The sequence below is a fragment of the Bidens hawaiensis genome, unplaced genomic scaffold (assembly GCF_021521415.1).
Source record: "Bidens hawaiensis isolate Kalapana, Puna unplaced genomic scaffold, B.hawaiensis_p1.1 tig00044222_1, whole genome shotgun sequence".
Taxonomy (NCBI): domain Eukaryota; kingdom Viridiplantae; phylum Streptophyta; class Magnoliopsida; order Asterales; family Asteraceae; genus Bidens; species Bidens hawaiensis.
The window spans coordinates 1-63,372 of NW_027497855.1; the positions used below are offsets into that span (position 1 = coordinate 1).

The 63,372-nt window shown below is 41.9% G+C and overlaps 1 protein-coding gene, 1 non-coding gene and 1 pseudogene across 3 annotated transcripts; 2 read left to right on the forward strand and 1 right to left on the reverse strand.

The window, feature by feature from the left end:
* Positions 1–22: 22 nt before the first annotated feature.
* LOC143594824 (heat stress transcription factor C-1 pseudogene) lies at positions 23–3,200 on the reverse strand (annotated as a pseudogene). Its single transcript, XR_013146411.1, has 2 exons — positions 2,912–3,200; positions 23–658 (listed from the first exon to the last, which is right to left on the reverse strand). The product of XR_013146411.1 is annotated as a heat stress transcription factor C-1 pseudogene (transcript).
* Positions 3,201–15,918: 12,718 nt separating this feature from the next.
* Positions 15,919–19,802, forward strand: LOC143594820 (uncharacterized). Its single transcript, XM_077074038.1, has 7 exons — positions 15,919–15,932; positions 16,020–16,364; positions 16,425–17,018; positions 17,124–17,578; positions 17,879–18,276; positions 18,568–19,511; positions 19,790–19,802. Exons 1-7 carry the CDS (start codon positions 15,919–15,921, stop codon positions 19,800–19,802), a joined length of 2,763 nt encoding a protein of 920 aa, XP_076930153.1.
* A 24,918-nt stretch (positions 19,803–44,720) lies between these two features.
* Positions 44,721–44,800, forward strand: TRNAL-AAG (transfer RNA leucine (anticodon AAG)). The gene has a single exon. It is a non-coding gene; the product is annotated as a tRNA-Leu (tRNA).
* The last annotated feature ends 18,572 nt before the right edge of the window (positions 44,801–63,372 follow it).

The window sequence follows — 63,372 nt, forward strand, 5'->3', positions numbered from 1 at the left end:
TAAATAACAAATTTAACTTAATTTAAAACCCACCACCAAGGAGGGAAAATTGATACGGCGGAGCCGGCTCCAGCGACCCTGGTCTGAAGTAATTTACACCATCACCACCGTCGCCATTATTATTACTTCCATACATATTAACCTCGTTCATTGGCTCCAATTCCATCGAAAACCCATCATTATTCCACATACCATAATACCTATCCGACGATGAATTTTGTTCGCGCTTAACAGCGGGCACTCCATTACTCGACGAAGACGGCGTGATCAGCCGCCGTTGCTTCTTTTTAAATTTCTCGAGCATCATCCGTTGCAAAATATCCGGATCTTCGGCCACTTTACACAACAATGACATCATTTGCTCCGGACGCCGCTCAGTGGCCTCCAACCGCCGGTTCATCACCACGAGCTCTTGTTCGAGAACCTTCTGCTCCTTCTTCAACCGCGCAATCTCCATTGCCATCACCATCTCATCCTCATCTTCATCATTCATATTATTATTATCATTGTTGTTCATTGAGTATTTTCCTTTGTTATTCATATTATTATTGTTATGAATTTGCCTCTTTCTGCCAATGTTCTTCAATAGATGAATCTGACCTCGCAAAAACCACTCGTTCGCGAACTCCCAGCGATCCGGATCTACTTTTCGGAAACCCTGAGTTATATAACAAACACATAAATCAATCAGAAACATGTTCATGAACAGTGGCGAAACTTGAACAAAAACGTTAGTGACCAGACTCAACACGTATAAAAACTTTCGTAAACCAGGTCACCAGACTCATAATTTTCGGCCGAAAACGGATAAACACTACGTGTAAAGTATTCATAACCCCACCAGACTTAGAATTTTCGGCTGAAAGCAAGTAAATTTACACTACGTATAAAAATTTTCAAGCAAAAACAGCCACCCCGGACAACAATACAAGCTTCTCCAAACACAATAGTTGAGTTACGCGTTGACGGATTTTGCTGACGTAAGCATTCAGGTGATGAATAGTAAATTAATTTATAACACAAATGCAGAAATCAATCTATAACATCAACGGAATTTGCTTACGTAAGCATTCAGTTGATGAATAACAACTTAACTTACACCACAAATGCAGAAATCAATCCGAAAGTTCGAATTATAGGTGCACAAACTAGTTTAAAACTCAAAACCAATTTGGATTGAAACCAGTTCGGTTTGGTCAACAATATTCCAAACCGGTTTGGTTTAAAACCGATTTGTTGACCAGGTTACGATCGGTTTCGGTTCGCTTAACCGGTTTGGAACCGCTTTTAGTGAAGAAAATTACTAACCGGTTCCGAATCTATTGTTTCAATTGGTTTCAAACCAATTACCACATAATTGGTTTCAAGCCGGTTTGATTTCGGTTCAATCTTCGGGATTACGGATCAATAATCAACGGATTTTGCTTATGTCAGCATTCAGTTGATGCATAAAAACTTAGTTAATAACACAAAATGCAGAAATCAATCGGAAAACTCGAGCTATGGATCCATAATCAACGGTTTTAGCTTTCGTAAGCATTCGATTGACGAATTAAACTCTAAATTACACCGCGAACGCATAAGCTTATGATAATCAACCGATTTTGATTACGTAAGCATTCAGTTGATTAACACATTAACACAAATGCAGAAATCAATCAGAAAATTTGAATTCTGATCTGTTATCAACGGATACTGCTTACGTCAGCATTCAGTTGAAGTCAATCGGAAAACTCGATACTAACGGAGTTTGCTTACGTCAGCATTCAGTTGAATATTAACTTAATTTACACCACAAAACTCAAATCACACAATCGATAAATCAACGGATTTTGCTTACGTAAGCATTGAATTCACAAATTAAGCTCCAAATTACCGCATGAACGCAGAAATTAATCAGAATATTCGAATTACGAGTCTAATACGATCGGATTTGCTTACGTAAGCATTATTTAACTAACGAATAAAGCTTAACTTACACCACAAGTGCAGAAATCATTGGATCTATTATCAACTGATTTTGCTTACGTCAGCATTCTGATGAATATTAACTTTATTTAAAGTTTTACACCACAAAACGCAGAAATCAATCGGAAAAACACGTCGATAATCAACGAGTTTTGCTTACGTAAGCATTCGATAAACAAGATAAACTCAAAAATTAAAAAATAATTCGAATTACGGAGCAATTATGAACTATGAACGGAGTTTGCTTACGTCAGCATTCAGATGACTAATAAAAACCTAATTTACACCACAAATGCAGAAATCAATCGATGTATCGTCAACTAGTTTCGCTTACGTAATCATCGGATTAATGAGTTAATTAATGAGTTAAACTCAAAATTAATAAATAATTCGAATTACGGAGCAATTATGAACGGGGTTTGCTTACGGAGCGAAGCTTGGACGAAAACGCCAAGCGGCCAGACTCGTTACGGATAATAACTTTCAGAAAACCGTGCCAATTATCGGCAGAAAACAGGTAATTTACACTATGTATAAAAATTTTCAGACGAAAACGGCAGGCGGCCAGACTCAATACGGATAAAAACTTTCATAAACTGGGCCGCCAGCTCAGAATTTTCGGCTGAAAACAGATAAATTTACACTATGTATAAAAGTTTTAGGCTAAAAATAGGTAAATTTACACTATGTATAAAAATTTTCGGCCGAAAACAGCCTTCTCGGGCTTTAATACAAGCTTCGCCCTTATTCATGAACAAGATTATCGAGTCGGACTCAATACATATAAACATTTTAATAAACTAGGGGTAGCCAGGTTCAAAATTTTCGGACGAAAATAGATAAATTTACTTTAGGCGAAAATACAAGCTTTGCCCTAGTCAAAATTTAATGAAATAAATAATTCGAAATTACGGAGCAACTATGAACGGAGAAATTTGCTTACGTAAGTATTAAGCTGGCGAATAAAGCTTGAGAAATTATTGTGTTTGAAGTACGCTGGCAACAGGCGTTGCGAGAACCCTAACGAATCGACAACAATGAAGCTGTTGTTGCTGGTTCCCCAACGGATTAAGTTATCCTGTGAAGAATCATTAACCATTTGGTACGTTTTCATAACGAACGGTGCAATAACTAGTTCGTTCGATTCCATGGGTTTATGAACAGGTCATGGATGGATGGATTCAGTTTAGTTTTGTATAAGTTTGGTTTTGTATAAGTGATTTGATGAAGAAGAAGAATTAGTGGTGGTGTGTGTGATAATAATATAAGGTTGTATGTTATTTGACCAAACATGCATTTGGAAAACCTAGATAATTTATAATATTTGTAATAAAAAGTTTGGATGCTATAAGCTTGGAAAATATCATGTATATCACTATATCTATAGGTGAAAGAAAAAAAAAAGGGACCGGAACCGGTCCCACGGTTTTTTTTTATAGCCGAGCTTTTAATACGCTAACATGTACTTGATAATATCCGTGTGGTATGAATATGGTATGCATTTCAGTATCAAAACTTGTATCTGAACTAGGAACCGGGTTATTTCAGATACTTGATCTATACCCGAAATTACACAAAAATACCTGAAAAAATATCCAAAAAATGTGCAGCAACTTAAAAAACCCAATTTATACCGGAAAAATATCCGAAAATAGGTTTTTCAACACCCGAAAATAAGGTATTCAAATATGAAATTAATTTAAAATTTTATCAAACATTTTTTTTTTTGGTATGTTATTTTCTATAGTTCTGTGAGAAGTTCTAAAATAACGCATATATAACCTTTTGATTTGAGACTTTAATATTGGTATTCCTGGATTTTATAGAGATGTACAAAATTCAAGTCTTATAAGCAATAAGGATTAAAAAAAATCGACATTTAAAGAAAAACTAGATTGATAAAAGTTTTAAATATATGTGACAAGTTTGGCACTTTTATTTGTTAAGATTTGATTGGGTGACTTTATAATAAAGAGTGGTAACAGCATTTTGGAATTTTATGAAGTTTATTCTTATAGGTGTATAAAACATGATAGGTATTAATTAAGTTGTTTATCACAGTAATATAAATAATAATAGTTATTATGTAATTTTTTATTTTTTATTATAAGAATATTATTATATACTTATGCCAAGTATTTTACTCATTTAATCTTGTGAGCCTAAACAATCGTTGCATAAAGTTTATGTCCGAGCCTGTCTATTAGAAATTTTCCATTTTAAGTTTGAGCTCAAGCTAAAATTTGGTTAAGGTTATTGTTTGATCCTTTGGTAAGATGATTCAATATAACTTACGATTGACTCGACTCATTTACACTTATAGTAGTCTTCTATTTTCTTCTCTCTCATTCATAGTAAAGTTAATCGTATGTTCATAATAATACACGTTACATCATATTATCATAATAAAGTTAATTTTATATATAAATGTAATTTTCGAAAGACTTGGTATTACAGTGAAAAATGGCTCGCAGCAGAGCTTGTTGCTTATTTATATTCTATTTTGATGTAAAGTTGTTTTTAATAACAAATGTATGTTAAACATACAATAAAGTAAAAGGCGAGTGAGACAAAAACCTCGTGACAATAGTCGAGATACAAGTGAACCAAATATTGATATAACACACACACACACAAAAAGTACCATAAAAATTTCAATTTTCTGAATTTATTTTACTAAACATGTACATTTATTGTTTAATAGAAATAATACAACTAAAACATTTCAAAGCATATAAAAATGATTATTAGTTAGCTTTTTCATGTTTTAACAGTAAAGGCTCATCAAACCCAAGATCGTTATAACTAATAGATCACCTTTCCGTCCAAAATATATAACATGATGACGTTCTACTTAACCGAAAATAAATTGCTTCAGGGGATACTCGAATCCATGATCTATTATAAAGAAAGTCATTGAAGTACACCCATGGCCTTTGGTGTTACTAGTTAGTTACCAATATGATTTGAGTCTTATCGTATTATCTATTTCTATATATGTTATACATAGTGATAAAACAAAAAATATTTTGTGACAAATAGCAATCAATGACTCACGACAAAAAATAATAATATATACCCTAAAAGTTGGAGACATATTTTACAACTTGACCAAAGGCAATGAGAGGACCACTAGAGGTAAGTGTGTGATTGCGTGGCCGCCAAGATATTTCTATATGGGTTGTTGCTAGTGGGACCCAATGGATTGTTATTAAAAATTTTTTATAGTAAAATCATTTATACGTGTTGAAGTGTAAAAACCAATCATGTTTTTATTTTGTAAGATTATAGAAAACCATTTTATAAGTATCAAAACAAACTAATCTATGCTGACAAATATAAAACTGTGATTATTAACTATTATTATTCTCTAGTACAATTTGATGTATGTTACAATTGTGAAGAAATAAAATCACTATATATTCATCAAGTATTACATTAGTTATTTATATTATAAGCTACATTTTATGTTGAAAATGTAAGAAGCCAAACATCAATGTAACATCATTGTATGTTATGTTTATAGCATTTAGCAGCTTTTATAACCTTAAACATAACAATACGACCTTTGTAACACGACAGTGTATGTATCGCATATTATACCCCCTCTCTTGGTAAAAGTGTATTACAAACGAGCGGTTTAAGCTACTGGTGATGTATTATATTGTTAATATCAGTCACTAAATTAACCAGTTAAAAAAAATACTTAATAGACATTTTCGACATAACAGAAGGTGAGAATGTATCAACATCAATAATAAGGTAAAAGGTTGAAAATATACAAATCATAATGACTAAATGCAAACAAATGTTCGGTAATGTATTTGTTAACACATTAAAAGGTTTGTAAACCCCGGATATACATATCTATCTTCATTTACAAGAGTTAGAAATAAAGTGGTACCAGTTGTGTTCTTGCCTTGATAATGTTGCACGACATTGCTCACATTATCAGTCTTATGAATCGGGCATAAATAGTGATTGATCATGTGACATTGAAGACCTATGATATGGTTAGATCACCATCATCGACAAAAACATCGATGCATGTGTATGGATGAGTTATGAACAGTGTTTGTATGTGCCAAAACTTGGTGCATCAATTAGGACTATTAATATCTAGGTATGCGAGCAAAACAATCACTACACGAGTGCCTTGTTCGCGTATGTATTGAATTAATTTAGCTAAATTCATATTTTGTTGAATGTATGGAACAAAATGACAACGAGAGGCATTGGTGTATTCACTATTTACTCTATGACGATATAACTTTTGGCTGATGTTAATGCAATAAAATAGGATATGTGATCATGATTTCACACAACTAGCATGACTATTCATGTACTTATTCTATGACAAGGGTATACAATTTATTTATTTTTGTATAACAATTCCTAGATTTGAACCACTTGATCACTTTATAAAATAGGATAATATGACATCTACAAGCATTTGGGCATATTATATATATACTAAATTATAAAAATAACTAGTGTCTTGACCCCCTCGCGTTGCGGGGGGTGTGAAACCATAGCCTAAACTTAGATAAAGAAATTAGCTTGAGGCACAGATCTCCGCTAGCGGACCTACTTCATTGCTTAAACCGAGTATTTACCAAAATCAGTTACTAAAATCACCTTGTAACACAACAATTTTGACCAACAAACCACCAACACAATTTGCCAGTCTCCACACACTCGCATCAGCAATTCGGCAAACCTTGATTGGAGATACATATTTGGGTTTTGAATCCAGGTGATACTTGTATCCAGTCACCATGAGAACCCGACACGGATTGAGGACCCGAGTCACCACCTCATTTGTCTAATACAATTTGTCCACCTTTATTGAAATTAGTATTGATGATGCGTAACTGAGCTACTTTAATTTACCTACAGTGACGAAAAAAGAAAACTGAACTAAAATAAAAATGATTTTATTTAAGTAATATGTTTTGTAGTAATACAGTTTATTAACAATTTATGAAGTTGATAGACAAAGATTTTAATGGGTCAATCTAATCCAACCTTGTTCATTTTGACCTTATACCCAACCTGTTGACCCGCCCATTTTGACAACTCTAATTAAGGACATAATAAAAGTACATACCACGCCAACTGTTGATTTGGCTGCTTTAAAATGCCTAGACCATTGCTGATTCATTTTGTTACACAGTTGAAACATTAACTAATACAAATATATTTATGAAATTGTATATTGTGTATTATTTTTGTGTAATCAAGGATCCACATTTTATCCAAGCAATACACTAAAAACTGAATTCCCGAATACTGGCATTTCATCGAACGACTTATAAGCACAACCAAAATAGAGAAAATCAATGCATTTAAGTGAATGTAATTCCAAACAGACTATTATTGACTAAAAGACATGATAACATCATAGACTAACCACAAAAGACATGAATATATGGTAATCAAGGAACACGTGGATCTGTGAATGTTTTGGCTTACAAACACCCAAGCATAATGTACATGTCAAGTAAGCCAATTTTGAAAGAAACACTAACTTTATCTCTGAGCTTCATTAATCTCGTCTTAAATATATGAAAATGACCACCTCTTTATCTCTTTTATATTAAAAAAAAAACATATAATTTCTTTTTTAATTTTCTGGTTAGTTGTGAGAACTATGGGAATATTACACAAAACAAGCCGAAGATAATACTAGAGGGTGAATGTATACCGCTTCAAACTTTTTTAAAATTTGTTATTTTCTAAGCTTTGGAGAGTGAAGACTGAAGAGTACGATTGAGGCACAAAGAGACCTCTTATGGACAACTTTACAATGTTATAGTTTTTTTTTTATAAAATCATACTCATTGAAACACCATCAATGAAGAAATGATTGTTCAAATTTCCCTATATACTCTATAGTGCTTCAACAAACAGTTCAAATAACCAAGAGTAAAAAATGAATAACGACGCATGCAATATGGGATTAAAAGTTACAAAACCTTCACATGTAGTTAAATGCACTAACGTGTCATGTAAGCCTAATGACTAATGAGCACATCTTTGAACCTAAAATATATATAAAAAAAGTTCCTATAATATCTACAATATACTTCATTCATTTTCTTAGTAATTCATGTCTCAGAACAAAAAAAAATAAATAAATTAAAACAAAAAGCAATTGCACAATTACTCCATTTGGTAGCAACAATTAAATACGTGAGACACATGTTGTCCAATAAAGAAATCTTATGACATGTGTATAACTACTAAATTAATTATCTGAATTGATGATTCATGAAAAAAAAACACATAAACTAAATTTAAAAAAAAAATAAAGAACAGTTTATTTTTAATTCACTAATGATTGTAAGGTTATTTTATAGAAAGAGTAAATAAAGCCAGTTGCTAGGTGTCCAATTCATTAATTAAAAATCAATTAATAGTTTTATTAAACCCAATAACTTATACTTTGATAGCCAAGCAACAACTTTCTCTCCTCCTGATTTCTTTTTTCATCTCTTTCGGTGCATCCTAAAACCATTTTTAATTAATTATTTAAAGCAAATAAACACTAATTTTAAAAATATTTATTTTTTATTAAAATCAATTACAATAGTAAATAAAACAGTTATAAACAATAACATTTCATTACATCCTTAACATTGTGCTATTTCATGTTTTCAAGCTTCCATTGTTTTACAACATCGCTCCCAAAAAATGAACATGTGAATTTAGGAAAAAGTCCATATCTTTCTTTCTTTGTTGCTTTTCTATCATGATGATCCAAATTTGATGTTCCTCCTGTTTGAGGTGCAACTTCTACGAATAAAACTGTTTTTCATCATCAACGTCTTCTTTACTGAAATTGTTATAAGTAAGAAATGAGTTTATCAATTCTTGTTGGTATGTTGTTGATGATGATGATGGTTTAGATTCTTCTTCTATATTTTTTGTTGAGGTGTTGCCGGCTCTTCATAGTTAGGGATGCATACATCGTCGACTTTGAGGATGACAGGGGAACTAGGCTTCTGAAGAAGTTGAGTGATTTCTAAGAACTTCTCAGGAAATAATGTAACATCCCCAAAATTTCTCCAAACTTGACAATTTAATAAAGATAAATGACCAAAAATATTTTCAAGATAAATAATACGAGTAATAAAATAAGATAAGGAAATAAAATCATTCCATGTTAAGAAAACAAGGAAATTAAAAGATTTCCTAAGGCAAGTCATCCCATATGAAGAAAATAAAGAAAATATAATTCATCCCACATGGAAGAATGGAAGAAGGTGGAAGCCTTCCACATATGTTTAAATAAGGAAGATAAAACTCATCTCACATGGAAAGTAAGACAAATTTGAAAGCTCTTTATAAATAGTAGAATTTCCACAGTAATATTCTTTTATGCCAAGCATGCACCTAGTGGTCCTAGCATAGGGTGCGGAGCACCCGATTCGCACGCGCATGGACGAGGACGAGGCGAAGGTGACGACGCAATGTGGCGCACTTTGCACTTCGCATTCTCGCATCGCCACGAATGGCATCATTTTATAACAATACGTTCCGCTGTTTGTTCTGAACGCCGTCTTATCTTGGTCTTTTTCCGCCATGTGGATCTGGTGGTACCCTTTGTATGCGTCTAAAAAACATTTGAGTTGAAAGAGTACCAGCGCGTCTACTTTAAGATCGATCTCTGGCAGCGGGTAACAGTCTTTTGGACATGCTTTGTTGAGATCTTTAAAGTCGATGCACATGCGCCATTGACCATTTGCTTTGGGTACCATCACCGGGTTGGCTACCCATGTTTGGTATTGAATTTCACGGATTATGCCTGCCTCTACCAGCTGCTGGACTTGTTAATCACATGCTTTCGCTTGGTCCGGCCCCATTCTCCTACTTTTTTGTACTACTGGGACAAAGGTTGAATTACCTTTCAATTCATGTTCTGCCTTGTTTCGCGGGACCGCTGTCATGTCTGCTGGAGTTCAGGCGAAGACATCCATGCTTTTGATTAACAATCTCTTGAGTGCCGCTCGTACTTCTTCGGAGATGGCCGGTCCAATGGTTATGCTTTGTTCGGGGAATCATTTATTGAGCATCCATTTTTCTACCTCTCGAGTTTTGTTGGTCTTTAGTATCTTTTGGGGTGGTGTCTTCCTTTCCGCCATGTTGCATTCTTTGTTGGCGTATATCATTGCTATTCACGTTGGGGTCAGTACTCCCAATATCCCATGGGCTGTTGAGGGATTAGCGTTGAAATCGCCAATTGCTTCTCTTCCCAAAATTATGTCGTAATGAGAGTGAGGTGTTTCCATTACTAGGAAGTCTACGTCTTCCGTTCGTGAATGAACTCCATCACTCAGCTCCACCTGGAACGTCAACTGGCCTAGCGGGTATTCAATTCTTTGATTAAAACCCGCGATTGGAGCGTTGACTGGCGTTAGCTGCTTTTTATCTTTATCTTCCAGTAGGTCAAAACATTGACGATACATGATGTTGGACGTCGGCCCCGCGTCTATGAAAAAGTGCGGTGTTCGATAGTGATCGAACACGGCTGTGATTACTAAAGGCGCTTTCTTGTTCGCCCCTCCTTTTACTTTTGGGAAGATGACCTGTTCTTCTTTCCAGGCCGCATATTCTATTTGCCTTCGCTTCTTGAAGTGGGCGCTGCCTGAAATCATGTTGGCGTGAAGGTCTTTGATTTTCTTTTCTGGCCTTCCGCCGTCTCTTGGAGGTGGGCGTCTGTATTTTCCTTTGATGCATTTTATGAGGTGATCCAACTTTCCGTTTTTGACATACTCTTCAATGGCATCTTTTAGATTAGAACACTGATTTGTTGTGTGCCCATGTTTTTCGTGGTAGTCACAACAGCTTTTCATATATGTGTTTGGACCCTGCTTGATTGGTGCCGGTTTCTTTAATTGGATCCCTTCTGTATACATGATGTGTGCTGCGCTTTTTGTCAGTGGAGTCCATCTGGATGCGTTTGTCTGACCTTTCTGTTTGGCCTTGAACGATTCATACGCCGCAGGTTCCTTTTCGTTATTCAGTCTTGACCATACAGAGGATATTCTCTTGCCTTGGTGGGCTCTGTTGATATCATTTCTGGCATCGTTCTTCGCCAGTTCTTTCCCCAGACTTTTTTCCATTCGCGCGTATCTTTTGGCCGCGGTCATAACATCATTCAATCATTGTGGCATGCCATCTCTGCTCGTAAGGTTCCGAATGAGATCGTCACACTTTACGTTTTGGCGGAAGGCTGTCCGCAGCAATTCTTCACTCACGCCGCCTATGTTCAGGCCTTCTTGGTTAAATCTGGTAATAAAATCTTCCAGCGTTTCATTATCTTTTCTGACGACATTCAGGATGTCTGCTGGGTCGCTGATGTGACGCCGTTGTTGGCTGAATTGTTGGATAAATTTCTTGGCTAAGTCTTCCCAACTTAAAATCTGCCCATCTGGTAATCTTTCATACCATGCCCTGGCGACTCCGACTAGTGTCAATGTAAAGATGTGACACCATAGCGGCATGGTCCACCCTGACACTAGTCCAGTGGCTGTGAAGGTTTGCAAATGGTCATCTGGATCTGAGATGCCATCATATTGTCCGACCGTTGGCGGTATTTTTGGATTTTCTGGCAACTCCACCTCAGCGATTCTTGCCACAAATTTTGATTTTCTCGCCGATGTCGTCGGTCGGTATGGTTTGGAAAAATCTTCCGCCGCATATGGATGATATTTCACCAGTTTTTTAGTGTCAGGACCTTTCCAACTTTCTTCGTAGTCTGGATCGTCCAGGCGTGAGTCTTTCTCGAGACGCGACCGATGTGACTTGTCACCCGCCTTGCTATTTTGTTGACCAAACGGTGACTTGTTGGTCAGCGTCTTTTTATGAATTGGCATTGAGTGTTCTTCGTATTCTTCTTCTTCGTTGCTACTAGAGGCTGTATCAAACAGTGCTCTAGGTTGCACAACGGACGCCATTTTTTCTTGGAGTTTGTCTTTTAGTTTTTGTTGTTCTGCTTCTAACCATGCCATGATGTCTGGTGGCATGGTTGTCTTGGGACGTGTTTTGATTTTCTCTTTGTCTGTGACGGTAGGGTGAATGGTAGACGTAATAACGACACCTTCACCGGTACCGGTGATGTTCACAGGTTCCATGTTACCGTCTTGGTTGGCCCTTGAGTTCTGGCCAACCTCTTTTGGTGTGGTCTTGCCACTCATCTGAGTCAAGAACGGAGTGATTGTTTAGTAATTGTTCTAGCTATATGCACGGATGGCGCCAATGAAGAAACATTAATCCACCCCTCAAGGTCTAACAAGTTAGTCCGAGGGATTAAGATAAGTATTCCCCACAATGGGTTATAAAACCTTTCTTGGCGCAGATGAGTATATCCTGCAAAACAGAACACCGCGAGCTCGTTACGAGGAATGGGGGGGATTCTCTCGTAACCACCATCCGGCGTGAGAATCAGTCTTTGGTAATATGGAATATATATTTAATGAATATGGGAGAGTATATCCTTTACCAATTGGAGATTCACTGGTATTTATAGCCGGAGGAGAGAGAGAAAAGGTGGTCAGCCACGTTGTCATGTCCTTCCACCAATAATATTCTCCATTCGTGTGATTGTGGAGGTTGGTGGAAGTTGGTGGGCATCATGGCTTTTTGACAAGGACATTTCGTACCGTTTGGTTGGGTGCTTATTCCCATGTGGATTGTACCTTTTTGTCCCATGCTTGTGGGACCTTTGCGGTACTATTCCCTAGGCGTTAAGGGATATGTATTATTTTAAGGAACCACCCGGCGCACGGCGATTACTCTCGCCTTTTGTTCCACCCAGCGTTTTAGTTTGGGTATTATCCTTGTTATATGGTGGGCTTATTACCCTACCTCTACATACATGTACTTAGGGAAATTTTATCCCAATTGAGTTGAGTGTCTAATGAGTAGTCACAAATGTATTATTGTTGGTTTCACAGGTATTGAAAATATTTTACAACAGAGTCAGCGTCATTCACCAGCTATGTGTTGATGTATTTTCTCACCCATTTTACAGGAAATTAGAAAAGTTAGAACAGACAAACAAAACAAGATTTGATATATAGTGATTAAAGGCAATCTAGTTGCTTAAATATTTTTTTTTTTAAAATACTATAAAGAATTGTGTTTTCTAAAAGACAGGTAATAATCATTGCAACCTTTGACGCTCACACCGTTTATAACAGTCATGTGTAGCAACCACCAATATCTATACTACCTATCCTAATAAAAATATAATCACATATATATAATGTTTAGTTTATAATATCTAATATTAGAGACTGCCACAAGCTTTAACAATAGTTTCAAATTATAGTCATTGTGCCTTATTTGAAGCATGTCATTATAGATCGGGGCATGTGGCTTTTTCTTTTTCTATGTAGACTATGCTATTTTTTTTGGAATGACTAACTAAATAAGGCGGGGTATTTTGTACGTGGTCTAAATTAGTCAGAGGTTGCATTGTCGTTACATCCTTGGATCATGCGTAGTCAAGACTTTTCACATTTAGGCGTTTTACAACACGTGACGTTCCAGTTAGTAGTAGAGAGTTTTGTAAAAAGTGAAGTAGTGGTAAAGAACTCATAACTCTCATATAATCATCCTTCTCTCTCTTCCCATCTCACAAAACGTCACCCCTTCAAAGTTATGTGCATAACTTTCACCACCAAAATGCCAACCAAAACAGCGCAGGGGGGGGGGTGACATCAAAATGGGCCGAGTACGGATAATAGTGCTGCTAAAATTCTTGCACATAGACGTGAAGAGTTATTGTAAAAGTCTAAAATTTAGTGATAGAAAAAGCTATAGAGACTCTAATGTAAATGTTATATGCCTGTAAATTTAGATCATAATTAACTTTTAAGTTAAATAATAATAATAATAATCTAAAATAAACTATTTTCATCGCACCGTGTGTTACGTCAGAGAGTTATGCTCTTGTGGTGGCACAACGGCTGTCAAGTGGCAGTCAGCGGTATGGTTCCCCGGGGGAACGCCCAAGACAAACTCCTGAAGGCAGCGTGGGCCTGGTAAGACAACATAGTCTGGCCAGAGTGAAGCATCAGAGCTTTCTAAATTTAGAAAGTGCGGTAACCTAAATATAAGAAAGTCGTCGTTTAATAAAAAAAGAAAAATAGATGTAGTGCGGTTTAAGTAGAACAATGTTGTTTAATGTTTAGCTTAAAAGGGAGCATTGAGCAGAATAACTTTATCCTCATCATTTTTGTTTTATCCTTTGACTTTGACTATGACTACATTAGTTGGATTTTTAATTAGAGCATGTGGTGGATGCAATTGATTGGTGAATTAATTACTAACTATCATGGTTTTTTTTCTTATTAAATTACAATAAAAAGTATTTTAACATTTGGCCTTTTTTTAACTACTAAATGTTACCACGTTAGGAATGAGATCGGTATCATACCCGTATGTGTATCCGTACATGTACCCATACATAAAATCAGTAAATCTGGATATCCATACCTGTACTTGAAATTTATGGTACGAGTACCGGTATGAGTATGTGTACATGTATTTTGGGTACGATACCCGTTTTGGTACAACTGTTTTCTCTTTTTAAAAAAAATCTCCACTATACTTTGTAACGATATAGGTACGGTACAGTCAATCAATTATCTATAATACCAAAACAATCTGTAATACCATAACCAAAATATAATACCAAAACTAAAAATGAAACAAATCAATCATAACATAAAATCCATGCATGGTGGCTTTTACTAGTTATTGATTGGAAGAAGAAGCGAAAAGAACTAGGGTTTGATTGGTTTGATTAGAACTGTTACACTTATTATTTTGATTATCAATGGTTTTGAAAAGCCCACTTGAAACCTTAATAATATCCCAATAAAAACACGATTAAAGTTATGAGTTTTGGAAATCTCAATAAAAACACCTACATATTCCTAACGAGTACTGAGTATTCGTAATACCCGTATCTGTACCTGAAATTACCCGTACCTAAAATGCGAAAATCTATGTAGCAATACCCATACTGAATAGACGGGTATGGGTACAAGTACGGGCATCGGTACAAGTACTGAACAAGTACGGTGCGGGTATTCGGGGAAAAAAATCACATCCCTGACTTACACTCTCTGGAGATTTAACCATTGACCTCTTATTCTACATTATAACCACCTTACCCGTTATCATCCCACCAAAATAGGAATGACTGTCTATAACAATTGTTACTTTGTAATGACTTGTTTGGATTTAATATACTTCATCCGTCCCTGTTAAAGTGTCTTAGTTTGAAAAACATAAAGTTTAAGGTAAATTAAATTATTGTTTTCTTTGCTTACCAAATGACAATAATGCCCTTAGAAATTGGGTCCATAAATATTATTTATTAATGTTAGTTGTGTGTGTTTAAGGGTAAACTTGAAAATTAGCTAATAAACTTTGAAAGTAGACATTTGTAATGAGACAAATAAAAAATGAAATGTAGACACTTTTAATAGAACGAAATAAGTAAAATCTAAGAGATGAACTTGACCAGTTTATATTGATAGGGACATGTTAAAGAAATGGTATGTTGGTTTGAACTCATTCTGACTTGTTAATTAATTGTGACAACCCCATTAAAGGTTTAAAACTAACATTGTTCTTGAACAGAAGAGATGACATGTTCATAATAATTTTTTGCCCATTTAAAATCAACACGTTTGAGCACATTATTGCTAATAAAAGAAGAATTGTCTAATTAAGCATGCTTGAATGAACACAATTCAAAGTATTTAAAGTTTCGTATATATTTTCTAGTAAAACAAAACAAATCATAAGATATAAATAAATTCAACACAAAAAGAAAACATAAAACATACAATATAAGATATAGCAATATGATAAACAACATGTCTTTTAATAACATATGATCTAAGAGTGTTTATAAAATTTTAGATTATGACAACTAAACTGTATAAAGGAGTTTGTTAAAAGATTGCACTATTAAATATTGGTATTATTGATTGAATCTAAATAATCCCATTTGATCATTTTACTAGATATAATTTTGTCACTAATAAAAGTGTATGGGAGGAGTTTTTTGTTTCTGTAGAAGAATGGAGGGGGCAGACGATCAACGTTGAAAGGATTGCATGGCTTAAAGTGCATGGCGTCCCGTTGACTTTATCGTGTGCTAAGGTTTTCGATGAGATTGCCTCGAGATTTGGATCGGTTATTCAGACAGCTCAGTTCACCGAGGATGACGGGGATCTATCGTTCGCGTGTGTGGGAGTCCTTCGATCATCGGTGGATAGGGTCAACCAAAAAATAAACCAGAAGTGGAAAACGAATATCTTAGAGGTGGTATGGTTCATAATGCTGATATTGGCCAAGGAGCTCCTGGTGTAGGTGTAATTTCAAGGTCTGTTGTCTATTTGGGATCCAAAGAGGTTTTCTGTGTCTAGAATTGAGAAGCATCGTTCTTATTTATGTATTCATGGTATTTTGAAAGACGATGGGAAGGCGTTTTCGGTGGTTAATGTTTATGCGCCTCAAAAACTGAGGGATAAGCGTGCTCTTTGGGCCGAACTTGAAAGTATTATTTCTCGAAATCATAGCTTTTGGGTTGTTGGTGGTGATTTTAATTGTGTGAGAGATCGTTCTGAGCGAAGGAATTCTAAGTTTAATGCTCAAGTTTCCAACGAGTTCAACGAGTTTATTGATAAGGTGGATCTGCAGGAGTTTGTTTTAAGAGGTAGGAAGTTTACTTTCGTGTCCGATAATAAATGTAGCCATATCGATCGTATTTTCGTTTCTTGGAATTTTTTAAACGAATGGACCAATGCGGAGTATCGCGCTCTATCCAGGGAGGAATCGGATCACTGCCCGTTAGTGTTGAAAATTGAAGCGAGGAATTTCGGGCCTAAACCCTTTAGGTTCTTTAACTCTTGGCTTTCTAGGGCTGATTTACATGAAGTGGTCAATAAAGCTTTATTGGTTTTTGATGAAATCGGGCCACTAGACGTGTTATTGCTGCACAAGTTTAAGAGAATCAAAGAGTTCAGATTATCGAGTGGCATAAGAAGTGGTCGGCTGAGGACCATGCAAAGGAGCTCAATCTAAAAGCTGAATTGTTTGACCTGGACGAAGCTGAGATGTTGAAGCAAAGAAACGACTGCGAGAGTTGGAAGAAATCAAAAAGAAAGATATTCAGCAAAGATCGAGTGTTATGGAATTAAGTGGTTGACCGAGGAGGATTCTCAAGAGCTTGTGGTTCAGTTTAGTGAGAAGGAAATTAAAGAAGCAGTTTTTGATTGTGGATGTGACAAGGCCCCGGGCCCTAATGGCTTTAATTTTAGGTTCGTGAAAATGTTCTGGCCGTTACTCGCCGATGATTTTGTCAAGATTATGCAGAATTTTTTCGATACGGGTACTATAAATCGGGGAGTGGGTTTATCTTTTATTACTTTGATTCCTAAAGTTAAAGATACGGTTGGGTTGAATGAATATCGGTCGATTACTCTAATAGGAGTTATTAGTAAAGTAATTTCCAAGGTTCTCGCTAACCGGCTTAAAAAGGTGATGGGTAGTATCGTTCGCGAAACGCAATCGGAGGGAGGTACATTCTGGACGGGCCTTTAATAATTAATGAAATTTCATCGTGGGCGAAAAGGATGGAAAAATAATTATTTTTGTTTAAAATTGACTTCGAGAAAGCTTATGATAATGTGAATTGGGAGTTCCTGATTTCGATTATGAGGCAAATGAATTTTCCGAGAAGATGGTGTAATTGGATAAAGGGAGTTGTTTCATCGGCTCGTTCCTCTATTCTCGTGAATGGTTCACCTACTTTCGAGTTTGATAGTGGCAAAGGCATACGACAAGGTGATCCTATTTCGCCTTTTTTTATTTTTGATAGTCATGGAGGGCCTTTCTTCGATGATTAGGAAGGCTTGTAGTCATGGTATGTTCAATGGTGTGTGTTTTAATATCGATGGTCCTATGATATCTCATCTTCTCTATGCCGATGATGCAATGATTATGGGTGAGTGGTCTCAACGTAATTTTAAAGCTTTGAAGAGAATCTTATGTATTTTCCATTTGTGCTCGAGGCTTCGAATTAACTTGCACAAGTCGAGTCTATTTGGGATCGGGAAAAGCGTGGAGGAGGTCAGAATTATTGCAAACGGGTTGGGTTGTAGACCGGGGTCCTTCCCATTTAAGTACTTGGGAATTCTTGTGGGCGCTAATATGAACCGGGTTAGTAATTGGGATTCGGTCGTTGAGGTGTTCAAAAGGCGATTATCATCTTCGAAGGTTAGTGTTTTATCCATTGCAGGTCGGGTTATTCTTATAAAGTCGGTTCTTGAAAGCCTCCTCTCCTATTATTTCTCTTTATATAAAGCCCCTGTTACGGTTATTAATAAACTCGAGTCTATTGTTAAACGCTTCCTTCGGGGAGGGTGTGATGAAAAGAAAAAAATTCATTGGGTTGCCTGGGATGTAGTCACGAAAAATATAAAAGACGGAGGATTGGGTATTTCTAAATTGGAACAAAGCAATTATGCGTTGTTATTGAAATGGTTATGGAGATATCGGATATAAAAGGAGGCGCTTTTGAGGAAGGTCGTTGACGCGGTGCATGGCTCGAAAAGAAGATGGAAATCTTTCCGGTGTAGTAGTCGGTTTCCGGGTACGTGGTCTAGATTGGTGAAAGTGGGTGTTAGATTGAAGGTGAACGGTATCGGTTTCACTAATATGATCCGAGGGGTGGTGGGTGATGGTTCGAGCATAAAATTCTGGATAGATCCTTGGCTTACGACCGAACCTTTGAAGACGAAGTTTCCTTCGCTGTCCCGCCTTGAAGATCAGAAAGGGTGCACGGTGGCGGAGAGATTTTGTGTTCATAACCTTCATTGCACGATTCAATGGAGATGGAAGAAGTACCCGGCCACTAGTATTGAAGTGGAAGAGGTAATTCATTGTCATAGTTTGGTCTCGAACGTGCTTTTAACCGGTAGTGAAGATTCTTGGGCTTGGAATAAAGGTTCGAATGAAGGCTACTCGGTTAAGGAAGCTCGAAAGTGGTTAAAAAGCAACGAACTAAGCGAAGGTAATATGGTTTTTAATTGGTGTAAGTGGATCCCGAATAAGTGTAACATTTTTATGTGGAGGTTGAGTTTGGATAGACTTCCTACTCAAAGTGCTCTTATGAGACGAAACATTAATGTGGGGGATGGATTATGTGCGTTTTGTGGAGAAACCAATGAAACGGTTGATCATTTGTTCTCGGGGTGTATGGTTGTGTGTAGGGTGTGGAATGCGATTACGTCTTGGTGTAAAATTCCTCGGTTCTTCGTGTTCTCAGTCCTTGACGTGTTGCAGATCATCAATCATATGGCCGAATCAGAGAAAAAGAAAGAAGTAGTTTATGGAATAATCGTTATTGCGTGTTGGAGAATTTGGAAGGCGAGGAACGAAAAGGTTTTCAATGGGGCGGATTCGAACGTAGTTCAAATTATTTCGGATGTTAAATCGATGGGGTATCTCTGGTATAGGAGTAGACATAAAGAGGGTACGAACGATTGGAGAAATTGGTGTAATTTTTCTTTTTTTTTGATGTAATGTTCTTTGTGATGGTCTTTCTCTAACTTGGAGTTGGCCGTCTCGGGTTGTTTTTTAATGAAATTCGCCTTTCAAAAAAAAGATATAATTTTCTTTATATATAATAGATTTTATTTTAACTGCTTCACGTCGACTTCACGTTTCCCTTTGTTAAAAATTGTTAAGCTGTTTGTTTTGTCTTGTAAAATTTTGTATTCGGATGTAGTTACATGATGTAGTTGTTTGTGTCTTGATATACTGTTTGGTGGTTAATGAGAGTTTTTATTGGCCGTTCAAAAAAATTTGTTAAAATATCAAAATGGATTCTACATGCTTAAAATGTAGATAGATCTCACTAAATACGCAATCAATTTAAAAAAATGTCAGGTTAGATGTTGTGGGAGACTGGGAGACGCCATGGCGACCTCACCATTCACCAACTTGTTAAACAACAACCCTGACGCCATCTTATCTCCCCCCCCCCCCGGCCGGGTCCAGCGCAATCACAATTTTTATTTTTATATTTAAAAAAAATCTTGTTAAATATAATTAACCCACAAAAGCACTTGTTAAAGGATAAGTTAAACTAAAACTCATTGTCTCAGTATGTGACACTGACATGGGTGAAGCTTCATTGAGGGCCGGGGCCACTGTTTTTTTACGCAGTAGTGTAAATTTACCCGTTTTTGGCCGAAAATTTTTATACGTAGTGTAAGTTTAGCCTTTTTCGCCCGAAAATTTGAGCCCGGCCCCCCCTCGTTTGTGAAATTTGGTATACATTTTGAGTTTGCCCCCCTCCCCCCGGTGCCTCAGACCAAGCTTCGCCACTAGACACTGATATAGCGTTGATATGTTGATATGATGCTATAACTAACTTTTGTTAATTAAACACAGTACATAATCTTATAAACACTAGCATATTTTAATCTAAACAATATATTCATGTTCTACTATTCGTACCGTCCCACAGTGAACAATGATTTTATATTGAACACGTCATGTTAATATATGTGTTATTGAGGAAATAAGTATAATTAAATAACTATTATATTGTTAATAAAATAGGTTAAATGGAAATATTTGTTTTTAAACAAAAACAGAATTAGGACCACATACATTTATTTATTTTTTTGATTATCTGGCATTTAAAATTTTGAATGGTTTAATATTAAGCATAGTTAATTATGATATCGGCTCCTCGCTGTCGTGCCGTTTGGCGGGCGTGGGGGTCGGGTTTTATCCGGTGAATCCCTCAATAGATGGACCGCTAGGGGCTCCCTCCGTTCGAACTAGTGGCCGGCTCGGGCTACCTTTAGCCATTGAGGACCGCGTACGGAGTATCCGACGTTACTTAGTTGTAACATCCCGAAATTTCCAAAATGATATTACTTAATAATAGAGGGAAAGTTGACTCGGGTTCGGGAAATAAATAATAGAGTAGGAGTTGGTATGAGTCGGGCTAGTGTTGGATTAATGGAGACGGGTTAAATGAGAATGGGCCTTAGGTCCATGGGATTTCAGGGATATAAATATCCCCTAAACCCAAAAATCTCTTCATTTCCTTACTTTCTACACACACACTCCAAAAACACACACACCATTTACACCGCCGCCGGGCCGAGGAGAGGAACGGGCAGATCCGAGAGAGAGAGAGAGAGCGATTAGTTGTGTTAACAAGTTAAACGAGATCCAAACAAGCTCAAAAAGGTATGATTCTTGATCTTTGAAGTTTAAAGATCCAAGCTTTTTAGTGTATAAACGACCGAAAATGGTCGGGAAGCGTAGTGGGTGATATTGAACCATAGCAAGGGTGTTAAAATCGCTCAAAATGCTGGACAGAAACCGAACAGCGGCTGATCTGGGCAAATTCGCCTGCAACTGGGCAACTTCGCCTTCAAAGCGATGAACTTCGCCTGCAAGCTAAGTTCGCCTGATGAACTTCGCCTGCAAGCTAAGTTCGCCTGATGGCAACTTCGCTGTAAAGTTAAGTTCGCCTAACTGGTAACTTCGCCTGAGGCCAAGTTCGCCTGATGACAATTTCGCCTGAAGCTAAGTTCGCCTGATGACAACTTCGCCTAAAGCTAAGTTCGCCTGAAGCTAAGTTCTCCTGAAGCTAAGTTCGCCTGATGACAACTTCGTCTAAAGCTAAGTTCGCCTAAGGTTTAACTTCGCCTAAAGTCAGCTCGACCCCAGCCAGGGGCTCTGCCCCTTGGACCCTGCTAGGGGCTGCCGCCCCTAGACCCCGCTGCCAGGGGCGCTGCCCCCGGACCCCCGTTCGTTGTGGGTAGTAGTTAAGACTGGAAAGATTATATGAGTAGTGATAGTTAATTGATACGTATACTTGTTATACAGTCAGCCGTGCACAACTGAAGAAAGGGATTACGATTAACGGTGAACGTAACCGTGTTCAGGTGAGTTTCTAGCCCCATTCCTTGTTATGTTGTCGGGGCTGTGTGCATACTCGATGTGTTGTTAATACATTTATCCTAAGTAATAAGTGTATGTCATATGTGATATGTGTGATATATATGAATGATTGTTTGTCGGTACGCGAACGATCTTCGGATATTGCGCGTACTGTCAGGTTAAAAATAAAGGTACGAATATTATATATCGAAGATGTATTAATATTTCAAATGAATACTTGTCGGGGCGTGAACGATCTTCGGATATTGCACGTAACGACAAGGGGTATGGTTGTTAAATGAATGAGGTAAAGAATGCCTAGAGTGTTCTTATGTTATAATGTAAGTATGTGTATATAGGTACACGAATGGCATGTGAGTTCTATGTTCGACATAGTAAGTTAGGATGGCAAATCCCTCTAGCTTCTGTCGGACATAGACTCGGCTGGTGATGGCGTAGTTAAGGACTGCGAGCCTTATACGTGAAGTAGATGATATATGTAAACGTAGATAAGGACTGCGAACCTTATACGTAATGTAGATAGGCGTCAGCATAGGAAAGGACTGTGAACCTTATACGTGTTGTATTTGTAGCATAGGGGAGGACTGCGAACCTCGTACGTGCTATGAATTAGGTTGCAACATAGGGAAGGACTGCGAACCTTGTACGTGTTGTGGATGTATTTCAGCATAGGAAAGGACTGTGAACCTTATACGTGCTGATTTTGTAGCATAGGGGAGGACTGCGAACCTCGTACGTGCTATGAATTAGGTTGCAACATAGGGAAGGACTGCGAACCTTGTACGTGTTGTGGATGTATTTCAGCATAGGAAAGGACTGTGAACCTTATACGTGCTGATTTTGTAGCATAGGGGAGGACTGCGAACCTCGTAACGTGCTATGAATTAGGTTGCAACATAGGGAAGGACTGCGAACCTTGTACGTGTTGTGGATGTACTATGGTATAGGGAAGGACCGCGATCCTTGTACGTACCATAAATGGTGAACATATGTAAGGACTGCGAACCTTGTACGTGTTCACGACCTTGAGTACAGGTATAGACGGTGAACTATGAACGTACTCTCGGTAGACTGAGGTTAGTGATTGTAGATATGTATGTATGTATGGTAGCAAGTATGTATGTAGAACAGAAGGGTAACTAGTGAAGTATGGATATGTATCTACGGATATGTGTGTATGTGTATGTATTGTATGGCGTTCGATTAACTAGAATTCACTCAGCGTAGCTGACTTTTAGTATGCACGCAGGTGAGCTGATTATAGAGTTAGCATGAGGATGACACACGGCATGGATTGAACGGCTGGCATCTGAAGAAAGAAGTAAAGATGTTTTAAATATAAAGTTTTGTGTTATGGTATCAAAGAAAAGATTTAATGTTTTGTAACAAATGATTGATGTTTTATATTCCGCGAAAAGTTTTAATAAACTCTGATTTGAAGAACTGTGTTTATGAGTAAATCCGACGCTAAAGTAGGATCACCGGGAGAGGGGCCTTACATTAGTTGGCTGTTAAAAAAAAGTTAATTATGATATCAACCAATCAGAAGAAGCCACCACCATTCCTAAATTGCATGGCCATAGGTCAAATGTTCGAACTTTATAGATTAAATTATTATTTTTTTAATATGTTTTTAGCTAACCCATGCTATTTTGGGAATAATTAATTGCTAAAATAATATTATAAAATATAATGAAAGGTACACAATACTGTTTTCTGTGTTTTTTTAATTAAGTAGATCCATTATTTGCTCAAAGTGGAAAGGGACCACAAGAAATCCGATTAAAATAAGTTGTTTTTTTAATATATTATATTATAGTTATTAATAGAATATTCATTTCATAAATTTTCAAAGGTTGATTTTTGCATTACAGAACATAAATGAAATGAAGATTACTTATAACTTTTAGTGTGTTATATTTTTGTAAAATATAAATTATTTTGTTGTGACCGGATTTGCAAATTATATGTGATATACTGGTATGTGATTTTGGGTGTTAAATAGAGTGTGTTTGTATTTTGAGGATGTGATCAAAAACTGAACCATGACACATGAACCGAACATATATAACACGAGTTTTTTCGTATTAATATAAATTATAACCGGTTTATCCTGTAACTTTATTTTTATTTTTAGTTTTTACACATTATACTTAAAAAATCTTATAGTAAAAGATAAAAATGTATTAAAGGATATCGATGTCTCTATTACATTTATTTATTTATTACATTTAGATTTGGTGATAATATACCTGATTAATATAATTTATGACACAAAACACTTTCTTTTTAATTTATAAAATGAAACGGGTCAACATGTGAATCAACAAGATTAACACGTACACAATTTTGTTTTTAGCTAAAGGTGTTTGCATGTTTGACATGAAATTGACCTGAACACACAAACTCGTGAATTTCATTCTAGTGCCATGTCATGTCATTAATTCAAACCCATGTACATATATACTTAAAAAAAAGTAGATCATAACTTCTGTTTTTTTGCAGTCTTTATGTAAAATAGAGAAATATTGTTTTTAACTAACAAAGAACAACTCATATGATCACTCAAAAGTCATATGGTTTGCACGGCGTCTTCAACCCCATATGATATCATAAGACTGTATGATGATAACGTAAATGATGTCATACGACATGTATAACATGTCAAAGGGATCAACATATGCTTTTGAGGATGATGTTTAGAAAACATGACTCTTTAAATTTATTCACAATCTCTATAGTTGTCATTTCAAATATATTACTTTCGGATTGCTCAATAAACTATCCAAGATATGTGTCACATATTTTGTTACTAGTTTATTAATCCATTATCACTAACTTTAAAATAAAAAAAAGGATGTGGCAAACGTGTTATACTTGAAGTAGCATATGCCACAATTTTTGGTTTTATTTATTTTACCAAGAAGACAAATTTATTCTACCAATATCCTAATACTACATAACAAAAGTTGACTGATTTGAATACTTCTGGTCGTTATGGTTGTAATGATCCCTAAATTTTGGATGACAAGAAGATTTGTTTGGTATATGCATTAATAATTACAGTTCCTTTTTAATTGTAAAATTGTGTCAGATTAGATTTATCTATGATTATCGGGTATATCTGATAGTTTGTTAAAATACGTCTTGAAATTTCCAAGGAGATTAATTCATCAATCATGGTATCAATTTTTATATAATTTCATTGCCCAAAAAAACTAAACATATATAAAAACTTATAAAAAGTTAGTTGATTTGGGTAACTTATGTCAAAATTCAGTTTCAAAACCAATTTCTAAGTAGAAAAACATCGGTTCATTTTTTTGCAGTTCCGTTTTTAACCTATTTGATTCGGTTTTAACCGGTTTCAACAGGAGTACTTATACTGATATAAATCTAGTGGTTCGATTTGGTTTCGAACCGGTTTTAGGGTGGTCACCTCTAGGCATGTTCAAAACGGTTTGGGACTAGGAACCGGAACCGGTTCCTAACCGGTTCCTATATTCAAAACCCTCAATTAAACCGGTTCCAGGCTCAAACCGGTTCTCCCACCCTCGGACCCCTAACCTATCTAACCGGTTCTTACCGGTTCCTAACCCGGTTCCTTTACCGTAACCGGTTCCAACCGGTTACAGTGTAAATTTTTTTTTTTTTTTCGTTTTTCGTTTGCGATTTGGATTCTAAACTACGATTCGTATTTGTATAACATGAAAAATAAAAAAACAATTAACATAAAAATAAACAATTAACTGATGAAGAAAAGACAACTACTGAAGATGTTTGCCACTGAAGACAACTACTGAAGGTTGCCACTGAAGACAACTACTGAAGGTTGCCACTGATGACAACTACTGAAGGTTGCCACTGATGAGGAATACTCATCAGTGGGAACATTCATCAGTTGCAAAGTTTGTTATCACTGATGCAAAATATGAATCAGTGACACATCAGTTGCAGAGTTTCATCAGTTGGAACATCATCAGTTAAATATGTAACCATTGTACAATGTAAACTTGTTCATTGGATTTGCAATACAAGTGCATTTAGTTTTTTTTTTTTTCGTTTTTCGTTTGCGATTTGGATTCTAAACTACGATTCGTATTTGTATAACATGAAAAATAAAAAAACAATTAACATAAAAATAAACAATTAACTGATGAAGAAAAGACAACTACTGAAGATGTTTGCCACTGAAGACAACTACTGAAGGTTGCCACTGAAGACAACTACTGAAGGTTGCCACTGATGACAACTACTGAAGGTTGCCACTGATGAGGAATACTCATCAGTGGGAACATTCATCAGTTGCAAAGTTTGTTATCACTGATGCAAAATATGAATCAGTGACACATCAGTTGCAGAGTTTCATCAGTTGGAACATCATCAGTTAAATATGTAACCATTGTACAATGTAAACTTGTTCATTGGATTTGCAATACAAGTGCATTTAGTTTTTTTTTTTTTCGTTTTTCGTTTGCGATTTGGATTCTAAACTACGATTCGTATTTGTATAACATGAAAAATAAAAAAACAATTAACATAAAAATAAACAATTAACTGATGAAGAAAAGACAACTACTGAAGATGTTTGCCACTGAAGACAACTACTGAAGGTTGCCACTGAAAACAACTACTGAAGGTTGTCACTGATGACAACTACTGAAGGTTGCCACTGATGAGGAATACTCATCAGTGGGAACATTCATCAGTTGCAAAGTTTGTTGTCACTGATGCAAAATATGAATCAGTGACACATCAGTTGCAGAGTTTCATCAGTTGGAACATCATCAGTTAAATATGTAACCATTGTACAATGTAAACTTGTTCATTGGATTTGCAATACAAGTGCATTTAGTTTTTTTTTTTTCGTTTTTCGTTTGCGATTTGGATTCTAAACTACGATTCGTATTTGTATAGCATGAAAAATAAACAAAACAATTAACATAAAATTCATTTTATTTACTTTAAGAAGTTAAAAAAAAAAAGGTTACATGTTTTAAAATCTTCAAAAACAAACTAACAAAACATTAAACTTATAAATATAAAGTTGTGACATATTATTTCTAGAAAAGCCTTCTTGTTCGTCGTAATTATTGAGCGGCGACTTCTTCCTCGGAATTACTTGTAGAAATGCCTTCTTGTTTGTCGTGCACTCGAACATCAAGTGGTGTTTCATCTTCGAGAGTGGTTACGTGTTGAATACGATCGATTGAGTCCAAGTGATCCTTTAAGCAAATGCACATCTCCACCGACTCCGAATTTAGTCTTGTTCTTCTCACCGATATTACCCTGCCACTAAGAGAAAAAGCGGATTCCGAAGCTACCGTAGAAGCTTGAACGGTTAGTAAATCACGGACCATGGTGGCAAGAATCGGAAACTCGGTTTCCTTTACCTTCCACCAAGCCAAAACATCAAAAGTGCCATATTCCTCTTCGGATAAACCGGTAGAGTAATCATTTGCACTATACCTTCCTAGTTCGCTTGAAGGGGTGTTACCCCTTTGTTTTTTAGCCGTTACGTTGCGAACGGTGTTCATAAGGCTAACCATGGGATCTCGTACTCTAGTAGCACTTGAACTTGATGAAGACCCCCTCGGCATAGGCATGTGTATGTTTGACCCATATTTATTTAAATAAAAGTCATACATAAATTTAAAATTCAAGTTAAAATCATTTTTTGCCTCTGTTGAAAAGTTTGGGTCAACTTCATGCATATCTAAGGCTGAAAAATTTCGTCTATCACACATTCAACCCCCGTAACATTTAACATTGGGTTTAAAGTGGCGGCGCAAGTAAAAACCGGTGGCAATTCAAGAAAGTATTTTTTTAATTTAAACTTCATTGGTAATATGATGTTTGAAAACATTGGACTTTTATTTTCAAATTCTTTAAGATTGTTAAAGATTAAAAATAACTCCGAAAGAACCAAGGGACTTGTCGGATAATACGTTCCCGATAGTTTCGTAGTTGATGTTTTAAAAATTTCAAGAAAAGTCGATAAGTCATTGATAATTTCCCATTTCTCATTTGAAAAGGGGATTGCCAAATCATTCTCGGCAAGACTAGAATGAAACATTTGTAAAGTTTCTCTTTGTTTCAAAGCATTTTGAAACATTATGCAAGTGGAATTAGATCGATGAGGTACATCCCAATTAGCTCCCAAAGCTTTTCTTCCCGTATCTTTACAAAATTTTCTATATTCCATTTGTCTTTTTTTACTTTTCTTAAAAACTTTATGTATCATTAGTCTAAAATCGTTTATAACCGATGTAACCTCATCCGAAGCAAGTCCGTCTTGCACGATTAAATTAATGATATGTGCAACACACCTTGAGTGAAAAAATACACCATTGCAAATCGGCGTATATTTTAATTTTAATTTATCAACCGCCGATGTATTATTCGACGCGTTATCAAATGCCATTGAAAATATTTTATGTTCTAGTTTATAAGTTTTTATAACATAATCTAAAATTTCAAACAAATTATCTCCCGTATGTGGATACTCAAAGAGTTCGAAAGCAATGGTGTGTTTCATCATTTCCCACGATGACGGGTCTACCCAATGAGCGGTGACACAAAGATAAGATTCGGGTAGACCATGTGGAGCCGACTAAACATCACTAGTTAAGTTTATTCCCGTATTTATATTTTCAAAATATGCAATTAGTACCTCTTTGGCCTTCTTCCACAATTTTAAACAATAACGTTTAAGAGTATGACGACTTACGTGAGTGTATTGTGGTTGAAGCATATCTCGAATCATGGCGGTTAAGCGAGGGTTGTCGAAGTGGCTAAACGGCAAAGCTTCTTGAATCACAAACTTCGCCATACGATCTTGAACTCGATCAATTTGGTATGTAAATATTCCGCCTTCACTATCCATTTGCGTTTGTTGCGAATCGACGTTCTTTTTCAACGCCTTGCAATACGGTTTTTCGATGTGTTTCTTCAAATTTGAATTCGAAAGTGGGTTTAAATAAATCCCACAAAACTTGCACCGAGCCTTCAATGAATGGTCACTCAATTCAACCAAATCCCAATTGCACCAAATCTCTTGATTACGATTATGAGGTACAATACGAACGAAACTTGGTTCGGCGTTGGAACCTTGACCAACCGATGATTGTGAGGTAGCCATAACAACAAATATGAATATAGAAGAAGAGAAAACAAGAGATTAGAGAACTCAAAACGTTGTAATAGCGTTTTTTTGTATTTTTTTGCGTTCGGGTTTGCGTTTTGAGTGTTGTGATGAACCCATGACACCAAATACCTATTTATACTAGTAGTGAGATGCTTGGGGGAGCAAAAAAAACGGCTATTTTTGACCCCAACGGTCAAAAAACAGCCAAAAAAACGATTTCCAACGGCTATATTTGATCCAACGCTAGAACCGGTTAGGAACCGGTTCCGGATGGTTCGGTTCCAGAACCGGTTCCGATTCCTACCCGCCCCCACTCAGAAATGCAAGAACCGGTCACGGATCATCGGGTTGAATCAGATAGGGTCCGGTTCCTACAAAAAACGGGTAGGAACCGGTTCGGGTCTACCGGTTCGGTTCCAGGAACCGGTTTCGTTGAACATCTCTAGTCACCTCTAGCTCACAGTATGTGGTACTACGATAGTACAACACTACAACTCATGAGTTTCACTTGGGCTCACTTTAGGCCCACCTGCATAGTAGAACCATGAATCCATGATCATGCAAGTTGCAACTGCTTGGTGTTTGTTGGGAACTTGTGATTAGTGTGTCTATGTGGGGTTTTAAATTGGATTTAATTCATGTATTTAAGATACAATTATTATAAAAAGAAAAGATGCAATTCAATAATTGCTTAAAGTACAAGAATACAAGAATATTTATTTTTCATGAAATCGATTCATGAAATCACATCATAATATCACGAAATCGTCGATATATATCCAGTTAATCATTGGTTCACCGAAATAAACAGTTTTGGATCGTTAATTGATCAATTTTTTACTTTTATTCACGAAAACCGTTTTTTTGAGTGCTTTAGTTTTTGGCTGAGCGTTTTAGTATATTTGTCTTTGTTTTTTGCCTTTGAGCATCTCGCGTACCTATCGTACGTTAAAGCATTATTGTACAATATCTCGACCCAATAGATCAAACTATATTAGTTTCCTACATATTGATTGTGATAAAAAAAAGTAAAAATAGACATGTGAATTTTAGTTACTACAACTTTTAGATTGCAAGGCTGCTTAGCAATCTAGTGCTGAAAAATTAAAAGATCTGACCGATTAAAAGGTAACCCATGAATTATTCAACATGCGTATGAAACTTACATGTGAAAGGCTTCATGAACCATTAAGAGGTTTAACCTAACGCACTCTAAATCTAACTGATTCAGAAGTAGCCTTTTTAATGGAATCATTATAAGGTTGTCAGACCGCTCATGAATATTTACTTCTTACTATATGCATATGTTAAATAATTTGGTCATTGATACTATATGTTTGGTTTTGTTTCATGACGGTTGATGGGTAAAACTTCTTTAAACAACGTACATGTTATTAGCATGCAATTAAGCATCATTCGGTGCTTAAAGAGGGGGCTTCTCGTGTTTTTAAACGACCAAAAGCGTTTACTGCGAATTATTACTTATAAAAGTTAACGACTTAAATTTATAGAGGAAGTACGTAATCTTTAACTTTAAAGATACAAATTAAATTTTAAAAGATGCATCAAGTATCAACATTGAAGAGGTAGGTCCCAGCAGAGACCAGTTGGTCCCGCAAGACTCACCTTGAACAGGGACGTCTGCGCAAAGGCCATCTGCTCCCGCAGGACCCACCATGCTCATAGAATCTTACGCGCAGTACGCAAGCTGTACACGCAAGGAAAGCCTCCCAATGGTGAAGTACCCCGCCTGTTCCCGCAGTTGCGGATACAAGCCATCAGGGAAGGCTACCCGCAGACAGCAGGGCTACACGCACAAGACACTAGCTACTTCAGCAGTCACGTGAAGGAATGAGCAAGGCGGGAACTATCCCGCCCAAATGAGCCAGTCTGATTCTGAAAGATCTTTTGTACCATACCTACCAAGGTATGGATAGGACAGACGATCTGACCAGAACAGCCCATGAGCCAATCACAGGGTGACAGCTCACCGACAACAGTGCGAGGAGGAGCACCCTCTAGTACTGTTTGTCACTATTAGCCGCTGCCTACTCACCAACCCTTACTGTGGAGCATGCGCAGCCTACAGTTGGTGGAATAGTGTTACTGTTGGCCGTAACCTATTCACCAACCAGCATGGCCTGCGTTCAATCCACAGTAAGTGGAACGTGCATAGTCTACAGTTGGTGGAATAGTGCAGCCGACTTTGTTACTGTTGGCCGAAACCTACCCACCAACCAGTATGGCCTGTGCGTAATCCACTGTTGGTTGAACAGGAATACTATTCACCCGGCTATACCTTCTAGAAAACCTACCTTCGGCTATAAATACTCCAATATCTTGGAATGGTAAGATCATCTGCTATCCAGTTATCTAGCAATCTCTTAATATACACTTATATTCAGAGCAACCTAGTCTGATTCTCACGCCGGAGGGTGGTCACAAGGAGGAACCCCCCCCCCTTCTCAGTGACGAGCTTACGGTGTTTGTTTTGCAGGTCTCCTGAAGAACAACCTTCTCAGCTAGACCTCATTCGTGGGAAACATTACTTAACCCCCCAGATTATCTATAATCTGTACCGGGTCGCTTAGTGTTTCTTCATTGGCGCCATCCGTGCATAAAAGCTAGAACTATTTTAGTTTTCACAATTTCTGAAGAAATGGTTAACGTTACTCCGGTCCAAAGGCCTGTAACTGACCAAGAAACCCCGGTAACCACCCCAGCAACTGGGGGGAACACCGGCGGTTATACAATCCTTACGAACACTACCCCGACTACCCAAGCCGGGGCAAGTGGAGTAAATATTCCATTGGGGTTCACCGATACCCAACTGGAAAAACGAACGAAGGTCCCTCGCCAAACATTAGAACAAGTGAAGGCGTGGGCCGAAGCACGGCAAAGAGAATTCCAAGCCGAATTGGATGAACGCTTGCGTTCAGCTCAACAGGCTGACGAATTCACCAGTACTCGCCAACACCTCAATATGAGCAGTGACTGCGAGTATTCAGAAGACGAGTTGGAGTCTGATACCGACGCGAACCCTCGCCATAAGGCGAAAGGGAAGCGTAAGGACACGGACGTCCAACCAAAAAGGAATTTTGGGGAAGCTTTTAAACCAATCGCGGAGAGAAACCCGCGTGACTTCTCCAAAACCTTTAGACCAACTGCTACAAATGCAGGAAGGTCAAAATTCGCAAGAGACATTGCGGAGGCAATCGCCCCGAGAAGTGCCAAACAAATGTCAAACATTGGCACTTATGATGGTCTATCCGACCCAGACGACCATCTGAACAGGTTCATTGCGGGGGCTACCGTCAGCAACTGGACGGAACCCACGTGGTGCTACATGTTCCAGATGACTCTGGTCGGAGCAGCCAGGGCATGGTTCGATCGTTTACCGATCCACCACATATATGACTGGGCGGACTTTCAGAACAAGTTCAGCCAGCACTTCAGCCAACAGAGGAAGTACACTGAAGAGCAGTGGACGATCCTCAACTGCGTGAGAGAGGAGGATGAATCTTTACTAGACTTCATCACTCGCTTCAATTCCAAAAAGCTTAGTCTCGGCAACATAAGTGAGGATCTGGTTCGCGCCGCCTTCATCCAAGGCGCCGAATACCCAGAACTTATCCGCACGTTGACGGGTAAGGATGGCATGCCATCCACATGGGATGCCATCATGACGGCGGCAAAGCGCTTTGCCGAGACGGAAAAGCAGCTGGGAAGGGACCTTCCCCAGAGTACACACCTCTACACGCAGAGGACAAGAGAGAACAACGTCCGGATCGCCCGGCAGAACAAAAAGAGGAGGCTAGGTATTTGGCAGTCAAGGGTAAACTTTGACACCTCATCCAGCTCTCGCCCTCTTGTTGGCGGAAGGGACAACACACACCCTTCAAATCGAAAACACCGGTGGACGCCACTCACAAAGAGCGTCACGGAGATTTTTGCCACGGAAAAATTGCCATGGCCCAAAGCCCCATCGATCCGGCAGAAACCTAATGCGGATCAAAGCAAATCCTGTGATTTCCACGGGACAAAGGGTCATGGTACTGAAGAGTGCACATCCTTGAAGGATATTATTGAAACATTTGTTAAGGATGGAAGGCTTGCACATCTCGTGGCATCGATCGGGAAGGGAGGAAGGAATGACAACCGCTACAGAGGTAACGGACGAAAGCCCGTCGACATCAGCATCAACATGGTTCATGGCAAGGTCAGAGGAAGAAAAAGACGGGTGATGGAACCATGCGCGTGGAAGGAAGCTGAGGTGCGCTTCCCGCGAGTGCCAGGAGGCCCCAGCAAAGAAGGCCCCATCGTCATCAAAAGCCAGCTGGGGCACTACATCACCTCCCGCACTCTTGCTGACAACGGCGCTTCGTCGACAGTGATGTACAGGCAGTTCTTTGATAAGCTGGATGATGAAGACAAGGAACGCTTGGAAACGGTCTACGCTTCAATGGAAGGGTTTGATGGCAGTACAGAAACACCCCTGGGTATCCTATCTTCCCCGTTACTCTTACTGATGGGAATCATTCACGCACAGAAGACGTGGATTTTGTCGTGATGAAAAAGCCACACCATACATACGACATCCTATTCGGAAGAGATGGGATGGCAAGATTTAACGCCGTGGTATCTTCAGTCCACGGCATGATGGGATGGCCAACAGCTGAGGGTGTAGCAATGATCTCTGGCATTCCCCAGGTATGCATTGCATCTGTCTCATCTAAACCCAAACCGAAGAAAGCTAAACCAACCGTCACTGAACCGGAAAAATGGGCCTTCAATGGCAAATACCCCGACCAGGCCGTTACCATTGGACCAACAATTGTTGATCCCACCCGCACCTTACTCAAGCGCTTACTGCAGAAAAACGCTGACATCTTTGCGTGGACACCAGCTGACATGACTGGCGTACCCCGAAGTATGGCGGAGCATAAGCTCAAATGCGATCCGGCTGTTACGCCAATCGTACAAAAGCGCAGGGTAATGGGGCCTGAACAAACTAACGCGTGTAGAACCCAAGTCAAGGAACTCCTTGACGCAGGCATCGTACGCGTTAGTAGATATCAAACATGGGTTGCAAATCCCGTAATGGTACCGAAGAATGACAAACAATGGCGCATGTGCATAGATTTTAAAGATTTGAACAAAGCATGCCCCAAAGATTGTTATCCGTTACCAGAAATTGATCTCAAAGTGGATTCGTTGGCGCCATTTCGCCTTAAATGCTTCTTGGATGCGTATAAGGGGTACCACCAAATCCACATGGCCATTGATGACCAGGACAAAACCGCATTTCGGACGCCCGATGGTACATTTTGTTATAAAATGATGCCATTCGGACTTAAGAATGCAGGGTCCACGTACCAACGACTAATGGACAAAGAGTTTCATGCCCAAATCGGGAGAAACTTGGAAGTCTATATGGATGATTTGGTCATCAAAAGCCTCGAGCCTGAGGCGATGTTGAAAGACATTGAAGAAACTTTCAACACGCTCCGAAAGATAAACATGAAGCTCAACCCGAGCAAGTGTTCATTTGGGATGGAAGAAGGGAAGTTCTTGGGAGTCATTGTTACTAAAGATGGCTTTAGAGCGAACCCTGAAAAGGTCGAAGCCATTGTTAAAATGGAATCACCTACCACCATCAAACAGGCTCAGACACTGAATGGGCGACTAGTCGCACTTAATCGCTTCCTGGCAAACCATGCGGATAAGTCGTTTCCTTTCGTGTCAACACTGAGAAACTGCTTGAAGAAAACACACTTCCGCTGGACACCAGAAGCAGAAGCAGCTTTTCAGGAGATTCGGTCACGCCTGATCGAACTCCCAACGCTTACAGCACCACAAGCGGGAGAGGAGTTAATCCTATACCTTTCCGCAACAGATAGAGCAACCGGGGCAGTCTTGCTAGTAGAACGAAAGGGCATCCAGATGCCAATCTATTATGTTAGCCGTGTACTAACAGACGTAGAAACCCGGTACTCTACCCTCGAAAAATTGGTCTTAGCACTTATACACGCTTCACGCAGGTTAAGACGATATTTCCAGGGCCACCCAATCACCATTCTCACCAACTTCAAACTCTCAAATGTTCTAGGCAAACCCGAATTATCGGGACGTCTAGCCAAATGGGCAATTGAATTGGGAGAATATGCAATTAAGTACAAGCCAAGACCAGCCATAAAAGGCCAGGTCTTGGCCGATTTTATTGCAGAAGTCCCTGTTTCGCGGGAAAAAGAGTGCCAGGAGGAGGCTCAACCCTCCCCAGCACAGGACGTCAATGATGTCTGGCGACTCTACACTGATGGAGCAGCCAGTAACGAGGGTTCAGGCGCAGGGTTAAAATTAACCAACCCAGCAGGCCAAGAATATACTTACGCTATTCGGCTGGACTTTCCAAGTACGAATAACGAAGCCGAATATGAAGCATTCTTGGCCGGTTTGAGAATTGCGCGTAAGATGGGAGTGAAAAACTTAGAAGCCCACGTGGATTCCATGCTGGTGGCCAACCAAATAAATGGAACATACACGGCTGTGAATGACACCATGGCCCTGTACCTCGCCCAGGCAAAAACCCTTATGCGTGATTTTAGTGATTGTAAAGTCATACACGTCAAGCGCAGCGAAAACAAATCTGCGGATGCGTTAAGCAAGCTTGCATCACTAGCCTTCACCCACTTGGGAAAGGACATCCGCATTGAACTCCTCGAAGCACCATCAGTCCCGCACAAGGAAATTTGTGTCATCCAGAACAATACAGAAACATGGATGACACCAATAATAAATTACCTTGCAGCAGGAATACTACCAGAGTCAAAAACACAGGCAAGAAAACTACGCTGTAAAGCACTGAATTATCAACTCGTCAATGACATCCTTTACAGACGTAACTTTCTTGGCCCACTCTTGAGATGCGTGGACAACCAAGATGCCGACTACCTCCTAAGGGAAGTACACGAAGGCATCTGTGGGGTACACGCAGGCCCCCGCGCTGTTGTAGCCAAGCTAAACAACGCGGGATACTTTTGGCCGGGGATGCATACGGATGCACTGGCATACATCAGAAAATGCAGGTCTTGCCAGCTTTACGCACCTAACACGCATCGCCCAAAAAACGAACTGGTTCCAGTCACTTCTTCGTGGCCATTTCAGAAGTGGGCCATCGATGTGACAGGCCCATTTCCTACAGCAGCAGGAAATGTTCAGTTCCTAGTGGTAGCCATCGACTACTTCACCAAGTGGATAGAAGCAAAACCTTTAGCCCAAACAACCGCAAAGCATATCAAAAAATTTATTTGGGAATTTATAATTTGTCGTTTTGGACTTCCACAGAATTTGGTGAGCGATAACGGCACCAACTTTGTTGACAAGAAGCTACAACAGTGGCTGAAAGAACTTCAAATCACCCACACCTTTACCTCAGTGGCACACCCGCAAGGTAATGGTGAGGTGGAGAGAGCAAACAAGAGCATCGTCGAAGGCATCAAGAAAAGACTTTTGAAACACAGATCCGGCTGGGTGGACGAGCTTCCGCACGTCCTTTGGGCAAACAGAACGCTGAAGAAGGCCAGTACGGGGGAAACCCCGTTCAGCCTCACTTATGGCACGGAAGCCATGGTCCCGGTCGAAATTGGTCTACCCTCACCAAGGGTCTTGAGTCAGCCAGAAGACAATGATGCGGAAAGACGGTTGGATCTTATGCTAACCGAGGAACGCAGAGATTTAGCCGCAGTGCGTGAAGAGAATTACAAACGACAAATGCAAAAGTACTACAACACGCGGGTAAAACTCTGCAACTTCAAGGAAGGAGACTACATACTGCGTAACAACGAGGCTTCGAACCAAGAACGCCCAGGAAAGTTGGCCCCAGTCTGGGAAGGGCCATATGTTATCAAACAAGTTCTGGGAAAGGGCGCATACCGGCTCGAAAGGCTCGATGGCACTCCCATCCCAAGAACATGGAATGGAGCTCAATTACGCAAATGTTATATGTAGATCAATTCCAATACTTGTAAAGAAAAGGCCAAGAGCCACTTCTAATGGAAATGATTCTCCTTTCATAATGTGTTTACCTTTATTCTTATGAACTCCCCACTGGTGCCGGTGTTTACCATAAAGGGGGAGAAGTAAGTCGTTACGTGTGGAAGGCGGCAAAACCCGCATAAACACAACGTTAAAAATAAGGGAAACCTACACGCAGGTAGGATGTAAGTAAAGTTTAGCCATCCTTGTAAGTGCAAGTGACGGTCTTATCCGCACAATCACAAATAAGGAAGCAAAACTTTAAACTATCATTTACCAAGTTCAAAGGTTATCCTAAAAAAAAAAAAAAAAAAAAAAAAATACAAGGAAAAAAGGAAACCCTACACGCAGGTCAGGTATGGGTAAAGTTTAGCCATCCTACCAAGTGCAAGTGACGGTTCTATCCGCACAATCACGAAGGAGGAAGCGAAACTTTAACCCACTATCAACCACGTTCAAAGGTTAACTTATCCTAAATACTTAGAAATGAGGAAAACCTACACGCAGGTCAGATAAAGGTTAAAGTTTAGCCATCCTACCAAGTGCAAGTGACGGTTCTACCCGCACAATCACGAAAGAGGAAGCGAAACTTTAACCCATCATCAACCACGTTCAAGAGGTTAACTTATTCTAGAACACTTGGAAAATTGCTAACTTAAACAAAGTATGCAAGTCATGAGTTTATAAAGCAAGGAATCCAAAGAAGGAAATAACAATCTTATACGCAAAAAAGATTTATATTTCAATAATATATTACAAGAATGGCCGGGTTACTACCCGCCTAGAAGAGAATCTATACAAGTTTAAGCAATGGAAAAGGATCTTCGGGGTCAAGCTTCAGGGCCGCCTCCACTAGGACCCGCTCCGTCAGAAGAACGGGGTGGTTCGAGGAAAGCTTTGAGGACAGCTAACCCATCATCAGCAACAGCTACTTCATCCACCTTTTCCACCACTGGATGCGGGAAGGCGGCGTATTGGTTCAATGCTTGGTCGTAAATGGCTTCGGTATCCACATCGAACAAAGGGAAGTTGGAAGGCGGGACGCCTTTCTCAACAAACCCTAGACCAAGCATGAAGCCGGCCTTTTCCCCATCATCATGAGAAGCGTTGAGGGCTGCGGTCATGGCATCATCGTAGGAGGTCTCTGAAAAGACCCGACGCACAACCTACAGAAAAAAATACAAGTATTAGAACCTTTTCTGACAAAAGAAATGCGTGAAGATAAATCTAAACATACCTGAGGCAACGCTTCTCGAAGAAGCCATCGGAGGGCAGCTTGAGCTTCGGTATGGGCGCGTTCGGCTTCGCTCTTGTTAAGGTTGGCAAGTAAAACTTCCTTAGCGGCAGCCTCTTCGACGCCCTTAAGCTTCCGCTCGGTTTGGTCAAGCACCCCCCTCTGGTCCAGGATTTCCTGGAGTTTCTTGGCATCTTCCATTGCCAAGGCATCATGAGCGCGTTGGAGAGCCTCTAATTTGCCTTTCAGCTCCTCATTCTCCAAACGCAGAGGCTCAGCAACGGCTTCAGCCTGGGCAGCCCTCTCGGTTGCGTTTCGCGCAGTTTCCCTGGCCAGCCGAAGCTGTTCATTCACAGCTTGGGCAGCCTTGGAACGGGCCTCGAGTCGCGCCTGAACTTCAACCTCGAGGGCCTTGAAGGCCTTCTCCTTGGTGGCGGCAGCTGCCGCCAGCTGTTGGTTCTCCTCCCGGAGAGCACGCGCTTCAGATACGTCTTTGGCGCGAGCTGCTTTCAACTTGTCGTTTTCACGACAAAGCAGCTCGATGCGCGGCTGCATCCGGGCCTGGAGAACCCGAAGCTCATTGGTTAGCCTACCCTCCTGGTAGCTAGCCATGGCTTCCCCCAACGCACCATGAGGAGCAGCGTGGCGAGCCCAGTCCACGCACTCCACAGGGGTACGAAGGGTTGTTCCTCGGCGTATGTTCCATCGTGGAACATACACTTCATTGGAATCCGACACTGCAAAAGAAACAAAGACAGTAAGGAAAAGATGATAAAAAAAAGGGGAAAAACAAAGGAACCCTACGCACCTGTAGGGTCAATGACAGGCCGATATCCGCCAAACCCATCACCTGAACCTAAAGGAAATCCATCCAACAGGTCAGGCAGATGGGAAGGTGGCAAAGATCGGCGGGAAGCCCTGCGCGTACCTGATGGTCCGGCTGTCGGTGCCGGTGGCGCGGGCATGGTGGCAGCCGCCGTGGTCGCCGTCGTGGTCTCCGCCACGGTCGCCGCCTCCTTAAAAGCAGCAGTAACCGCCGGTTCCGTGAAGGATGCTGTAAAAATCGCACTCACGGCCGGCGGTGACGTCATCTCGGCCGGAACAGTTGGCTCGATGGAACGAGCAACTGGACCAGCGGACGCAGGCGCAGGCGACTGGGTCGACGCCTCAGGAAGGCGGACCGAGCCTACCGTCATTGGCGAGGAGGTACTCCCCTGCGTTTCACCCAGGATTGCGTCAACATCCACGCCTGCACAAAGAAGAAAGTGTTAAAAGAAAATTATGAAGTGACAAATCTACAAAGGCATTATGATTATACTTACGGGTTTTCTTGACCCTGAACGTACGGACGGGCGGGGAGGAACCCGATGGAGCCGGCCTCTTGGTACCGGTCACCGTCATCTTCGTTGGTTCTCCGGAGGTAACGGTCGTAGCCTCCGGAGCAGTGGTCTTCTCACCACCGGGCTTCCCCGCCACCTCTTCACTATCTGACTCCGTGTCAGATAGAACCACTGGATCAGCTGTGGCCTTCTCCTTCCCCTTCACGCCGGCAGCAGTCTTCTTCTTCCGCACAAGGGGAGGACCATCTGCGGATTCCTCAGAAGAAGATAGGATGTAAGGATTTCCAACAGCAGGTACAGCATTGAGGGGTTCGGGATAAAATATCTCCTTACCTGGCCGCCGGTGGCTCAGGATCTCTTGGCCTGGCGGATAGACCTCCACAAACCTATCCGCCGTTTGCTCCAGGATGGGCAACTCATTGTCGTCCAGAGCACGAGTGCCCACCCGCACGGGACGGTCAGCCTCCCGCGGGAACAGGAGCGACTCCAAATTATTCCCCTCTGAAAGAAAAGAAACAGTTAGAAAAATAAACTAATATCAGCAAGAAAGACAAGACATACCATAAGGAATAGAGTTCAAACCGTATTCGAGAAGGATAGGAAACCGAGACGCATCCTTCCATACCCGGCTCATCCCCAGCAGTACCATCCCGGACTCCGCAAACCGGTAAACCGGAGATTGGACCCGGGATATCTTCGCGAACCATTCCGCCTCCTGGTAGCTGGAAGCGTGAAGGCTCGGAAGCGCTTGACCCTTCTTGAACTTCATAGCAATGGGGATGGCGCGGGCAGAGATGTAGAAGAACTCCCGCTTCCACGATCGGAGACTGCGCTCGGTCACGCAGATCTTTAAACCCTTTATACGGGTTGTCAGGGTGTACCACCCTTGGACGCACCTCCAAGTATAGAAGGTCATCAGGCGGTCCACGTAGGGCTCAATACCCAGAATCCGGCACACCCACTCGAAGTGCCGGACCTTGGCAATCGCCATCGGATGCACCTCGGTCAGGTGCACCCCGTGCCTCTCCAGGACACGATACATAAACTTTGTCAATGGGAACCTAAGGTTTCCATAAACAAAGAATGCAGCATATACCCCGATCTTGCCACTGGGGGCATCGTACACAGTCTGGTGAGATTCAGGAAACTGAGGCTCGAGAGACTCGAGCATGAACTTCCTGACGATGTATTGGTACTGATCGACAGGTAGAGCACACTGGCACTCGCCAGCAGTACTCCTATCGTCGGCTACAGCTTCAGCATCATGAGAAGACATTTTTGCAGAAAGAAGAGTGATTTCGGGAAAATGCTTGCCTGAAAAAGGGGAGTATTTGCCGGATATCACTAAGAAGAAGAAGAGAGGTGAAAGTGTGAATTGCAAATAACCCTCTCCCCCTTTATATAGTAATCGCAATTAATGCGGTGAATTTAATGCGGAGGAGAGAGAAATCGACAGTGCAATGAAACTATGACACGTGGCAAAAAGCAAGCTGGCAACAGCTGTTGAAAGGACGTGCCAGTAACTTTGCGGCCACGCGCCCGAAAAAACACGCCCACGCGCCTGAAAAAGCGACTGGAATGACCATGTTCTGTCACGTCACCATAACTTCCTGCACGTCCTGACACAGTCAGGAGAAACCGTCACACGACGTTTCAGATGTTTGGATTGTTCTTATCCTCACCAACCTTTCGAATTTCAAAATTCAAAATTCAAAAAGATTCAAAAGTAAGCGGGAAAATACCCCTTACCTTGGCAACCAAGTAACCATAAGACGGATGCGGGTACAGTGTTAAGGCAAAACCTTCCACATACCTAGCACCCGCAGGGAATTGAACCCAAGAATACCCCGGCAACAAAGTAACTATAAGACGGGTGCGGATACAGTGTTAAGGCAAAACCCTTCACGTACCTAGCACCCGCAGGGAATTGACGCCAGGAGTACCTTGAAAGTAAAGTAACCGTAAGACGAGCGCGGGTACAGTGTTAAGGCAAAACCCTTCACATACTTAGCGCTCGGCAGGGAATTGAAACCAGGAAGGATCTTCTGGGCAATGCTTGTGGAAACGGAAATAACATCCCCGCATAGCGGGAACGTCGAGAACTACATTGGTTGAGGCTCCAGGATGGAATTGGTGGTTTAAACATAATTGATCACTATGTTCAAAACCACTAAAACCTCAAGGAGAATCCACACAAGTGAGACTCAACGCTCCTGACTTGCGAGAAGGTTACATACCTACCCGCATCATACCCAAAGATCAAGCAAAAAAATCGGGAATTTTTGCAAGTGACATTAGGAAACCCGCGGGAAGAATCCCCACGGAGAACCTTAAAACTAAACCCTTTTCAAAACCCCTTGCTTAAAGTCCAAAAGTTCACCTCACTTTATTAAACATTCGTGAGAAGAACATTGGACTGGGGGGACTTGAAGAGGTAGGTCCCAGCAGAGACCAGTTGGTCCCGCAAGACTCACCTTGAACAGGGACGTCTGCGCAAAGGCCATCTGCTCCCGCAGGACCCACCATGCTCATAGAATCTTACGCGCAGTACGCAAGCTGTACACGCAAGGAAAGCCTCCCAATGGTGAAGTACCCCGCCTGTTCCCGCAGTTGCGGATACAAGCCATCAGGGAAGGCTACCCGCAGACAGCAGGGCTACACGCACAAGACACTAGCTACTTCAGCAGTCACGTGAAGGAATGAGCAAGGCGGGAACTATCCCGCCCAAATGAGCCAGTCTGATTCTGAAAGATCTTCTGTACCATACCTACCAAGGTATGGATAGGACAGACGATCTGACCAGAACAGCCCATGAGCCAATCACAGGGTGACAGCTCACCGACAACAGTGCGAGGAGGAGCACCCTCTAGTACTGTTTGTCACTATTAGCCGCTGCCTACTCACCAACCCTTACTGTGGAGCATGCGCAGCCTACAGTTGGTGGAATAGTGTTACTGTTGGCCGTAACCTATTCACCAACCAGCATGGCCTGCGTTCAATCCACAGTAAGTGGAACGTGCATAGTCTACAGTTGGTGGAATAGTGCAGCCGACTTTGTTACTGTTGGCCGAAACCTACCCACCAACCAGTATGGCCTGTGCGTAATCCACTGTTGGTTGAACAGGAATACTATTCACCCGGCTATACCTTCTAGAAAACCTACCTTCGGCTATAAATACTCCAATATCTTGGAATGGTAAGATCATCTGCTATCCAGTTATCTAGCAATCTCTTAATATACACTTATATTCAGAGCAACCTAGTCTGATTCTCACGCCGGAGGGTGGTCACAAGGAGGAACCCCCCCCTTCTCAGTGACGAGCTTACGGTGTTTGTTTTGCAGGTCTCCTGAAGAACAACCTTCTCAGCTAGACCTCATTCGTGGGAAACATTACTTAACCCCCCAGATTATCTATAATCTGTACCGGGTCGCTTAGTGTTTCTTCAAACATCTAATCTAAATCTTTGTAACACTTTCCACAATTACTTCTTTTTACATCAAGGTTAAATCATCCAAACATTTTTTTTCCCAATCCACTTGAAAAATATATTGTTTACCAATAAAAAAAAAGATGCATCTTTCAAAAAAAAAAAGTATCACTCAAACCAATTATGTAAAAGTTTTTCTTAAGTGCATGATTGGATGAGTTTACATCACCACATGTGATATATATATAATGTATTGTAAACTTTTATTATTTGTCTAGTAATTGGCATATCATATATTATGGGACATTGACATTAAAAGTGGTTTAAACAACCCCACCCCTTCTGGAACAATTCTATCATTTGCTAAATAGAGAAAATAGAGAAAAATGATAATGATTTTGTGGGGCCATTTCATGTTGCATGTGTCACCATGTTATTATTAGCAGAGTTTGTATAAGGCCACGTGTACTGGAGAGGCTATAAAATGAAGCGATTTGCGTCACGTGACGTACAGTCAGTAAAACATGAGTTTTTGTTTTATGTGTGTAATGGTGTTTTAGCCCCATGTATATGTGTGTGTGCGTATATATATATATATATACATATATATATATATATATATATATATATATATAACACAACCTATTATAATAATATAACGACAACAACAAGCGATAAAAGCTAGCCCCCCCCCCCCAACAAATCGCCTGGGGGCGGTGTTCCAACTTTTTGTCGCCCCTCTTCGCCCCCATTTATCGCCCCGTACACATAGTCTAAGAGGTGAGTCTCCACTGTTTTCACACAAATACAAGTACACACCCATCCATTATATAGTTTAGGCATTCTTTAGCATGCAAATAAAAAGTTTTATTTATCATAATTGGTGAATAAATATAAAAGATATCAAGATCCTAATATACCTGATGTCAAATAGCTGCTCTTTAAAGTTGATCTGATGACTGGTGTTGTCTCGTTTCTTCAGTATGTTAGAATAAGTCTTGTAATAGAAGTATAGTCTCGTTTAGTATATAAAGGTAATGATATGTTCTTCTAAAAGAAGTTCAACTATCCTTCTCCTCACATCATCTCTACCTTTCTATCATGTCACACTTAACATCTTTTACTTTTGTATATTGAGATGGTTAAAATAGTAAAAGTGTTTAATAAATACAACATATACATAAGTAACATAACTACATACCCATTCTAAATTTTGGACCGAACCAATAAACCGTCAACGCTTAACAGTGAACCAAATTGTTTGGATCTCAAATCGAGTGACTAGCTTTGGTCTTAACATCTCAGTCAGTTACAAGGTTATGAACACATCTAATACGTGTATTAATATACGACACCCACATATTACGTGATATACTAGAAACACTTGATTCGTTCGAGCTGAGATATTAAATGAAGGAACTTAAGTTGTATATTTAGAAATTGATAGTTCAAGCCCGGTTTAACATTATACTCCGTATAAAACAAATATATAACAAAACAACTTTAAATCGTTTAACATATTAAACCTGAAAACAAATAGCATAATGTTGAGATGGCTGAGTTGGTTTAAGGCGCCAGATTAAGGTTCTGGTTCGATAGGGCGTGGGTTCAATCCCACTCTCAACATTAACATTTTTTCTTTTTTTTTAACTTGGGAGCCTGTGGGCTTGGTCCAGTACAGTTTCTAGGTCTTTCTTTTGGGCCGTATTTAACGAGTCAACATAGCAATTAGAGCCCTCAAATAGTCGACCCGCGGGTACGACTTGATATTGGGTTTCTTCCTGAACATGTACCAAGAACTGGACACTACCCGAAACCCGGAAAAAATCGGAAAACCTGGTCAAATACCCGACTATTCCCGAAACCGGTTCGGGTAATTAGAGGTGCACAAAATACTAGGTTCTCGGTCGGGTACGACTTGGAATTGGGTGTCTCCCCGAAATCGGACCCGACCCTACCCGAAACCTGAAAAAAAAACTGGAAAACCCGGTCAAATACCAGACTATGCCCAAAACTAATTCAGCCCGAAATCGGTTCCTACTTTGTTATGGTTCTTATAAATACCCCGGCGTATGCACCTCTATCACACATTAAAAGGGTTATACTATAATACTTGACATGAGATGGATAATATATGTTGTTTAATGTAATTTTTAAATTATTTAGAGTTTTGAAGCTCTAATGCGATATGAGTGTAACACGACACTTCTTAGTCGGGTCCATTGTGGTGTCATAGAAGTTATATGAGCTTGGATCCACAATGTTCATCACAAATGCTTTAATCAACATGGGCAGATCTATATTTGTGAGTGTGGGTTCACGGGAACCACTGAGTTTCGGATTTTATATAAAACTCCTATATAAAAGATGAGAGTAAACCCACGTATAAATTGTGAGTGAACTCATCCTTACAATAGAGCCTTTGTCTAGTGGTAAAACCCTACTATCTAAACAAAGAACCTGGGTTCAATTCTCACACAAAGTAGTTTTTTTTAGTGATTTTAACTCTTTTTAAGAGCGTATGCCGTACATATCCTATTTTGTGTGATATTCTTACCTGTGATTGTATAATAACTATAGTGAAAAAAAAGGTATTTTAAAATACCTTATTGAAGAGGTAGGTCCCAGCAAAGTCCAGTTGGACCCGCAAGACACACCTTGAAAAGGTACGTCTGCGCAAAGACCAACTGGTTCCGCAGGACCCACCATGCTCAGAGAGATGAAGACCTTACGCGCAGTAAGCCAGCTGTTCCCGCAGGAAAGCCTCCCTTGGTACAGTACCCTACCTGTTCTCGCAGCTGTGGGTACATACCAAGAAGGAAGGCTACCCGCACTAACGGTAAGGCTACACGCATAAGGCACTAACTCTTACACTTCAGCAATGTCACCTGAGGAAGGAATGAGCAAGGCGGGAATACTCCCGCCCAAATGAGCCAGTCCGTACGCTTCTGGAAGATCTTTTGTACTATACCTGCTAAGGTATGGACAAAATAGACAAGATCTGACCCAAGCAGCCCATGAACCAATCACAGGGTGACAGCTCACCGACAACAGTACGAGGAGGAGCACGCTCTAATACAAAATGTCACTATCAGCCGCTGCCTACCCACCAACTCCCATCGTGGCACGTACACAGCCCATGGTTGGTGAAAAAGGAATATTATACAGCTGGCCATGTCACTATCAGCCGCTGCCTACTCACCAACTTCCATCGTGGCACGTGCGTAGCCTGTAGTTGGTGGAAAAGGAATATTATACAGCTGGCCGTACCTGCTTGGAAACCTACCTTCGGCTATAAATACTCCAACACCTTGGAACGGTATGATCATCTTATATCATCTGATCTTATCTTCTCTAGATATTTCTCTCAATATACACTTATATTCAGAGCAATCTAGTCTGATTCTCACGCCGGAGGGTGGTCACAAGGAGGAACCCCCCCCCTTCTCAGTGACGAGCTCACGGTGTCTGTTTTGCAGGTCAAGAAGAATAACCATCTTTGTCGGACCTAACCCTCGTGGGAAACATCTACTTAACCCCAAGATTATCCGTAATCTGCCGGGGCCATTTAGTGTTTCTTCATTGGCGCCATCCGTGCATTAAGCTAGAGCTTAATCTTCCTTTTTCTCAGTTTTTTCAAACTTCTAGAAAGATGGTTAACGTTACTCCGATGCCAAAGCCACCGGGTAACCAAGAAACTCCGGTAACCACAACCCCAGCCACTGGGAGGAACACCAGCGAGTATACGAATGTTACGAACACTACCCCGGTTACCCAAGCCGGGGCAAGTGCAGTAAACAATCTTCCCCTGAGATTCATCGATACCCAGGCGGAAAAACAGACGAGGCTCCCCCGCCAAACATTAGACCAAGTTAAAGCTTGGGCGGAAGCACGTCAAAGAGAATTCCAAGCCGAGTTGGATGAACGTTTACGTTCACGTTCACTCCAACAGGCCAATGACGAGTTCGGAAACACTCAACAGCTCAACATGAGTAATGAGTGCGAGTATGGTGAAGATTGGGAAGAATCTGACAGTGACGCAAACCCGCGCCATAGGGCGAAAGGGAAGCGTAAACAAGCAGATTTCCACCAGAGAAGAAATTTTGGAGAAACCTTTAAACCAAAAAACGCGAGTGGAAACCCACGTGACTTCTCTAAAACCTTCAGACCAACTGTTGCAAATGCGGGAACGTCCAAATTTGCAAGGGACATTGCGGAAGCAATTGCCCCGAAAAGTGCCAAACAGATGTCCAACATAGGCACATATGATGGTATATCTAACCCAGACGATCATTTGAACAGATTCATAGCGGGGGCAACCGTCAGCAATTAGACGGAACCCACGTGGTGTTACATGTTCCAAATGACGCTTGTTGGGGCAGCCAGAGCGTGGTTTGACCGTCTACCGGTCCACCACATCTACGATTGGGCAGACTTCCAGCAGAAGTTCAGCCAACACTTCAGTCAACAAAGAAAGTATACCGAAGAGCAAAGGACGATCCTCAACTGCATCCGAGAGGAAGATGAGTCTTTACTAGACTTCATCACGCGCTTCAATTCAAAGAAGCTAAGTCTGGGCACTATTAGCGAAGATCTTGTTCGCGCTGCTTTCATCCAGGGCGCGGAAGACCCAGAGCTCATCCGCACCTTAACGGGTAAAGATGGCATGCGATCCACGTGGGATGCCATCATGACAGCAGCTAAACGCTTCGCGGAAACGGAAAAGCAACTGGGTAGAGATCTTCCCCAGAGCACAAACCTCTACACTCAGAAAACAAGAGAAAACAACGTCCTTACCGCCCGACAAAACAAAAAGAGGAAGCTTGGTATTTGGCAGTCAAGGGTAAACTTTGACACCTCATCCGGCTCGCACCCTCGGTTAGGCGGAAGGGATAACATGCAGTTGTCGAACCGGAACTCCAGATGGACGCCACTCACCAAAAGCGTCACCGAGATATTTGCCACCGAGAGGCTCCCATGGCCAGAGGCTCCAATAATCCGACATCGTCTAAACGCTGATCAAAGCAAATCCTGTGACTTCCACAGGACAAAAGGCCACACCACGGAGGAATGCGTATCCTTGAATGACGTCGTCGAAACATTCGTCAGAGATGAGAAACTCACACACCTCGTGGCGTAATGGACGCTAACCAGGCTAATGCGTGTAGAACCCCAGTTGGGGAAAACACGGATGAAACTACAGCTTCAATGTTGGAGACTACATACTGCGTAAACAACGAGATTCCGAACCAGGCGCATATCGGCTCGAAAGACTCGATGGCACCCCCATCCCAAGAACATGGAAGGGAGCTCAATTACACAGGCTGCATGTAGATCAATTCCAAACTTGTAAAGAAAAGGCCTAGAGCCACTTCTAATGGAAATGATTCTCCTTATCACATTGACGCTGATAGTCTTACATTCATACTTATGATCTGACCACACTGATATGCCGGTATTCACCGCATAAATAAGTGGGGAAGTAAGTCGTTGCGTGTGGAAGGCGGCAAAACCCGCATAAACACAAAAACGGTAGAAATTTCTAAGGAAAAGATGAGGAAAACCTTCACGCAGGTCAGTTATAGGTGAAGTTTGGTCATCCCACTAAATGAAAGTGACGGTCCTACCCGCACAATCATGATAGAGGAAACTGAACATTAACCTATTGACAACCACGCGTCGAAAGATTAACTTATTCAAAACACTTAGAAAATTTCTAAAAAGATGAGGAAAACCTTCACGCAGGTCAGTTATAGGTGAAGTTTGGTCATCCTAAAGTGAAAGTGACGGTCCTACCCGCACAATCATGATAGAGGAAACTGACTAACCTATTGACAACCACGCGTCGAAAGGTTAGCTTATTCAAAACACTTAGAAAATTGCTAAGCTAAACTAAAGTATGCATGAGCAAATCATATATTGTTTATAAGGCAAAACAATTGCCAAATTAAACTATAATATGCATGAGCAATTCATATAACGTTTATAAAGCAAGTCATTAAGTGAAAGTGACGGTCCTACCCGCACAAACATTTATATTCCATAGAAATTCAAAGATTACAAGAATGGCTGGGCATATACCCGCCTACAAAAATGTAAATCTATCCTAGCGGTTGGAAGGGATCTCAGGGTTCAAGCTTCAGGACCACTCCCTCCAAACCCGCTTGAACCCGCACCATCAGTTGGCTGTGGCGGTTCAAGAAAAGCCTTGAGAATAGTTAGCCCTTCATCAGCAGCAGCAATCTCGTTCACCTTCTCCACCACCGGATGCGAGAAGGCAGCATACTGGTTCACTGCTTGGTCATAGGCAGCTTCAGTGTCCACGTCATATAGAGGAAAGTTGGAAGGCGGAATGCCCTTCTCAACAAACCCCAGACCAAGCAGGAAACCAGCCTTTTCCGCATCCTCATGAGAAGCGTTGAGGGCTGCGCTCATAGCATCGTCATATAATGTGTTCGTGAAGATCCGATGCACAACCTACAAAATAAAAATATATATCAACTTTTCTAAGTATAAGGAAAAGCGTAAAGAAATTATGAAGCTATGCATACCTGAGGCAACGCTTCTCGCAGAAGCCACTCCTTATTTGTCAGAGCTTCCTGGAGGGCAGCTTGAGCTTGATCACGGGCGCGTTCGGCTTCATTTCTGTTAAGGTTGGCAAGCAGCACATCCTTAGCAGCAGCCTCTTCAACGCCCTTCAGCTTACGCTCAGTACGGTCAAGCATACCCTTCTGATCCAGAAGCTCTTGGAGCTTCTTGGCGTCTTCTAAGGCCAAGGCATCATGAGCCTGCTGGAGCTTCTCTAATTTGGCTTTAAGCTCTTCGTTTTCAGGGCGTAGAGGCTCAGCAACAGCTTCAGCCTTGGTTGTAACACCCCGACCGATGGCGGATTATACATCGGGGCGCCACGTATTGTTTCATTACTCGTGACACTATTGGGGTGTCAATATTTAATAAATACATTTTCATTGCGCACGCGCAGAACACAAATCGTAAAGTAACAAAAATCATATCATAACTCAAAATATTCAAATAACATAATTTGTCTTGTTACATTTTAATCTAGGTCCAAAGAAAAAGAAAACATCCTACGTGTCCTAAAGATTCCCAAAAGCAGCTACAGCAAACCTGAACATGTGTTAAATTAAAACGTCAACACTTGCGTGTCGATGAGAAATCAAGTTTAATAGATATAAATAGATAATAACAAACACTGCGCGCAACATGTGCTTAACTGGGGTTTAACATAGGGTGTAATCAGATTGTGATCAAGCCTAAATAGATCATAGCTCATAGTTCAATCCGTGCTCCCAATTGAGCACAAAAACGAATAATCATACGTGCATGTGTAAACAAAACAAGAAAACCGTAAACGATAGGTCTCCCGTGTTCATCTAATGGATCCATGAAAACTTCGGAATAGGCCGAACAAAGCGGTTAATGATTCACACATACAAATTGAAGAAACGTGGATCGACTCACTGGTAGACGATCTACTTTCCTCGGGTGTGATTATGCTTCTTCACCGATGGTTCTCTGGGATCTGGGCTCTTCTACCTACAAAACGAACAGCACCGTCAACTTACCCCTCAGAAAGGGACAGAGGGGTCCTCTTTGTGGTAACCCTCCGGTGTGAGAATAAGTATTTGTAGGAGAAGATAATGTTATGAGAGTAAGGAAATCGGGAGAATATTGCTTAATCGCTGAATACTCTGTAATTGAATATAATTGTGTATGTTACTGGCTGTAACTGTCTGTGATTGAATGTAATTGAATATGATTGAATGTCTCTCCTTGTGGAGTTGATGCTGTATTTATAGTGCTAGGGTTTCCACTGATTGGGCTCAGCCTTGTTGGCCTCCTCCAATTGATTTGCGCCACGTGTCCTTGGGGACACCTGGTGCTTTTTCATTGGTTGTAATCACGTGGAAGCACATGAGTTATGCTGAGTTGTCCACCTTTCATTTGGCAGCTGTCAACATCAGCATATTCTTATTCCTTAGAAAGATACCTTCTGGAAGGTTGTCTGACGTGCACAATCAAGGTTGCCCTAATCCTGATTTGGATAAGGACGAGGTTGATCATGTGCATGTGTGATATGCGCCTATCCTGAGGATGCGCGAAGTCTTCTCTTTATTCTCACGCGCAGATGTTTCATGCGCAAATGTGATATGCACGAGCATGTGATATGCGCCGCGCGCGGATGCGCCACGCGCATATGTGATATGCGTGAGCATATGTGGTGCCTGAGCACATGTGATGCGTGAGCATCTGTGGTGCCTGAGCATGTGATGCATGAGCATATGTGATATGCGCCATGCGCATAGGTTTTGGCTTTGCGCTTTCATAATGTCTTGATTTCAAGCCTCTTGTCTATATCTTGTGGGTTGACCCGCCTCGCTCGGTGTTGAGGCGGGTACATACCTCTTCAAGCCCCCCCAGTCTAATGTGTGTCTTGTCTCGCGCGAGCGAGGTAAGATAGATGTTAGACTAAATAGTTTTCTCTTTTAGTAGGGGTTTTGTCTTTTTCTTCTTATTATTCATCGTTGCGCGAAATTCTATCCTTTTAGTTGAAAACGAATCGTCCCTATACGTGATGGAGACGTGTCAGACCTTTCGTGTGCTCGAGGTGCTACAGTTGCCTTTCGTGTCCCCTCACAGAGTGTCAGGAACACGTGTCGCGCTCGCATTGGTCCGTTCCTGCGAGTGGTGGCGCGTGAACTCTGGCAACAGCTGTATTATTTCTTTTCGTGTCCCCTCACACAGTGTGATTGACACGTGTCGCGCTCGCGTTGGCTATCACCTGCGAGTGGGGGCGCGTGAAGTCCGATCAGCACCAATTTTTCTCTCTCCTGGGCCTATAAAAGCCAGCCCTTAGAGGTTTTTATCCTTCATCTTCTTGTTTATTATTCAGAGCTCTTTTCTTTCTGTCTTTGTCTTCCGATTACCTTTGTTCTGCTTCCAAATATCTGTTCTTCAGAAGCAACCCTTGTTCGTTGTCACAGTTGTATGTCTGATAGCTCAGACAACACAATCTCCCCCATCCATTGCCGTGTGAAATCGTTAGTGATGTCGACGTTGAAGAAGACCGGCAAGGGGAAGAAGGCTGCTGAGGCCTCATCGGAGGAGGTAGGGAGGACAAAGGCCGTGAAGAGGTGGAATGAAATCCCCTGCAAACTGAGGCAGGCTGATCTTGACAGCCTTATCGCCTCTCAGGGTTTCCTCCCTGTGTTTGGCTGCATGTTGCCTGGGGCCGGGCAAACGGCGGCGGACCCGCCAACCGGCTATATATCCCTTTATAGCCATTTTTTCACCCACTGCAACCTTCGTCTCCCGATGACAAGGTTTGTGGGTGCACTGCTTAAGTTTTATGGGCTTCATATATCCCAAGTCCATCCGTTTGGACTTGTGCGCATGACTCACTTTGAGTTCATGTGCAAATCCCAGCGCGAGGAGCCCACCCCTCGGCGCTTTCAGTTTTTTTATATGCCCAAGATCCAAGATTCTTGGTTCTCCTTTATTCCTCGCAGTCAGAAGGTCAAATGCTCCACTGTTTCATTCAAGAGCCTTCATGACTGGTCTGAGAGGTTTTTTTATATAAGGGCTGGTGTGATCCCCATCCGTATGACCATGCGCTAGATCTCTTCTGCGCCTGCGGATGTGGGTGTCCTCAAGAACCCAACTGGCGCCTGGGTTAATAAGTTGACCGCTGAACCATCCCCCGCCAAGAACATTTGTGAGGAGGCGCTGGTGGGGGTTGGTATGAGCAGGAGGTGGGCGGACAGCGCGACTGAGCCCGTTATCCATGTCGACGGCTTGTGTAAGTTTATCTCATTGCTTTTTTTTCTGCGCGAATATAATTCTTTTTGCTGATATCATTTGACTTGTTTTGTGCAGTCACCAAGGAGTATATCCACGCCGCATATGATGAGCATATGGAGGGTGGCTCCGTCGCGCTCGGCGCTGGGGAGGTTGGTTTCCCTGATCGCTTTGATGACATGTTCATCCCTGTTGATCTGGGATTTGTCTTCGACAGCGATGCGCCTGGTAAGCCTTTGTAGTTATGCATTTTCCCTTATAATACCAAATTTTGCTAACACTTATGTTGCGTGTATTGTAGATGCGCTCGAAAACTATGAGCTGGAGCTCGCGGAAGAGGAAGAGGAGGAGGAGGCGCCCCAACTAAAGCGTAAAGCTAAGGGGAAAACTGGCGCAGGGGCCAGTAAGAAACAGAAGAAAGATGTTGCCCCTGTTGTTCAGGATCCTCCTACTCAGGCGGGGGGATTTGGGAAAACCCAGGAGTTTACCACCAAGGTTTCCTTGGCTTCCCTGCCTCAAAAAGTGGGCAGACCTCCTGTCCACTTGAGGTATGGTGGCGCTACCTCCTCTCTTCGCGCGGCGGAAAAGGGAAGCGGTGTTGCGCCTTCGACAGGTATACTTTGCTTATCCTTTGCTTATCTTTTATGGTTCTATGAGCGCGATTCTGATAGAATTACTAATGAATCTTTGCTCACTCAAATGTTTGTAGAGCCGGCGACAGCGCAACAAGATGCCGAGGCTGCGCCGGAGGTCGCTTCGAAGTCCCCTGTTTTACCCTCAAAGAAGGGTAGAATGGACTTTATGGCGATGTTTGCGTCGCGAACGGAGTTGCGCCAAGGTACGTATTGCGCTCTTTTTTTCTGACTTTCTTTTAGATCAAGTCATGAACCATTTCTTTTTGTTGATTTTTTCATATAAGCCGTAGCTGGCGTTCAAGCTGCTGGCGGCACTCCTGGTGCCGGTGCCAGCGCCGTTGGCTCTGCTCCTGCTCCTGCAAGCGATGAATCTCCCATCATCGGGATTACTAAGGAGCAGGAGGCCGTTTTGCGCGCCGACCTGGCGGCGTCAAGACCTCCCTCACCTCCTCCTGCGCACAGCCCTCCTCGCGAGACCGATTTTGGCTCTAGGTCGCAGGAGAAAAGGCCTGTTTCCGAGGAGGATGAGGAGTTTGAAGTTGAAGACTCCGACCGCGGTCGCGCCAGTCCTGCAGCGCCACGAGGCTTCGCGGCGGAGCCTTCTCGTGGGGCTGGCGCTGACTTTTCTGCTTCATCCCCGCAGATATAGTTTCTTTTTTGCTCCGCTGCGCGGACTTCCATCTTAATGTTTTGATGACTTAGATAATTACTTTGGTTTTGCAGGAAGCCGATCACATTTACCGCCCGAGATGGAATATTACTGAAGACAGCACATTTCAGTCCATGGGTGTGTGTGCGGAATTCTGGGCTCATGCTGTGCCTCCATCTGAAAGGAGGTTCTAGGAGGACCGCGCTCGCGACGACTTGCTCAACGATCATATGTTTGCTGGGTCGGCCTTCTTTGCTGCCTCCCAACAGCTTCGCTATGATTACGTAAAAGTACGTGATGCTCTTGCGGAAGCCAAGAAAGAGGCTAAGGTGTCTGCTTGGCATCTTTCTGATGCTCGCGAGAGAGCTGAGAAGCTCCAAGCAGAGCTCAGTGAGAACAGAGCAAGTGCCAACAGCACCTTCGTGAAGCGCGGGCATGAGCTTCAGGCTGCGCGGGAGAAGCTGCAGGCGGCGGAGGCGGACGCGGACAAGTACGCGCGCAGAGCGCGCGACTTGGAGCTGGAGGCGGAGGCGCGTGACCAAGCTCTTGTCCAGTCTATCACTGAAAAATCATCACTGGAGAGTGAGGTTGCGCACCTGAAGAGGGAGCTGGCGGCCGCGCAGGCCGATAAAGATGAAGCCTTGGCGACGGCAGCGTCTAGCCAGGAAGCACTTGATGTTGCGCGGGCGGAAAAAGAAGAAACCTTGGCGGCAGCAGTGTCCGACAAAGAGGAGCTGAAAAAGACTAAGGAAACTGTTGAGTTATTAAACTCTCAGGTTCCTGCCCTCGAGACGTCTGTTGCTGGCCTCGCGCAGGATCGCCAATGGCTAATCTCACAGGGCATGACTCGTTGCGCTTTCGCGATGAAATACTCAGACGAGTTTCAGGCCCTTGTGATGGACTGCAACGCTGCCGCGCGCTTGGTGGGTCGAGCTGAAGGGTTTACGGATGGCTAAGAATATGGCATGTTGAAGAAGAACCCATCCGAGTACCCTTATCAGAGCGACGCTGCCTGCGCGGACATGGCCGTGATGGGGGAGAAGTATATGAATACTCCCATTCCCATCCTTGCGCAGGTATTTTAACCTTAATGAGATTACCTTGACTTATTTTCTAAGTCTTTTTGTACTCATATTTTTCCTTATGATTTGCAGATATCCGCGCTTGCTGACCAGCTCGATCTCGTCGCGCTAAAGAAATTACTTGACGAGTGCGAAGGGGCTGGTGGCGGCGATGATGGCGCGGGGAATGCTGCTCCTGCAAGCGGCTCTGGCGTGGCCAAAGGATCCGCTCCTGACACTGTTGTGATAGAAGACTCCATTCAAGATGAACAACTTGACTATGGTCAGTTTGGAGATGACGAGGAGCAGGCTGCGCCAGATGCCGAGGGCGATGATGAGGATGATGAAGAGGCTGATGTCAACGTGGAGACTTGAGAAGCCCTTCATGTTTTTTTTCTATTTTTATTTGTAGTTTGTATCTCATCTTGTAAACTTGTAAATTTCAACGCTCTGGAATGAAATTTTGTTTTTCCCTTCTTCGCATCTTGCGCATTCCCCATTCATCTCTTTATACTGCATGTTTGCTTGTTGAATATAAGATATGCTTGCACGTTGAAATAAGAACAAGGTTGTAAGGAAATTATTATACTTAATCCTTGTCATATTGTAAGTGATTTTGCCCTGCCTTGGCGTTTTCATTATTCCTCTTTTGCGCGACGTTATCGCGCATTTATTATATGAATTATGAGTTTTTAGCCTTTACGTGTCAATGTGTTACTCAGATATCCATTACAATTTTATGCGCGACCTCGACCTGAGACCTTAACAACTATGTTTTGGCATTTGCTTTGCCTTAGTTGTGTTTAGGTATTTTATGGTCAGGCTGCGCAGCATGCAGGATGGATGTTGTGAATTATTTGAGCTAAGGCTCACATTATTGGGCTAAGGCCCTGAGCTAAGGCTCATAATTTTGGGCTGAGGCCCTGACGTTTTAGAGTTTACTCTTTAACGCGTTTGCGCATGTATGTTTTACTTCGTTTTATTTTGTTTTGATGTCAATACAATGTTGTCATATTGCTCAAAATTAATAAAGGGAAGTGTGAAACATGTATGCAAAAGGTAATAGAATTGGGCTAAGGCCCTGACGTTTTAGAGTTAAGACTCGTTAACGCGTTTGAGCTTGAAGCTCGCGCATGTATGTTTTACTTCGTTTTTATTTCGTTTTGATGTCAATACAATGTTGTCATATTGCTCAAAACTAATAAAGGGAAGTGTGAAACATGTATGCAAAAGGTAATAGAATCCACATTAAGAGAAAATAGCACGTATCATTATTCATAATGGCTTAAAAAGCCTTGATTACAAACTTGACATTTTTACATGAAACATTTTCTAAGCTGTGCCGCGTTCCATGCGCGCGGGATCTTCTTTCCATTCAAATCTTTTAAAGCGTATGCGCCTTTTCCCAATTCTTCCGAGACTTGATAAGGTCCCTCCCAATTGGGGGACATTTTTCCCGGGGGTATCGCGCGGCTTGCTTCATTGTTTCGAAGGACAAAATCATTTTTCTTGAAGTGGCATTCTTTCACGCGCTGGTTGTAATATTTTTCCAGTTTTTTCTTGTATTTGGCTTCACTGATGATAGCCGCCTCTCTGCGCCCTTCAAGTAAGTTGAGATCCAACCTTCTTTCGCGCTCGTTATCAATCTTGCTCATCATGAGCACTCTATGGGATGGGCATCCAACTTCTGCTGGAATCATTGCCTCTGTTCCATAGGTTAGGCTGAACGGGGATTCGCCATTGCTGGTTTTGCTTAATGTCCTGTGTGCCCACAGGACATTAGGTAGCTCTTCGACCCAAGAATGGGATTCTCCCTCCAACCTTTTCTTCAGCCCATTTAACAAGCTTTGGTTCGCGCGTTCCACTTGTCCATTCCCCTGAGGGTGATAAACTGAAGTGAAAATTTGGTTGATGCGCAATTCCTTGAGCCAGCTGGATATCTTCTTGTCAGTGAATTGCTTGCCATTATCGCTCACAATTTCCATGGGCAAGCCAAAACGACATATGATGTGGCTCCAGATAAACTGCTTCATCACTTCGGCTGTTATTTTTGCTAGTGGCTTGGCTTCAACCCATTTTGTGAAATAGTCTACTGCCACTACCAAAAATTTTACTCGCCCTTGCGCTTGCGGTAGGGGACCCACAATGTCGATTGCCCATTTGTGGAAAGGCCATGCGGAGGTCACCGGAATCAAGTTGTTCTTTGGTCGCATGGTGTTTGGCGCATAGCTCTGACATGCTTTGCATTTTTGGATCTCTTTTAGAGCGTCCAAGTACATGCCAGGCCAATAGTAACCTGCGCTCATTGCCTTGGCAACCACCATGCGCGGGCCAGCATGTATTCCACAGATTCCTTCGTGTATCTCTCTGATCACATAACTTGCTTCATCAGCATCTAGGCATTTCATGAGCGGCCCAAGATAAGAGCGTCGATATAATGTGCCATCAAGGAGTTCATAGTTCTGCGACTTGTGTCTTATCTTCCTCGCCTGTGCGCGATTGTCCGGTACCTTTCCCTCCTTCAAGAATTCCATTATTGGAGTTATCCATGATGAAGGAGTTGTATGAGTTACAAGGACGGACTTTGCAACCACCGACGGGTTGCTCATTACTTCTACCCTGACATCTTTGCCAAAGTGATCGAAACTGGTTGATGCCATCTTACTCAGCGCGTCGGCAGATTTGTTTTCACTGCGCGGAATATGAATGATTCTGAAGCTGTCAAATTGCTCGATGAGCTTTTTCGCCTGCTCTAGATATAGAGGCATGGTGTTCTCCTTGGCATCATAAAGGCCATTGACCTGTGCTGCTACCAAGTATGAATCAACGAGGGCCTCTAGATTTTTAACTCCGAATTTTTGCGCGATGCGCAGGCCAGCCAGCAGGGCTTCATACTCAGCCTCATTGTTGGTGCTTTTGAAGTCCAACCTGATGGCGTAAGTATATTCATGATTCTCTGGATCCACCAGTTTTAGGCCTGCGCCGGACCCTTCGTTGTTTGAAGCTCCGTCAGTGAACAATCTCCAAACATTTTCTTCATCATTGGCTCGCGGAGGGTCTGCCTCGCGCTGAGCCTCTTCAATTTTTCCTTCGGGGACTTCTGCAATGAAATCAGCCAAGACTTGTCCCTTTATTGCTGGACGGGGCTTATAGGCGATCGTGTGCTCGCCTAATTCCAGCGCCCACTTTGTCAGCCTTCCTGAGAGCGCGGGACGCCGCAAGACTTGCTGGATGCTGTAACCAGTCAGAACTTCAATGGGATGACCATTGAAATATCTATGAAGCTTGCGCGACGCGTGTGTTAGTGACAAAACTAACTTTTCCATGATGGAGTAGCGCGTCTCAGGATCTGTCAGCACCCGACTCACATAGTATATTGGCGTTTGGATTCCCTTGCGATCCACCAATAATACTGCGCCGATGGCGCGCTCTCCTGCTGATAGGTATAATGTCAAAGTTTCACCAGGAAGTGGAGCTGTGAGCGCGGGCAGATTTATCAAACATTCTTTTATCTCCCTGAAAGCTTGCTCGGCCTCAGGAGTCCATTTGAATTGGCTTTTCTTTAAGCAATTCCTCAATGTGTTGACAAACGGGGTAGATTTGCTTGCATGGTTCGCTAGGAACCTGTTGATTGAAACCAATCTACCATTCAGCTTCTGGACTTCTTTCATGGTGGATGGCGAGGGCATGTCAAGGATGGCCTCCACCTTCTCAGGGTTCTTCTTAAAACCATCCTTGGTGACTATTACACCTAGAAATTTTCCCTCTTGTACGCCGAAAGTGCATTTGCTCGGATTGAGCTTCATGTTAACTTCCTTTAGGCGCCCAAGGGTTTCCTCGATGTCTTTGAGCATCTGTTTTTCCTCCCTGCTTTTGATCACCAAATCATCTACATAGACTTCTAGGTTTCTTCCAATTTGCTCGTTGAAAACGGCATCCATAAGTCTTTGGTAGGTGGCGCCCGCATTCTTCAAACCAAAGGGCATTTTTGTGTAACAAAAAACACCCTTGTCAGTTCTGAAGGCGGTCTTGTCCTCATCTTGTGGTGCCATTTGAATCTGGTGATAGCCTTTGTAGGCATCCAGGAAACATTTGAGCTTGAATGGCGCCACGGAGTCCACCTTTGCGTCGATGTTTGGGAGGGGGTAACAATCTTTTGGGCACGCTTTGTTGAGGTATTTGAAGTCAATGCACATCCTCCACGACCCGTTACTTTTCTTTACCATCACAGGGTTTGCTACCCACGTCTGGTATCGTATCGGGCGGATGATGTTTGCGCGCAGTAAATCCTCAACCTGCTCATTCATGGCCCTCGCTTTCTCATCCCCCATGACTCTCTTTTTTTGAGCAATTGGCTCTACAGACTTGAACGTGTTGAGAGAATGTTGCGCCAGGTCTCGCGGAACCTCAGTCATATCAGAGTGTTGCCACGCGAAGACCGACATATAGGCTGTGAGCAACCTTTTCATTCTCAACCTCGTGTCGTCTGATATCGTAGCGCCAATTGTGATTTTTTGCTCCGGGAATTTCGGGTTGAGAATCCATTCCTCTGGCGCGTTGTTTGCCATTGGAAGTTTCATTCTCCCTTCCCGCGGAGTACTTGTCACTGCACACAAATGATCTCTGTATACAAAAGTTACACCTGTTGGTGTTGGGAACCCCAACGCGCCGTGCGCTGGCGACGGTATGGCGTTGAATTGGGCAATCGTTCCCCTACCCAAGATCATATTGTGGCAAGAAGTGGTGGGCAAGACCAAGAAGTTAACAACTTCGGCTCGCTTGTGTTTCTCATCCCCCATAGTTAGCTCAAATTGTATTTGACCTAGGGGATGAATGATTTCATTTGAAACACCAGAGATTGGTGCATTCACAATTTCAAGCCTTGCTTGGTCTGCCGGATCCAGTTTCCTGAAACATTGCTCATACATGATGTCTGATTCGCTGCTAGTGTCCACCAGGACTTTTGACACTTCGTAATGAGCAATGTGTGTAGTGATAACAAGAGGACTGCTAATAGAAGGGCCTCCCCTGATTCTTGGGAAGATTACTTGTTGCTCGCGCCAATCTCCTTGGATTTGCGCGCTTCTCTTTCTTGATGTTTGCCCTTGCCTTCCTCCCTCGGCTACACAGATTCTTTTGTACTTTTTGCTGGCAGAGGCTCCTTCTGGTTGCTCATTTTCTGGTCTTGAGTTTTTTACCAGGTGAGCCAGCTTGCCTGATTTCACATCTTTTTCAATTGCATCCTTCAAGTGGTGGCATGCATCAGTGTTGTGTCCTGTGGACTTGTGAAACTCACAGTACTTGCCACTGTCTGATGGTCCCTTGTACTGTAGTGGCTTGGGGCTTTTGAATTGGACATTCTCAGTGCTTAACACCTGTGAAGGCGTTTTAGTGAGGGGAGTCCATATTCTTGGCAGAGGTCTGTTAGGATCTCTGCCGCCTTCCCTCTTGTCACCCTCCCCGCGATTACGAACGTCTTTTTGGGGCTGGGGTGAGCTTGGTTGCGCCTGCTTTTCGGAAGAAAAACTGGTTGGTTGCAACCTGGACCATACAGAGTTCTGTTTGCCCCTTTTTTCTTTGCTGCGCGGTGACTCAGCTTGATGCGCTCTTTCTCTTGCCCTATCTTGGGCAATTTGTTTTTCATTTCTAGCGAAGACTCGCGATGCTTCCATTAGTTTGGCCCAAGTGGTGGGCATGCCATCTCTGCTTACGAGAGCTCGGCGGAGTTGATCACTGCGCGCGCCTTGTATAAAGGCCACGCGCAATAGTTGCTCAGTGATACCTCCGATTGCCAGAGACTCCTGATTGAAACGAGTGATGTAGTCTTCAATCGTTTCATCATTCCTGCGCACGCAGTGCATGATGTCATCAGGGTCGCGCGTGTGTCTGCGCTGCTGCACGAAGTGGGCTTGGAACTTTTCCAATAGTTCCTCGAACCCATCGATTTGCCCAGTCGGCAAGCTCTCGAACCATACACGCGCCGCGCCCGTGAGGCAGCGAGCAAACATGTGACACCATGTTGGCATCGTCAAGCTCTCTAGGTTTCCCGTGTTGTAAAAACCTTGCAAGAAATCGTCTGGATCTGTTGTGCCGTCATATTTGCCCAAACCACATGGCATCTTGGTTTTGTGCTGGATGGGAGCCTTAGCGATGCGCTCAGTGAACTTTGAATGTTTCACCAAGATGGCTGGTCTGTACGGTGTGGTTACGTCCACTTGCCCTCTAACTGGTGGGCTGTACGGTATGTGCAGATCCAGATCGGCTCTGGCTCCAGGCGCCATGTTCACAGGCGCGCGGAGCTGTGAGCCTCCTGCATGAGTATCTCGCGTCTTCCTCATGCTGTGCACTTCTTCATCACTGAACTCATTGTGTGCAGTGTGAACAGAATGTCCTTTTTCCGGCGCGCGCGGCCTTTTTGTTCCATGAACAGTTTGCTTATCAAACGCTTGCCTTTGTGTTAAGTCGGCTAGCTTTTTCTATTTGACCATCTCATTGTACTTGTCCATTAGACGCCGCTGCTCGTTTATGAGCCATTCTTTAGGATCATTTGTTTCATCTTCTGGACCCATTGGTCCTTTTTGTTTCGCGCCGGCAAGATTTTGTAACGTGAGATCGTCTGGAGGAGTTTCAGTCTGGCCGTGAGGAGTTGTGATGAAGGGACGGTTACTGGTGGTGCGCGTAGAATCACGCGGCCCCCTTAGAAACTGCTGTCCCTCATTAACATCCTCACGTTCAATATCCTCCAGAACTTGATCAACGTTACGAACGCCAGAAACCATGGTGATTTTTTTTTTATATATAGATCTGATGAGATCTGATTGCCGTTGTAACAGTGGATGGCGCCAATGAAGAAACGTGGATCGACTCACTAGTAGACGATCTACTTTCCTCAGGTGTGATTATGCTTCTTCACCGATGGTTCTCTGGGATCTGGGCTCTTCTACCTACAAAACGAACAGCACCGTCAACTTACCCCTCAGAAAGGGACAGAGGGGTCCTCTTTGGGGTAACCCTCCGGTGTGAGAATAAGTATTTGTAGGAGAAGATAATGTTATGAGAGTAAGGAAATCGGGAGAATATTGCTTAATCGCTGAATACTCTGTAATTGAATATGATTGTGTATGTTACTGGCTGTAACTGTCTGTGATTGAATGTAATTGAATATGATTGAATGTCTCTCCTTGTGGAGTTGATGCTGTATTTATAGTGCTAGGGTTTCCACTGATTGGGCTCAGCCTTGTTGGCCTCCTCCAATTGATTTGCGCCACGTGTCCTTGGGGACACCTGGTGCTTTTTCATTGGTTGTAATCACGTGGTAGCACATGAGTTATGCTGAGTTGTCCACCTTTCATTTGGCAGCTGTCAACATCAGCATATTCTTATTCCTTAGAAAGATACCTTCTGGAAGGTTGTCTGACGTGCACAATCAAGGTTGCCCTAATCCTGATTTGGATAAGGACGAGGTTGATCATGTGCATGTGTGATATGCGCCTATCCTGAGGATGCGCGAAGTCTTCTCTTTATTCTCACGCGCAGATGTTTCATGCGCAAATGTGATATGCACGAAAATGTGATATGCGCCGCGCGCGGATGCGCCACGCGCATATGTGATATGCGTGAGCATATGTGGTGCCTGAATACATGTGATGCGTGAGCATCTGCGGTGCCTGAGCATGTGACGCATGAGCATATGTGATATGCGCCATGCGCATAGGTTTTGGCTTTGCGCTTTCATAATGTCTTGATTTCAAGCCTCTTGTCTATATCTTGTGGGTTGACCCGCCTCGCTCGGTGTTGAGGCGGGTACATACCTCTTCAAGCCCCCCCAGTCTAATGTGTGTCTTGTCTCGCGCGAGCGAGGTAAGATAGATGTTAGACTAAATAGTTTTCTCTTTTAGTAGGGGTTTTGTCTTTTTCTTCTTATTATTCATCGTTGCGCGAAATTCTATCCTTTTAGTTGAAAACGAATCGTCCCTATACGTGATGGAGACGTGTCAGACCTTTCGTGTGCTCGAGGTGCTACAGTTGCCTTTC

Coding starts and splice junctions, on each gene's coding strand:
- LOC143594820 (XM_077074038.1), top strand. Junction 16,365..16,424: donor TTGGCCAAGGAGCTCCTGGT/GTAGGTGTAATT, acceptor TTCTGTGTCTAG/AATTGAGAAGCATCGTTCTT. Junction 17,579..17,878: donor CGAAACGCAATCGGAGGGAG/GTACATTCTGGA, acceptor TATTTTTGATAG/TCATGGAGGGCCTTTCTTCG.